We start from the raw sequence: 67,010 nt of genomic DNA, 5'->3' as shown, positions 1-67,010 counted from the left end.
ATGAAGCTACACTCTCACTCGAACAATTCTGCGCCAGAATCCTCTCCGCTTACAGTGACATGTGCACAAATAGCACTACGGCCTCGATCGGCAGCCTCTTTCTTCCCGACCTATATTCTCTTCTGTTTGTATGCTCATGCTGATTGAACTACTAAACAACATTCTTTTAAAAAAATATTATACAGAAAAATTGTTTTAAAAGAATTATATTAAACTATTTTTATGATTAATCCGCAATATTTTCCATGTTGGTTTCCAACCCCAATGGGTCGGTACAACTCCCTATTTCGAGAAAAAAAACCATCACTCTATGTCAGCGTGGATGTGTGATGAGTAGACGTACAGTCAAACCGTGTTAGTTTTGATCGAAGTTTCTGCAAAAAAAAAGTTGTATCATTTTAACGTTGAAAAATAATATAATATGTGCAAGCTCACGAAAAAAACTATTTTCATAAATTCTGGCAAAGAAAAAATATTTTCATAATTTTGCACTTCCCTATATTTCTCTAGACATGTAGTAGATGAAGAAATATGCAATTTAGTTCAGTTATAAACGCAGATGACACGTCTCATGCCACTAGTACGTCAAAGAGCACACATACTGCTAGCTAGCATCATCATCCATACAAGTGGTTAATCACTTTGGTGATCTCAGGAAAAATAAAGATTTTGCTATTTTCTTTAGATAACAGAAACGAATTATATGCATGGTTAGGCGCCGGAGATAAAGATTTATTAATGGATGGTGTAAATAATTAGTTCATATATAGTGGAGTGTTAGCTAGTTGGCTATCTATCTTTGGGGTCCATTTAATTCACCCCAGCAGCCAAATTTAGCTAGCCGACATGCATGCATACACCCGTTAATTAATTACTAGAGTTTGACAAAAGCAAGACAATAGATAGTGGTGAGATACGCATTATTATCATAGTTAAGAAATTAATTGCTTTTGCAGCCCAAAAATCTTGAAAAGAAGGACACCATTCTCTCTCATTTTCATTATTCAAATTCCTTTTAATTACATGCATATGTATGACAAAATACATGTACCTAAAAGAAGCCTGAAGAAAAATGATGAGCAGAAAAAAAAAAGAGAAAGGAATTAAAGGGGATGTGCATTTGTCACTCTCTCACAACCACTTCATTTCTTTAATTAATTATCTTATGTTCTAATTAGGGCAGTAATTTAATAATCCAATAGTAAATCACTAGGGTGCAGCTTGCTCGCGCCGATGAATTTTTGTACGAAAAATCCATGAAGTCGTCGTCGTCGTCGCGTCAAGCCCATGTCAGCTCGTGGCCGTGATCAAACAACGCGATCCTCTGGTACGTGTTGAACGGATCCTCGAACTCCCACGACGACGACGTCGCCGTCGCCGCCGCCGCCGCCGTGACCATGTCGTCGACGTCCAGCCCCACCAGGTACATCGACTCCGGCCACTCCATGATCGATGCCAGCCACTCCTCGTCGATGCCGCCGCTCGACGCCGAGGCGGAGTACGACGACGACGACGACGTGGCGGACGACTCGGAAAAAGGCGAGCCCGTGGTGGCGGTGCCGACGTCGACGCCCGGCAAGACGATGTCGTCCAGGTGTAGCATGGGCACCTCGTCGGTGCAGAACACGTCGTGGCCACCGCCGCCGTCGGTGCCGGTGCTCGTCGTCGCGCTTCCCAGTACAGCAGCGGACGTCTTGTCCTCTACCCCCTCTTCCTCCTCCGGCGAGCCGTCGCCGTCGGCCGGCAGCGGAGGAGGATTAGCAGGGGCAGGGTGGAGGGGCTTGTGCGTGACGGGGTCGATGCCCATCTTCCTGAGCTTCTTCTTGATGTGCGTGTTCCAGTGGTTCTTGATCTCGTTGTCCGTCCGGCCGGGCAGCTGCGACGCGATCTTGGACCACCTGCACGTCCAGATACACTTAAAGCTCTCTAGCTCAACTGACCGACTGCCATGGCGCTAGCTTCGAGGAGTTCAATGAACCTACCTGTTGCCGAGCTGCTCGTGCAGGTCGATGACCGTCTTCTCCTCGGCCTCCGACAGGAGCCCCCGCTTCAGGTCCGGCCGGAGGTAGTTGGTCCACCGGAGCCGGCAGCTCTTCCCGCACCGGAGCAACCCTGTCCACGAGCAAACGTCAGGTCAGCCATTGATCGGCGGAAGGCACGCACTCCGGCCGGCGAGCCCGACGTGACTCACCGGCGAGCTTGGGGACGGCCCTCCAGCAGCATTGGCCGTTGCCGAGGAGGAAGCTGACGAGCTTCTGGTCTTCCTCCGCCGTCCAGGGCCCCTTCTTCAGCCCAACCTTGTCGCAGCACGGCTGCCTCCCCATTGTTAAGTTGCAAACTCTCAACCGCGAACAACAACAAGAAGAAGACGAAGAACCAGAATCAAAGCCGCGAGAAGCTTCAAGAAAAAGCCTTGCTTGATTTGGGCTTTTGCACAATGAAACGAACGATCGATCGACCGACGAGCTAGAGCTAGAGCTAGAGCTTTAGCTTTAGCTTTAGGAGGTACATGGTGAGACGACGCCATTGCCACCACCTGCCTTTATATAAAGGGGGAGGGAGAGGGGAAGAAGAAGACAAGGTGGCCGGTAGCTGGTTGGTTGGCAAACGTTTTGGGCTGTCGCTGATGATCTCTCTCACTCCAAGTGGTGGTGAACACTGGTGATCCATGGCAATGGCGCTCGATCGTCATCGTGTGGGAGTACACGTGTACGTCATGGTGTTGAGGCATGACTTGGCCCTACTGCTGCTCACGAGTCCCTTTTGCTTGCTATGCAAATGCTGATCCACTAATTAAGCTCCTTAAGGGTCTTCCCATAAAAGAAAAAAAAGTTTTTGGGCATTTTATTAGGTCACGATATAGACTTCTGTTTATTCTTATAAACCAATATTATAGCCTTAGCCTTACATTTAGAGTTGATTTTGGAGGGTTTCATCATAGTTTATTTTTCAACATTTGATTTTATATCGTTAAGAACATGTATATAAAAGTTTTACTTTTAAATTATTTTTTTTATAAATGTACTGCTTTTCTCTTTTTAAGAAAATGCTAAGTGATGACCCTGATATATTTGCGGTTTTTTGTTTACTTGGTAGTATTATTTTAGGTATTCTTTTTCAATTACACAGAAGATGTATCTCTGACTGTGTATTGATCCTTCATACACGATCAACAGATGGGAAGCAAGGGATAGTTTTGGGAACATCATAAGATTCTCACTAAAACATACTCACATATGCATAAATATAAACACCGGGACTTAAATTTTAATTTGATCAAGGGATGGAATCATGCACCGCAACTTTACAACAAAAATGAAATGTATTACAACTTCCCGGTTTTCGCACTATTATGGACAATTGAATTATTCCACCGGTGATTTTTCATTTATTTTAACCTCACAAGTTGCCAATCGTATTGGTTTTCATCGTAGTAAGATATATGCATCTTGGACTAGTTGGTAGGATATGGATGGTAGAAGTTATATAATCTTTTATATAAGAGCTTTGCTCCCTTCTTTCCTTTTATACCGTGAGGTATATCTTCACTCGTGTTATCCACCCCATAACCAAATGGGTACCTCGAGTTACCATGTAATCGTGACCGTTCGATCTATCATCATCAACAGTCATGATTTTAGTACTAGCTTGATCGTGAGGTGGGTAGCACGAGTGAGAAGTTTAGTACGTCACGGTACTGGTATCTCGTGATATAAAAGGAATGACCGGAACAAAGCTTTTTATATAAATGACACGGGTAAGCAACGTCAAAGTGTAGTTACAAAAATTACACGAATAATTCAAAGATCTTTGGGGTTGATGCTATTTTGAGTAGACCACTTCCTTGATTTTTTTTTGTCTTCAATTATAATTGTCAACTTGAATTCATGCATGCATATAATTTTTTTAAAAAATTCATATACAAGTGGAAGCAATTTTCATTTTAAATCAACAGTTAATATCACTTCTACTGATGATAATATAACTAACAGAACACTAGTAGAAACCACCAATATATTTCCGAATGTCCCTTACTATGCCACCTGGGCCGTTGCTCAGACTTTATCCCCTTAGATTACCAATGGTAAGAATCCTCTCAGGACAATCTTGTTGCCAATATCACAGTCAAGTAAAGATAATTAATTCTAGCAAATAAGTGTGTACTCCCTCCATGAAAAAAAAATTCTGTGAATTTAGACACCGAGTTGTCCAAATTCATTCCCAGAAGTTATTTTTTTAAACGGAGTGTGTACAATCTAAGGTGAGAGGGTACGCGTTATTAATTCGGTCATCTACCATTAGCAGAGTAACAGAATGAACGATGTTATGCAAGAAAGAATATATTTTGAGTTCAACAACTAACCCACCGTGATGTCTGGGCAATGGGCTTGCTCCGGTGCATTCTACTGGTAGTAGAATTTAATTCATATCGTTCTTTTTTTTATCGGACGGCTATGATTAAATTATACTACCAATAATATTAGGTGTAGTAGAAATTTAAAAGGGTAATATCGTCCTTTTTATTGTAAACTTTATTGCTAAAAAATAAAATTACAAAATACTATTAATCAATTATTAACAAAGTACCAAAATACTCGTTTAAATCAGTAGATGAGATTAATTCAGTAAAATGCATCGGAGAGAGACCCTGGGCAATAGTTTTTTGGAGTTCTTGCCCAGTTAGTAAAATTAATCCCATCTCCTGAGTCCTGACCTCTTCTTGATCTAATTAACTCTTCTCTTCAGTGAACAGACGCGGTTGTTGTTGTTGAACTTGACCCTTGAAGAGTTCAGTTCAGTTAAATAATTACCACTCTCAAGGTTGAGGTACCATCTACCTAACCACGGCTCACGTGATATTGCTAATGAATGTGATTTACAAATTTGGATAAAGTGGAGAAAGTGAACTCATTAATCAGCAGTCAAATAAATCCAGTCCTGTAGCCGCGTGCAGTCTTCCCCCATCTTCTTCCAGAGACGATTTTGGTAGCTATCGATTGGAAACTTTGACTGAATATGCCATTGGAGGTGTGAAGGAGTGTTTGGTTGACAATGTTGCACACTTGGCAACAGCTCAGGAAGCTTCATTACATGAACAAGAATTGTCAGTTTTGTCCTAGGGGTATGTTCTTCTGATAATAGTTCTTTACTACCCAAATTGCACATATATTATTTAGACATTTAGATAGTGATCATGTGTGTGTGTCCCCTTCCTGAGGAAATGGAGCATTTTGTCAACAAAACACGGTTTTCTGTCGCGAAATGCGGTACCAATGAAATCCTGAAATTTTCTAAGCATGCACGTTTCTGAAAAATACAAGAAATCACATCGCTGGATTGATCAGAGAAGACAATATTGATATTTCAAAACCCTGACCTTGAATCAGCTAAGATAGGTAGCTACATACCAACCAAATTAACAGTAAGCATGGTTTCAAGAGAACTCTGGGAATGGGTTGAATGATCAGTTCGTCAATTGACCGACTTCTATAGATCGAGCAGGAACATCCCTGCATTATCTGACTCAACTCATTGGTCAGTTCTGTGTGCATTGGTCTACTTATCAGCTGGTTTTTCTCCATTCTTCCGTCTAAGGAGGGCCATGCGCTCACTACATCATTAGTTTTGTTCCAGCCCCAAAGTCTGAACTCTGACGAGGTCTTTCAGAGGTAGAACCTTCAGAGATGAAGCTGGATAAGCGTATATAATTCCAATAGAATTCAGCACGTTGCAGAATGAATTATCCTCGATCAAAACACGTGAATTATGCAGCATTCATCGTCAGTGGTTGCAGTCCATTATCATTTAGGATTTACCATTTTTCAGAAGGAAATTTTAATTCAGGGTTGTTGTTTTTTTCTTGAAACCAAAATTCAGGGTTGCAGTTGGTCATGCAATTTTGGTCCTCTTCTGGATGTCTTTGATGCCATTGGCAGCGGCATTAATTAAATTGCATAAATGAAACGAGGATCCTGATCATCGGTCAAGTCAGGCAGTCTCTGTTGTTAAGCTTGTGGTTAGAATGCGAATGAGCGTTGCGCAAACCTTAACCTTGAAGATACTTTCACATAAAGAAAGTGATGAAAAAAATGGAATGGGCATCAAGTCATCAACCAAGCATGGGGGTGGTCCAAAGATTGTGTTCCTCAAAGAGCTCAGTATAGAATCATGCAAGAAATGCAAGGAGCCATTTTGACTGCTTCTGCAACCATCAAGTTATTATGTACTGCTGATTTTTTTTCTTCTGAATATTCAGATGCAACGTATTCTTTATATCTGAATCAGGTTAAGAGTCTACCGGGTCTCTCTGCGTGAGAACCGTGTTCATGTAGATGGCATGCATGATTAGTTGACAGTTCACACCAGGGTTAGTCACTGAAAAGGATCATTGCTTTTGATGTGTCAAGTGTGGAGCCGTGAGCTGCCGTAGTTTTGTAGTATCAGAATTCAGATGTACACTTCACTTCACTTCATGGCAAGGACAGGAGATAGGACGTTTGGAACAACCTTGTACTTGCCTTGGAATCAACTGATCAACGGTGAAACATACTCTATTGGCGACATCTTTTTTTTCTTTTTCCTTTTCCTTTTCCTTTTTGAAAGATCCAGCAGTTGTTAGCTTGGCTGGTCATCTTTCGACTTATATACTAAGGGGTATTTAGTTGGGGAAATGAAAGTTTTTAAGTGTCATATCAGACGTTTGACCGGACGTCGAAAAGGTTTTTCGGACTCGAATGAAAAAACGAATTTCACGGCTCGCCTAGAAACCACGAGATGAATCTTTTGAGCCTAATTAATTCGTCATTAGCACATGTGGGTTACTGTAACACTTTTATGGTTAATCATGAACTAATTAGGCTTAAAAGATTCGTCTCACGATTTCTTACATAACTGTACAATTAGTTTTCTGTTTCATCTATGTTTAATGCTCTATTTAGATGTGATGTTTTTGGGGGGAATTTTTTGGGAATTAAACTGGGCCTAAGAATAAGAGAAATGGCTTATTAAGGATTAAAAATAATTTGTGGGTAAAATTTTTATACACGTGTTCTTAGTGATCTGAAAGCATATACTGAAAAATAAACTACGATGAAAAAACCTTAAAATCAACTCCAAATTTAAGTTTTAAAATTTAAATTTTGACTTATAAGCATATAGAGTAAAAAGAAGAGGCTGTTTGTTTTAAAAACAGAATGTAGTAATGTTTACAACAAGAAGAGTATTCTTTAGATTCATAAAACTAGAGAGCCCGATAAAAAAACTTATACTAGAAGAATACTATCAATAGAGACCATAAAAATTGTTAAAAGTTATAACTCAGTGTACCTGACTCACTTGAATAAGTACACATAGAGGACTATTCTATCAGCAAGGGAAACTGTTTTAAGCTCTCGAGGGGACATCCATTTGTCTATTGCATGCTATCTAAATAGTCATAAAAAATAAAAAAAATTATGAAGATAGATTAATATGTGATATATTGCTACATAAACATGCAAGGTAAAATATAATTTTTTACAATCCGTAGCAGAAAAAATAACAAATATATGATTGTGAGTATGTGTATACTATTCATAGTTTAATTTGTTATTTTTGTTATGATTGTAAAAGTCATATTTTAAAATTGTGTTTTTAACTGCTTGCTAATTGCTGTAAACCTGAAAAAAAAAGGAGAAACAGGTGGTTCTTATCGAACGACCCATTTTTCTTTTTCCATATCACAAAGTCTCAAAAGGTGTTGAACATGTAATGTGCTCTCGTACGTAACATCTCCATCAGTAAAAGTGATTGGTCCTATGACAATCCATTTATTCCCTCCCATGAAGCTGATTGTTGGAGGCGACGATATTGCGGAAACTTCAGAATTTTTTTATTAAATAAACCTTTTTAGCAAGTAATTTTATTACTAAATCACAGGACAATTTTTTTTTTCAAAATTAAAACTTTTGGCCATGCCAGTGGTGGTGGCGTGGCAAGACAACGCTCTGTCACGTACGCAGCCTGGTTATCGTGGCATGGCGTCTTGTCATGCCAATGTCACTGACGTGGTAAGACAATGCTGATGGTGTGACAAACCGATTTACCACGTCAATATTGGTTGTGTGGCCAAAATGTTTATATGATGTAAATATTTTTCTGGATGTTTAGTAATAAAATTATTTACCAATAAGGTTTAAAAATAAAAAAAATTCGAAACTTCAGCTGAAACTTTTGCTCCTTTCAGATTCTACTCTGTCGGGTGGTAATGTGTCAAGTGGATCAGTGCAACACAATACGGTTTTTCTTGTGAGAACAATCAATCTAGGCATCACAAGCAGAAGGGAACTGACTTGAACTTGTCAATAATGTGTGGTTACTACGGAAACATTATGTACATTTAATAACTAAACTATCAGAGTCTTACAAAAATCAGCTGTGTTCACACATGTTCCGGCACAATCATTTTATTTTGAAAACAAGCTAAATCTCCGGTATTGGATAATAGTACCTTCCAGTTGTCATCATGTTCATATTATGAGCAAGAAACCAGTATAACCTCTGAAAACAAATTCGGCTATGTAAAAATCCTTGAGATACTCTACAGAAGGGGGGAAAACTGCTGACGAAAAGTTCACAAAATGTGAATTCATTTTACTCTAAGAAGTCAACATAGCTGTTGGTAGTTACTAACTTCTCTGTACTAGCCTGAAAAACTCATTGGGCCAATGTGTTTTGAACAAAAACAGTAAACATCTTATTGCTCAAAAAAGAGGGAAAACAAGCGGATCATTTATATAAGATGCATTGGAACCAATACCAAACTATCATCCCAATCTTTTCTACTTTATGTTTATAAGCTAAAATTTAATTTTTTAACCTTAAATTTGAAGTTGATTTTGTGGTTTTTTCATCGTAGTTTATTTTTCAGTCTTGACTTTTTAGATCGCTAAGACACGTATGTAAAATTTTTGTTTACAAATTATTTTTCATTTGCAAATATGTCGTTTGGATTTTTTCGTAAAAAAGGACAGAGAATCACACCCTATATAATGCTGAATGCTGACAGAACATGGTTGAATGATGGCAAAAGGCGGTGTCCATCTTGTAGCTTATTCTACGAATAAACGAAACAATATATTTACAAACGAAAAATAATTTGTAAATAATTTTTTTATATAGTTGTTCTTAGTAATCTAAAAGTTAAGGCTGAAAAATTAACTACATAAAAAAACTAAAATTGATGGTTAAAATTCAAATTTTAGCTTATAAACATGAATAAAAAGATCAAATTTGCTGCCCCTCACTGCACAGTGTGTTACATATGCTGGGTTTGGGGAGCACTTAACTGTTTAAACCAATATTGTGTGCACACGGAAGTCAGAGAGTAGTTAGATTTTCATCGAGTTCATCCCAAGTTGACGCATGCAACTGCTCTTCTTTCACAATTCACATTAGCAAAGCAGATGGTCAGCCTCTGAACTCGGTCAACCTGCATTATATTCATTTTTTGCTGAAACGTTAACCAAATTGCAACAAGCACGAATTAGGTACACCAAGCCTTCCTTCTGTGTTCGAAAATATTGTCTCAGGTCAAGGTCAATAGACCTGTAATGGAACTAGCCATGAACTCGAGTACTTGTAATTTTGAACCAATATAATCAAATACCCTACAATAATGTGCATCACTACCTACAATCAAAAATCCATGTAACCCAGATTCATAATCTTATATTTGCGAAAACATCTCTTGTGTTAAATCTTATGTAGGAATGATACCTCTACGTACATGCCTAGCAATTGCAATTTGTATAAGTCATATATGAATATATGATTAGCTATAGCACCATGAAACGACATATATTGAGCATATTGGTAAAAGTGATCAAAAGTGTTGCGGTGGGAATACCGGAACAGACAATTGATCATGGCTATTCTGGGCAGTAATTGAACTGATTAATATATCTAGATGAGGATATCTTATAGACCAAATCTAGTCAACACTGCAAATGTGTAAAGCATAAAATGGCTCAATTACAAGGTCAGGTCCAATTTTATTTCCCATTACTGAACACGACTCTACTTTTAGCGAAGTGATGTGGCTGTTCTCTACTTACATTTCAAGCTGCAATGGTACAGGATCACCGGCTCATCTGATGATTTGGGCTATACTTATAAGCCAAAATTAAATTTTCAAAATTAAATTTGGATTTTGAGGTTTCTACATCATAAGTTTATTTTTCAGTGTTTACGCTAAGTTTCGTGGGCCGGCTTCCCTATCCGAAATCCAAAATTGAGTGGGCTGTATTGGACCACAAATCGTTGATATCCATCCAACTTTTGGTTCGCCTAATACCATCCGTCCAGGAAGTTCGTGGGCCACATTCTACGATGGGCCCATTTGGTTACGATCCAACCTGTCCACTCCTGGACTCAAGTGGGCCAAATTCACTATGGGCCAGTATGATGTCAGCGATCCAAATTCTGGTGGGCCTTCATGGGCCGAATCTTCTGAACGAGAGGACTAGACTTACGTGTGCCGAACCACTGAACGTTCGTGGGCCGCTTGTTGTAAATTTTGGTTGGGCCAGTAGGCGGGTCAAGGTTTGTCTGGCAGCGGCGGCGGCGGCGGCACCGTGCTCCACTCCGGCGCCGGGGGACGGGGCACGGCGTCCCAACCCCTGGCAAGCGCCTCCGCGAGCACGTGCTCCCTATCCGCTTCCGCGGCGCGCGTCCTGAGACTCGAAGCTCCGCCGCCACCGTCCACCTGAGGAACACGCCGCTTCCCGCCACGCCATGCGCGCAAGCTGTTCGACGCAAGCCAGAGCGGTAGTGCTGGACAAAATCTCGTCGAGGGCGGTGTCGCGGTGGCGAGGTCGGTGGCCGACCGGACTAGCCCTCGCGGCTGTGCTCACGCCGGCGACGCCGGGTGGTGTCCGGCAGGTGTGCTCTGACGTCTACAGCATCGGCATCATCGTCCTCAGGATTTCTCCAGCCGACCCCATGCTCTGGAAGCCATCATTTTCATTCTAGAACTTACTCCTCATGTATCTAGAAAAAAAGAAGATACTTTCTTCTCATGAATGGTCCAACGCAACATCTAAGTGGCTCAATTATCTTCCCGATGATGACAGGTAGGTCGGTTTGTTCACCGCGACGTGGAAGGCGAAGCTGATGGATCCTTCTCCTCGACCGGCTGCCGTGTCAGCAACTCCAGGTAGAGAAACGACTGGTCAGACAGTCTCAGGTCTTCTAGCTCTTTAACTATGTGAAAGGTACACCGTAATACGCAATCAAGCTCTCAGCTTCAGAACCTAATTGCCTTGCATTAGACGACACTGGCCCAGACTACAAACTAATCCTACAGTTCCTTGTAATGTTAGCAACCTGACCAGACCAGTCCCTCTCTGCAACCGTGTTGGCCATCGCCTTCTTTGATTCATCCAAGATGGTACAACCAGCAGTTTCCAAGTTTCATTAATATTTTTTGATGACTATTGACTATGGACCATCGAGTAGGCTATGATGGCATGGCATGATACCTTGCAGCCTGAACTAATTCATGAACGATCTGAACAGAGTTGCTGAAGAGAGAGAGAGAGAGAGAGAGAGGATGGATCATCAAGAATCACGGCACGAAAAACATGACGTACGGATGCTGCTAAGATAGGCAAAGGTAAAGTCGATCACTGATATTTTTACAACACAACAAGAGGGAAGGGGAAAACATGTACATCTGGTGTGCTACAACCAACATCTAAAGCTCTGATCCATGGCGACAGTACAGACCATGGACAGGCATCAGGGACTCACTCACTCAGACTAAGCTCGATCTACTATAAGTATCCCCAAAAAAGAAGAACATCACATCCACGCATGATGCTCGATCGATCACTCCCCGACGGGGATGATGCCGCCGGCGCGGCGGAGCGGGGAGAGCGACCGGGAGGCCCGCAGCGTCGTCGCCGGGCAGCGGCCGCCGGCCGGCCGCGTCTCCAGCAGCTGCAGCTCGAGGAGAAGCTCCCTGGCCTCCTCCTCCTCCTTCTTGATCCTCATCACCTGGCTGTGAATCAGGTACACGCCACCCGCACCCTGCTGATCCAGTTGCTGCGCCTTCTCCTCCATTGGAGCAAACGGCGACCTCGCGATCGCCATGGAATCAATCAATCGATCACACACACACAGAGGGAAGAGAAACACGATCTTGCTCAGCTTCGGTAACGAGTTGTCTTGTTTTCTTGCTGTTGATCCACAGGTACTGCTCTGATGGCATCGTCGACATATATATATATATCACAGAGAGAGATGGTCATGGTTCGCTTTGCTTGTGAGACTGATATTTTGGCGGGAAGGAGACGGGCGATGGCGCGCGAGGGAGGAAACGTGGGGCGGTTTCCGAGCAGTCGTTTTGGCCGTTGGGTGAGTGGGAAAGAGAGCGCCACGGCTCCTCTATTTTTTTATGAACATTTTCCAACCTTTTTTTTTCTCTTCTGAACATTTTCCACGTCGTGAATTGATTGCGCGAGATATTTTTGCTCTCGTTTCCGTGGCTAGTCTGCTTGGCTGTCTGACCAAAGCTCTTGTCATACGTACGCAATACGCGTATGGTTCTTGAGCATCCAAAATATGAAAAAAAATAGTCTTTTTTTTGGGGGGAATTATGTTCTTTTATGATCTTGGCTAAATGGTTAGGTTGGGGATGCTCATACGTAATGAGAAGATGTTGATATACAGTCTTATTGTTTAGCTTTTATATGGAATAAGTCGAATATCATATTTACAAAAAATATTGAATAAAATTTTTATATGTGTTATTAACTATCTAAACGAAAGGCTAAAAAATAAACTATGTAAAAAATTAATTTTTAACCCCTAATTTAATAATAAAAATTTAAATATTAGTTTATAAACAAAATCAAAAAGGAATAGATGAGACCATACTCTTTGCAAAATGAGATCCAATTATAAAAGAACACGTGCCGTTTAAGGTAGGGAGCTGTTGACGACCCAAGTCAAGATTCCCAATCACCTGGATATACTAGTACTAATCTAGTAGTAATCTGTGGCCTGAACCAAAAATAAATATAATATACTGAACCAAAAATAAATATAATGTACATATACTAATATAGCAATGTATCTTTTGGCTTAGGCTTATAAGAGAAAATTTAAATTTTAAATCTTAATTTAGAGTTGATTGTAAAGTTTTAATTTTTAGTTTTGGGTTTTAGATCGCTATAAAACATATATAATTTTTTTCAAAATATATTCTGTTTTACAAATATGTTATTTGACTTTTAAAAACCCAAAAATTAACCATATGTCATATAGCAGGGACAGAACTGCCAGACCGATACGGTGGGCAACGCTGACTCTGAATCTGACGCGAATGCCTTGAACCAGCCAAAAAAAAAAAAACACGTAACTGGAACCGTTTCACCTGTGGAGCTACCATGCAACCAACCAACGTGTGGAGACGTCTCACGCGAAAGTAAACAGTGGGTTGGATAACGGTTGCAACCCCAGCCACCCCTCCCTGCGTTTGTTGACTTGCAGGTTTACCAGTATCCCACATCTGTTTGACCAAACACAAGGAATATAGGTGCGGCTGGTACTCTGCTCTGCTCGGGTTAGGTGACTTGTTCGAGCGGCAACAAACCGGTCGTGAGGAGGACAAGCAGGCCAAATTCTGTAGCCCACCAGGCCAAGCCCGTCTATGAACGGCGCTGTGTGCGTGGGTCGGCCCAATTCCCCTCGGTGGACCATCATGGGCTTACGGCTCGGCTTCGCACGCTCTTGGGCTGAGCTGGCCCCGGCCCATGGAGCAGCTCGACTCCTCTCTGACTGTTTCTCGCTTGCTCGCTCCATTGGATCGGTCTAGCTTATTATTATAACTAGATGATACCTCCATATGTTGCGGCGGGCCACTATTTGAATAAAACCATATTTATAATGAAATAGGAGTGGTGTATAATTATTTATGATAAAAATGAGTAAAATAGAATTTGAGACAAAAAAAATTGTTGGAGATCTTACATTTGATAGTGTTGAAGGCATAATAATGCATGATAACTTTAGACTTATGAGGCCTAAGAAAGATAAATTGTATTTGCTTGTAGTATTAGCATGTAATTTACGTATATCATCCTCTGAATAAATAACAAATAACAATATTACGTATCAACATATATTTTCTAAAACGAAGCAGTTTGATGATTTAGCTACCAAACAAAGTTCAGTATTATATGTGCATATGTGAAATGTTGAACTATCAAAACATACTTAAATATTTTATGTTTAAGCAACTCCAAACACTATCAATGGAAAACAAAGTGAGTAAACTATCATATATTATCCACCAACGCGACGACAATTTCAAACACGATCTGCGTGGTGGGATAACGGTGGACTTTTTTAGGCTGAGAGATGGTGGGCTTTCGGACTAAAGAGATGAAAATCTATGAACACATGGCGATAATCTAGAGCTCACCGGATTTGATCGGACGGCTATGATTTAATGATGATGTGGCCTCCTAGAAATAAAACTTTGTGGGTGAACTATATAGAAAGAGGGGATTATAACGAGTCAATTTGGCTTGGCTTATTACGATTAAAGGAAATCTCAACTCTAGCGAGCTAGCTCATTAGTAAAAATGATCCGTTCTTTTAATCATTTTCAAATCCAATTCAATATCCCACTATATCCAATATGTTATATTAGAATCAGTAGTAAATGACTTTCTAAAGAAATAAAAAATAAAATGGAATTGCCAATCGTTATAATATAGAAAATACTAAGCAATTAGCCATCTATTACATCCAGTCATCCTCGTACATGATCCATCGATCCATATGTAGAAACTACCTAGTTCAGGACATACAGTACTGTTAGAGTTCTATTGGATCATCTAGGATTCTAGGACTATTTCGGTTCTCTGTTGGATAGATCAATGACATTGTGATTGAGGGATAGGGGGTTAGTTACCGACCAGTGGAACTGCTTACCGAGGAGAAGGAACCGGCCATCGTCGTCGATCTCCGGTGTTGGGGCTGACGGCGACGGTGATGGTCGTGGCAGCTCTGGCGAGGTTGAGGCGCGGCGGTGGCGTATCCCATCACTGGTTGCGCCTCCCTTCATCGGGTAGGGTTTTTGGGGTGGAGTGACGGCGGCGGTGAATCTCGTGATGTGTGCCACACCGGCCTCTACCCCTTTTATATGGCGCAGGGTGACAGGGGGCCCACCAACCATTGGGCTGGGCACCCTCTATTAGGGTGCGGTCAAGGTCTCTCTTGGGCCGTTGGGCTCAAGAGGTGAAGATCAATCTAACAAGTACAACCATCCCAAAATATTATACAAGATTAGAAAGCTTGCGAATTAATTTGCATTCTAGGCTTCTAGCATGGCAGATATGAAAACAAAAGCCCTTCAAACTTTCTAAGTTATAACTAATTCAGTCTTGAACCTCTTGGTAGCCAGTCAAACACCCAAAATTGTCAATCACACAAAATGTCTTGACGGGGGCAATTGTTTGCCTTATTTAGATAAAAAGCCAAACGAGATATTTACAAATAAAAAATAATTTATGAATAAAATTTTATATACATATTCTTAGCGATTAAGCCAAAGCTATAAAATAAAGTACGATGAAAAAAACTCCCAAATTATACTCTAAATTTAATGTTAAAAATTCATATTTTGATTTATAAGCAGAAGTATAAGCGAAAAGATGGTGCTGACAACCACCCTGGCATGTACCGGACCCTAGAAAACTGAGTTAGATAAGTATCAATACAAAATAATACAACGTAACCAAAATATATGGGAATGATGGTAACATTAGACGAGGCCAAATGTAGTTATAATACGATAAAATAGACCGAGATTCGATATGCAAATTAGACCTTCGGTGAAATATGAAGTTCTCGATTTTTAAATGCAAATAAATACTATCACCGTCCCATAACAAATGCTATCTTCTAGTTCAAAAATGAACCATAAGAAAGTACTTATTTTGGAGCAGAGGTAATAGTACATAAGCATATTTATCTTTATCTCAACATACGTTTCCAATAGAAATTCAACAGCATGCCTAATCTCTACTGTCCTAGTTAATTGCTAGCAACATCAATCTCTGCAAATGGAATGGACTCAACACCATCTCTTGAAAAGATTAATAAAAGTTCAACGTAAAATGTAATGCAACTATTAAACGTGATGAAAAGATAGAAATGGTTACTGTGAGAGAAGATACCATAGCCATTGGAGGTGTGTTCTCACCGTGGAAACCACGTATCCAACTAGAAGCACATATTAGTGCCTCAATAGTTGGATGTAGGGAACTTCGATAATCATGAAGCACGTAATCGTACCACCTGTACTAAATGTTGATTAAGATGATACATTAGGGTTGTGTTCTTCTTTCAGATTATATCTCGGTTTTTATAGTAGTTAATTTTATCATTTATAATGTTAAATAGATATCTAAAAATCAGATAATCTTTTATCTTTTATCACTAAAAGAAGATAGGTTAGATGCTAAAACTGTCGAGAATTTCTTATATATATATATATATATATATATATATATATATATATATATATATATATATATATAGTATAGAACATGAATATATGAGTATTCAACATCCATCAATGAAGCAAAGTGAAATCCTTGTTTGCCAAAGGATGGCTTGTTTCATCTATACATACATACATACATACATACATATATCTATATATATATATATATATATATATATATATATGCATTTGCAAAAATAGAATGCAAGTATATTTGAAACTTACTTTAAAAAAAACCAAAGCAAGTGAGCTACTTGTATCAATAGTTTAGGAAGATGTTTCAGCCCTCACCCTGTTTCTTGCAGTCTTTTCTTGATGATACGACATATCAGCCATGTAGCAAAGGGTTCATCCATTTCTTTACAAACACCGATCTCCTCAGTTTTAACACATTCATCACCATATAATAATTATTTGAAACACCAACTCAAAAAAGCCTCATCTTGAACCTAGTACAGTACCAATTATAATGGCAATGGCCACAAGGTTGTTCTTCTCGGCCCAATATTTATTAAACTTCTCTTAACATAAAACAACATGCAGCTAGCAGTGCAATCTTCACACTCCCTTTGTTTGGACAGAAAAATTAAGATACTACCTCGGTCCCATAATAACCTTATTTTTCGTTTTTCCGTGTCCAACGTTTGACCATTCGTCTTATTTGAATTTTTTTGCGATTAATATTTCTATTGTTACTAGATGATAAAATATGAATAGTATTTTATACGTGACTAATTTTTTTTAGTTTTTTTATAAATTTTTTAAATAAGACGAATGGTCAAGCGTTGGATACGAAAAAATGAAAAATAAAATTATTATGGAACGGAGTTAGGAGGTGGGAAGGACATGCTGTCCTTGCTCGGCCGACACGAGGCTTGGCAGCGATCGAGCAGCCAGCAGCATCATACGCACACACAGCCCGCGCGCGTCTCCCTCGCCGTCCGCTGGTCGCAGGCAGGTGCCCGCCCCTTCTTCGGCGGGTTTCGCGTGAACTGCCCAGGTCAACACGTACAGGCAGATCGATCGAATCGGTTAGTCCGGTTGATTACTGCTCAAGCATGCAAGCACTCTTGTGCTGTAAGAGCAAGCAACGGCCACACGGCCGGGGAACCGCCACGTACGTTGTGCTAGCTCGCTTCGCTTTCCACCCACGCTCGCTCTCTTGAGGCACGTTTTTTCTTCCTCCTTGGTGTAACTTTCTCCTCCTTTGCAACGTTAAACGCATAGGATCTCCGTCCCTTGCCACGACAGAGACCAGCCCTTCTGCAGCTGCACCCATGGGAGCAAAATCCGCGTTCCTATACGCCCCTAATCTATAGTACTCCATCCGCTTTCAAATAATTAACATCAGTTACTCATTATTTGGTAACTTTGACCATTTATCTTGTTTAAAAAAATATTATGTATATAAAAAAATATGTTATATTAGTGATGTATGGCATATAAAAAAAAGCCTAAATATACCATACTATAACTTTTACTTATCATCAACTGATCGTTTAAATATTATTAATGATTAAAGTTAAAATAGTAATGCTTAACGGCGACAGGTTAGTAAAGACGGAGGGAGTATATTTTCTCCGGTCGCCGTAGTGGAAACCCTCTGACCACGGCGGTCTCTCCGGCCGGAGCTCGAGAGCTTGCGCGTACGTACTATTCCTCGGAGAGTTCGGTCGCAATCCCAACGCCAAGGACACACGTGGTTTATGGGGTGTTTATTTCTAAAAATATTTTCTAAAAATATCGCATCGAATTTTTAGACATCTAGATGAAGTGTTAAATATATATAAATATTAAAACTAATGACACACAGTTATGGAGTTATGGAGGAAATAGTAAGACGAATCTTTTGAGCCTAATTAGTACATGATTAACCATAAATACTACAGTAACCAACGTATACTAATGACGGATTAATTAGACTCAAAAGATTCATCTCACCGTTTTCAGGCAGAATCTAAAATTTGTTTTATAATTAGACTGTGTTTAATAAAATTTTGATGTGATGTTTTTTAAAATAAATTTGCAAACTAAACCAGGCTCGCCCATGTGGCCGCCCGCCGTCTCGCGCAGCGCAGCACAACCTCACACGTACGGCCGATCGATCGGGCAGTGCGGTACACGCAACTAGCAAATCGAGCGACGACAAGACGACGGGTTAATTAACCTAACATGTAGTAGCCAGTAGTAGTACGTAACATGGACTAATCAATGCTTTCTTCTCGATTAGTACTTGATTTTGGAAAAGAAGTCTAAATAGGCGATATCCTCTTATCGATTACATTTTATATAAATCATTATTAATTTTTTTAAAAAAAATCATAAATATAGATTAATATGGAGTACAAAATATAACACTCTACAAGAAGTTTGAACAAAATATAATAGATTTAACAAATAGGACTATATATTATTCATAGTTTAATTTATTTATTTTGTTACAAACTGCAGAAATTATATTTAAATGTGTATGTTCATGAAATGACATATATTATATTATCTATTTTCATAAATTTTTAAGTATTTTTAAATCTATTTAAATAATATACAATAGATAAGGAGGTTCATTCAAAACTTTAATCCACTCTGGTCAGGGGGTGGTACCAGGCGTGGGGCAGTTTGAGCTGAAGCCTCACGCCTGACAAAAAATTACACTAAAAAATTATTATTTTTAGTTAAAATTTATCTAAAAATTTATATTTTATTGTTAAGTTATAGGCTTAATAAATTTATATTTCCGCCCCTGACTCCGGTTGATTCGTAGGGGAGACGCCTTCTGGATCGACTCCGAGACGTCCATTTGGGACGCACACATCTTCTTCGACGGCCGGTGGCTGGCTGGCCGTGCTTGCTCCGCCCACCAGCTAGCTCTCGACCATCAATCCACCTTCCACCTAGCTGTGGAGCACATGCACGTCGGCCTCCATCGATCTGCCGCGCGTATCTGCTCCTCCCCTGCATACTGCAAACCGCTTCCATCCAACGCTTCCAATGCACGTCCCTTTCGCCGTGGAGCAGTCGCTGTCGCCGTCGCCATCGTCGTCTTCCTTTGACTCCTCTTATAATACGCGGGAGGAGAGCGCGGTTGCACCGGTGCCACCGGCTTTGCGTCCAAGCCGCGCGCGTTAGCTGCACCCTCCTCGTCTTTTTTTGGTTGGACTCCGTCGTCACTTTGCGGCTGGGTGGTTCTTTTTAATTTGCGGCGGCGGCGGCGGTGGTGGTGGTGCAAGACCGTGTCGAGCGGCGGCGTTGGGGGGACTGGGGGAGACGACGATACGATGTTACCGCGGGGGGCGCTCGGGTTGCGGGTTCTTGGCGTGGCCATCGCAGTGTGGTGCGCCGCGATCGGTGGCGGCGCGGGGCAGGACCTCGCGGCGGACACGGCGGCGCTGCTCGCGTTCCGGGACGCGGTCGGCGCGCGGCTGCCGTGGGCGCCGTCCTCCTCCTCCTCCTCGTCGCCGTGTGGGTGGCGCGGCGTCCGGTGCGACGGTGCCCGTGTCGTCGCGCTGCAGCTGCCCGGAGCGAAGCTCGCCGGGAGGGTGCCGATTGGGACCGTGGGCAACCTGACGGGGCTGCGGACGCTGTCGCTCCGCTCCAACGCGCTCTCCGGCGAGATCCCGGCGGATATCGGCAACTGCGGTGAGCTCAGGGCGCTCTACCTGCAGGGCAACCAGCTGTCCGGCGAGATACCGGAGGGCTTCTTCTCGCTTCAGTTGCTACAGCGGCTCGACCTCGCCCAAAACCGCATCTCCGGCGGGGTCTCGCCGGAGTTCAACAAGCTTAGGCGGCTCGCCACTCTGTACTTGCAGAACAACAGCCTCAATGGCACCCTCCCCGCCGACCTTGACCTCCCGAGGCTTCAGCTCTTCAACGTCTCCTACAACGACCAGCTCACCGGCTCTGTGCCGGCGTTGCTCGCCGATGAGCCGGCGAGCGCCTTCATTGGGACAGGACTCTGCGGTGATCCTCTAAGCCCGTGCACAAACCCTGCGCCACCATCACCGTCGCTGCCTCCCTCTCCGCCGATTCCGCCGCCTCCAGCTGCTCCTCAAGATAGCAAGAGCAGCAAGCTCTCCGGTGGTGCAATTGCCGGCGTCGCTGTCGGCGCCGCAGCGGCGTTGTTGGTGGCGCTCGCGGTGATCATCCTCCTCTGTTTGAAGCGTCGAACGAGAAAGGAAGGGGGGCCCGCGTACACCGACGAGGACGCGTCCCCGGTGTCTGTCACGGTGGCGAGGACGGACAAGGCCGAGATGAAGCGGTCGCGCTCGTCGCAAGCAGCGGCGAACAGCGCCAAGAAGCTGGTGTTCGTCGGTGGCGAGCCGGACGTGCCCTACGACCTGGAGACGCTGCTGCACGCGTCGGCCGAGGTGGTCGGGAAGGGCTGGCTCGGTACGACGTACCGCGCCACCCTTGAGGGCGGCGCCGCCGTGGTGGCCGTGAAGCGGCTTAGGGATGCGCCCATCCCGGAGAGCGAGTTCCGCGACAAGGTGGCCACGCTCGCCGCCCTCCGCCACGAGAACCTCGCGCCGCTCCGCGCCTACTTCTACAGCAGGGGCGAGAAGCTCCTCGTCTCGGACTTCGTCGGCGCCGGAGCGCTCTCCTCCCTCCTCCACGGCGGCAGCGGCGCCGTGCGACGCGCGCGGCTCGGCTTCACGTCGCGGGCGCGCATCGCGCTGGCGGCGGCGCGCGGCGTCGCGTTCATCCACGGGGCCGGCTCCTCCGCCCACGGCAACATCAAGTCATCAAACGTCGTCGTCAACCACGCGCACGACGGCGCCTACCTGACCGACCACGGCCTCGTCCAGCTGCTCGGCGCCGCCATGCCGCTGAAGCGGGTGACCGGGTACAGCGCCCCGGAGCTGACGGACTCGCGCAGGGCGTCGCGGGAGGCGGACGTGTACAGCTTCGGCGTGCTGCTGCTCGAGCTGCTCACCGGGAGGATACCGGCGAACGCGGTGCCGGGGTTGGACGGCGTCGACCTACCGCAGTGGGTGCGCTCGGTGGTGCAGGAGGAGTGGACGGCCGAGGTGTTCGACGCCAGCGTCGCCGACGAGGCGCACGCCGAAGAGGAAATGATGCGGCTGCTAAAGCTCGCCATCGAATGCACCGAGCAGCGGCCGGAGCGGCGACCCGTCATGGCCGAGGTGGCGGCGCGGATCGAGCACATCGTCGACGGCGCCGTCCGGAACGCCGACGTGGACGATTCCGAGAGCGTTTCATCCTGACCACTCAACCTGATCTCGCTCTCAGTAGCTTCAGCGACAATATTTTTAATTTTTCAGTTCATTGGTGAAAAACTGTACAATTTTTTTTCCAAATTTTTCAACATGTTCATACTTCACACTGTGATTTGTACAGCATTTATTTGTTTCTTTGTCTTCTGCATATTAGTGTTTGGTGAATTTCATGTACATCTTTGTTCATCATAGTTATGCTACCGACAGTAACAACCTACGCGCTTTGGAACTCAAAATTGAATTTTACTAGTGTTTGAAAATTATTTGGGAAATCATCAACTCCCATAATTTCCAACACCTAAAAGTTTGGGTTACTGCAAAATGGAGACTTTTTCTAATGCAGCCTTATCTTGACATGGTCGTGTCTCGGTGCAGGGCGGATCTACCACTGGGGCTAGGGGGGCTTCAGCCCCTCCTATCCGGTCGGCGCTATTGAAGCCCTCCTTAGCCCCCCCCCCCCAAACAACAAAATTTTAGTATTACTAAAGATAATAAGAGCTAGAAGTAGACATTAATGTTAATGAATCTTTACTCTCTTTCGTCTAATCTCTCATAATATTTTTTTTGGATCCACCACTGTCTCGGTGAGTCAATTTTAGGCTGTTCATCAGCAGCCTAATATAACGGCTTGAAGGGTTCAAAACTCGACCTGGTATTAAGAAATTATTATCAAGAGTGTCACTGTCCTGCTTCAGTTCAGCCAGCTGACCGGGCAAGGACGGCAAAATGAGAACGCAAAATTCAGTTCAGATTCGGGCTGGCAAAAATTTGATGGTTCAGTTGCCGGAAATGGAACAGATGGTGGATAGAGAACTGGTCTCCCATTGTCTCGCGAAACGTCTAATTAGCAAACAAAAAATAATTTATGGGTAAACTTATATATGTCCATAACGACATAAAAGCAAATACTGAAATAAACCACGATAAAACCAAAATAAGTCTCCAAAATTAAGTTTTTAAATTTAAAATCTTACTTATAAGCAGTTGCACCGATGAAACAATAGGAGTTGCGGCGAATATAGTGACCTAAACTCTGAATAACTTAGTGATCAGCGATTTGTTTATCAATCCGATTAGATTAACCCTAGTTGGACGAAGAATTGCAAATTCGACTTGATAGTTTTGGCGGTTTAGATTAAGAGCGTCAAACGATAAATTTTGATCCAAAAGGTTAAAAGTAGTGGCAATCAAATTTATGATGTATGTTCAGATCTTAGAGAATTTTGTAGCTGCGTCTGTTGGGTATGGATATATATAAATGTTTGGAATGACTAGTTAAATACACGTGCTTTGCTACGAATTTTATATTCCGCAAGAAAATAAACTGAGATATAAGTATAACAATTTAATCTTCAAACCTGTTCATAGAGATATGTTGTATATGTGAGTGTTCATACTATGGCCCTGTTTGCTAGAGTCTAGTGTGGAGCTGCTCGAACGCAATTATATCCTTATACCCTTATAGTTTATTTTTTAAAAATTACTTTGATCTATTTTACTCTTATTTTGTATGGAGCTAAAACCGTTTGGTTAAACTCCAGTTTTAGAGCCCTTTGAATCACAGGAATAAAAAAACGGAGAAATATGAAAAATATAGGATTCTGACAGAATGTATGTGTAAAACAAAGGATTGTAAAACACAAGAAAAATATAGGAATGACCGTTTGATTGGACCACGAGAAAAACATAGGAATTTGAGGAGAGATATAGACTCAAAGGATTTTTTTCCATGAGGTACAACCTCTTGTTAAATTTCCTCCAAAACTTATAGGAAGATGTATTCCATAGAAATTCATAGGGTTCATTCTTTTTATTTAAAGGGTTTTATAGAAAAAATTCTAATAAAATTTTTATGAAATTCCTTTGAATCAAAAGGGCAAGCTGTAACTGTAGCTATGCTAAACGGCCGTATGATCAGAGAGAGAGAGATCTATTATCTAGCAGAGCCCAGGTAATGGGCCTTATTACGAAACTATTGGGCCTCCAAACAGACACACGCCATGCTACTGCCTAAAACTGATAAGAACGTGCCATTTGGCATTTGCAGAGAAGAAAATCATCAGGCCTTGTTTATGTGATCAATCATCGTCCCAGCCCATCCATATGTGTAAGCTGAAAACATAATGTGAAAAAGAGAAACTTTTATATGCGTTGGTGGGCTGACATTCAGATCAACTCAAATTTCAATGAGCAGATGGAAATGAAGGCGAACTGCTCCGTCCGTTTTGGACATGAATATTACTAATAAATAAGTAGGTGGAATTAAATGGAAAGAGATATTTTAATGGGTCGAGTAGAGATAGTACGTGAAAAGCTTTAGCTCTTTAGCTCTTAAAGTCTGTAATGACAAATTTTAAGTGCTATACGTGGTTATATTTTGAGATGCAGTGAGCAGTTGATTATCATGACAAAATTATAACTTTTTACCTATCTATTAAAACTTTTTTAATGTTAACATATACTCGTACCTTTCTATTGGTTTCTTTAAGCCCACACTCTTTTTTCTTCTTGTCATAAAAGAAACGGAGTTGGTCGTTGGGGATCACCATATATCATCACGACTTGTTTCCATCAAAGTAGTGGCAGAGGGAGAGGGGTGAATTGGTGAATTCTTTTTGCACAATAACAAATATACAACTTCAGTGCTACAAAAATGTAGCAATTTATACTCGAATAAGAAGTCTAGCTATGCAAGAGATTAAAAATGCCATTCATTTTATTAGACTTTTAACTTTCATAAATCTAAATCATATGGACCAATCCATTAATTTGTTGTTAAGAATCATTGTTTCTAACCGAGCCACTTAAGTTGAAGGCTTCAACCCATATTGCCAAAATTCTAGCTCTTGGTCACCGTGCGTACAATGGTGTTAGTCTGACCAAATAGTTTTCGAGGTAGTTGTTCTGACTTACGATCTCATCTTTTTCTTCTACTTATGTTTTATAAGCCAAAATTTAAATTTTCAACATTTAATTTAGAGTTGGTTGGGATTTTTCACTGAAGTTTATTTTCCAGCCATAGTTTTTAGATCGCTAACAATACGTTTATAAACTTTTTATTAATAAATTATATTTTTATTTGTAACTAAGTCGCTTAGCTTATATGCTAACCTTTAACGTAGTTCGTACGGTTTATAAACAAGTACCACCTCCATTCCCAAATATATATTAATCAGGCGGAGGCAGTAGCTTATAAGCCTTGTACTTTATGTAAGTAAAAAATCTTAGTTAACTCTACCTTTTGGTTTAACTGTAGTGTAAGAATAATGTGTGGCTTCAAAAATATCAAATGAAAAGGTTATTTGTCTATTTATTTAAACCGTTTAGTTTATTTGCAGGCTCCTGAACCTAAACAAAGGAACCTAAGAGTAACTTATGCTTTCCAAAAACAAAAACAAAACTATGAGCTTAATCTTTTGGGTTTATAAAGTACTACCTCCTTTATAAAATATAAACATTTCAAGGCTATTTAGCAAATATTAAGATCGAGAAGAAAATATTGTAAATGAATGGAAGGAGGAGAATATGTAGGCATAAAAAATGAATGGAAGGAGGAGAATATGTAGGCATAAAATAAGAATTGATGGTACCACTGGTGCTGTAAATAGTATTAAAAATAATTATATTATGATATAAGATTTAAATAGTATTTTAGGATGAAACAAGCAGCAGCTAATTAAGCCTTATTTAGATTGCAAAAATATTTTGTAAAAACATCACATCAAAGTTTTGGACATATATTTAAAATATTAAACGTAGTCTAAATATAAAACAAATTTCAGATTCCGCTTGAAAACCGCGAGACGAATCTTTTGAGTCTAATTAATCCATCATTAACACATGTTGGTGACTGTAGCACTTATGACTAATCACGTTCTAATTAGGCTTAAAAGATTCGTCCAACGATTTTTCCGTAACTGTGTAATTAGTTTTAATGTTTATGTATATTTAATGCTTTATTTAGGTGTCCAAAGATTTGATGTGATGTTTTTGAAAAATATCTTAAATCTCCTGACAAGATACTGAGATGCAACTGTCACAGAAGGACAGCCACAAAGCCGGAAGAAAAATCAATCAATACCGGGTGATCCAGCCAAACCCAAATAGGAGGATTCCATTGCCGACAGTCGCTTTTGCCTGCACATGTCACGGGCCCAAACGCCTCCGTGTACCTATGTTCGGTCCTTGTCTTAATTCTCATGATCTTAGGATTTGGCTCAAACAAGTTGGATCCATTCTTATCCAACCAAATCTCATGTTTTTGCAAAAACTTTATACGTAAGAGTTATTTTAAAAAAGTAAACAGCTTTGAAGCTTAGAATAACTAATACTAATTTATCATTTACTAATAAGATATATATGATTTTTTGATACTTTTATTCCCTCACTCATCCCTAAGTCATTTTAATTTTGACAAAATTTACAGACAAATATACCATTATCTATAATACCAAGTTAGTTTCAGTAAATCAATAATTGAATATATTTTTTAAGTATATTTGACTTATGTTAAAAATATTATTATCCGAAAGTCAAAATGACTTATAATAAAAAAGGGAGTATTTATTTCTTAGTATGTCCTAAAATAAGTGGAACCACCGGTTTAAAGAGTAAAACATACAGGTCGTCTTTAAACTTGTCTATTGGGCAAAGTATTCTAAACCCTCGAGTGCATTTCCTCTCGTCTATTGCATGCTATCTAAATAACAATTAAAAAAAATTAAAAACAAATGTGAAAATAGATTAGTATAAGATATATTACTACACAAACATGCAAGTTTAAATATGACTTCTATAATCCATAACAAAAATATCAAATTGAACTTTGAATAATATATGTATACTCATAGTCATATTTGTTATTTTTGTTATAGATTATAGAAGTCATATTTGAACTCGCATGTTTGTGTAGTGATATATCTTATATTAATTTATCTTTACAATTTTTTTTCAATTTTTTAAAACTATTTAGATAACATGCAATAAATAAGGGAACTTCATATCTAGATCACCCTACAGCTTGTTAAAATTTATCGTCACAGTCCCAAATTGTCACAAGCCCTATAGGGTCCCTCATGCCGTTGACAGGTTATGCTAGCTCACACCTTTTCTATTTGATGCTGACGTAGAAAAAGAAAAAAAATGGGAAAAAGAAAGAAAAGATGCGAGAAGGAGAAGGAAAAACAAAGAAACGGAGGGGAAAAAGAAAAACTTTTTTAGGTATGTCCAACTTTTCAATCATGTGATGATGCCTTCTCAGCATCCATTTGGCATGTAAGTTAGTGACTCGTAATAAGATTCTAGTAGTTTGGATCAGGATGACATACCTTAATAAGTTTGAGGTTATATATATATTCCTCTTTAGAGTATAATTACCTAGATAACACAGGCGGGCAAATTTAAAAAAGATTGTGCTCTTTATTTTAGTTTAAATTTAAACCAGAAGGATGTACTTATCATCTCTAATGAAATAGCATATGACGTTAGAAGTACCGTCCGATCAAACAGACCATTAACGCAAGGATGAGCAAACATATTTTTGGGCACAACAAATCCCTTGTCATCCAATTGTTTGTTTGATTATACGCCACAATCAAAATTTAAATTTCTAAAGATTATTTCTAGAGTTAAATTTAGGATTTTCAGTCTGTACACTTTCTAGTGTTGGCTTTTAAACCGGTAATAATGCAGATATAAAGATATTTGTCCGTTAGTTATTTTACTGTTGCTTTTTTCATTATTGTTTCGCACGGTTCATTCCGGCCCCTAAGTTTTTTTAGAGTTTTGGGATATTTACCACGTTATCTCAAAGAAAAAGAATCCAGTTGAAGCTCCTCTACCGGTCATCACTCCACCTGAGCCAAGAACACGAATAATTATGTCACGTCGTTCTCACTGCACCGCGTTTCTCACCTCGCCATCTTCCTCCTCCTCCACCTCCACCTCCTTTGCACCTCGAATCGGCCGCTCCCTCTCCTCCATCCGCCCCAGCGCTAAGCTGCAGCTCAGGAGAAGTTGTGCTGTTGCTGCGAGTACCACCGCCTCGTCGCCGGCGAGAGACCTACAGAAGGTGAGCGCCACGCGTGCGGGTGCGGCGGCGGTGGCGGCAGGGGGGATGGAGCAGCAGCAGGGCAAGGCGGCGGTCGGATGGGCGGCCAGGGACGACTCCGGTGTGCTCTCCCCTTACAACTTCTCCAGGAGGTCAGCGACCAGATCTCGTTTCTTTCTCTCATCTGCTTCGTCATGTGAGAATTCTGGCCATGATTTCGAGCTGGGAGAAGATACCTCTCTCTCTATCTTAAGATTCAGTTCGGATCAGCACACAAGAATTCAAGAACAAGAACCTCTGCTTTCTTTTGCATTGTCTGATCTACGAAATTCGCTTGATTTGGTACTACTACTAGCTACAATAGTGTTCTGTAATCTGCAGTAGTAGTGCTCGATGGATAATCTTATCTGCTGCTGGTGACTACAAATTTTCAGGGTTCAGAAAGACGATGACGTCACCATCAAGGTGCTCTACTGCGGCATCTGCCACACCGACCTGCACATCGTCAAGAACGACTGGAGAAACGCCCTGTACCCCGTCGTGCCCGGGTAATCGATCCTGTCCATTTTTTCTTGGATTCAAGCTGGTTTATGGGGTGTGTGAATCGATGGGGTTGAATGGAGCTAAGGAATGGGCGGCAATGGGGGCGTACTCATGCTGCAGCCACGAGATCCTCGGCGTCGTAACCGACGTCGGCGCCGGCGTCACCAAGTTCAAAGCCGGGGACACGGTGGGGGTGGGCTACTTCGTCACGTCGTGCCGCGCCTGCGAGACCTGCGGGAAGGGGTACGAGAACTACTGCTCCAAGATGGTCACCACGTGCAACGGCGTCGACCACGACCACGGCGGCGCGGTCACCCAGGGCGGGTTCTCCGACGTCCTCGTCGTCAACGAGCACTACGTGCTCCGCGTCCCGCCGGGGCTGCCGCTGGACAAGGCGGCGCCGCTGCTTTGCGCCGGCGTGACGGTGTACGGCCCGATGGTGCTCCACGGCCTGAACGCGCCGGGCAAGCACCTGGGCGTCGTGGGCCTCGGGGGGCTCGGCCACGTCGCCGTCAAGTTCGGCAAGGCGTTCGGCATGCGCGTGACCGTCATCAGCACGTCGCCGGGGAAGCGGCAGGAGGCGCTGGAGCACCTCGGCGCCGACGAGTTCCTCGTCAGCCGCGACTCGGACCAGATGGCGGCGGCGGCCGGCACCATGGACGGCATCCTCGACACGGTGTCGGCCTGGCACCCGATCACGCCGCTCTTCTCCCTGATGAAGCCGATGGGGCAGATAATATTCGTCGGCGGGCCGACCAGGCCGCTGGAGCTGCCGGCGTACGCCATCGTGCCCGGCGGGAAGGGCATCACCGGCAACTGCGTCGGCGGCATCAGGGACTGTCAGGCCATGCTCGACTTCGCCGGCGAGCACGGCATCACCGCCGAGGTGGAGGTGATCAAGATGGACTACGTCAACACGGCGTTTGAGCGGCTGGAGAAGAACGACGTCCGCTACCGCTTCGTCATTGACGTGGCCGGCAGCCTCGCCTCCGGCGCCGGCGACGCCAAGATATGAAACCCCCTGTGGCCTCGAGCGAGCGTTGAGTGATGCAATAAGTGGAGCATGTCTCCTCACTTGCTTCTTAATTAATTATATTATTATGCTTATTTACGAATAAATGCTAGGAGGATATTTTGTTTCAAGTCAAGTTGCCCATACTCTTAATCATCTTTTGGTAGCTTTATATTTATTTTATTTAGGATAAGTTGTTAGTCACTATCACGTTCCCTTTAATAACGTGTTAACGATATTTTTTAATAAAATTTTATTGCAAGCATGGACGATATGCTAGTAGGTAGAAAAAAATTAATTCTAAGAAGAATTTCTTTTCATCTAAGTGGACGGGTCCAGGAATCTTGCTCCCTCGTACCCAGAAAAAGAGAATGGAAGAATTCTTTTTTTTTTAATGATAAAGGAGCCATAGAATTATGTTTGCCATAGGATAGATCCAAAGATTTCTAGGGCCATTAGATTTTGCTGTGTATGCAAATATAGAGCTACCTAGAGGTAGAAAGATATGAACCTTTGATAGAATAAAATTACCTTAACCAATGGCACTGGAGTAATTAAAAAGAAAACTTTAGATTTAATTGGGTAACTAATCCATTTAAGTCAGTTAATTAATCAAATAAGTTTTCAGGCTTATTATGTTAGGAGTTTGTTGTGTTAGATAGGTAATCAAGGAGAAGGTGAAGAGTTCTGAGAATTAATCCAATGATTAATTATGGAATAATAACCAATGGAAATTACATCTAATTGATGGTTGGTTCATCATAGAGTGGTGGAGTATGGTTAATAATAAATTACTCTGCTGTCTTTCTCTCCATATTCCATGAATCTCTTCTTATTCATCTTTCATTTCTCCCATAAAAGAAGAATGTATTTGATGTCCCATACATGTGAGAGAACAACATATGTTGACCTTAATTGTTACCTAGTTTTACAGGGTGATCGGCATTGTATTCCTGGCATCGACGTCCTGTGATGACATCTTTTGCAGTTGAGTCGATGATCAATGGGTATATTCAGTACGAAGTTCTATCGGGCGTGCTAAAAATATGTTGACGCTAAAAGTTAACTTATGACATGTCATATACGTAGGCCTAGAAGTCTCTTACATCGCTTTAGTGCAGGGACTAAATTCTTAGAATCTCTACTAGAAAATAGGCGTGCCAATCAATTTGACCCTACAACTGATCAGATATGAAAACACAGAGAAAACATTAACCCTAAATACTCTATCGACTAGATAGCCGATATCGCTTTTAGGACCCTAGCAGATGAATAGCATCGCTTGGCTCTATAGGAATTTATGATAATCAAATATAAATATACCATAAACTACTTATATAATAACCAATCAATCGATCAATCACCAAAATTAACATTAGAAGAGCGGACTTGTCACGCCCAGAAATTTACACCAAATTTCTGAACAATAGCATACATTAAATCTCGGTCCAGGAATCAATCCGAGTACACACTATGACAAATTAATACACAGTTTCACGACTTAAAAACAAATAAAAATAATTATCTATCGAAATGCAGCGGAAAAGGAAAAACAAGACTAGACCATTCAGCTGGCGATGACGGCTCCACACCACAGGCACTCTCGACGGCGTACTGAACCTTACTTCAACCTTCGAAACAACCTTCTGACTCAGGCTCTGGCACTTGCTCTGGTGGGGGAAAATTAAGCAAGGCCGAGTACAAACCACCATACTTAACAAGTAACACTCAAGAGAGGGAGAATAATGAATGCAATAGGGTGCAAGGAATAGGCCAAGGTTAAATTGTACAAAGCTGCAGTAATTTAGCAAAACAGTAAATAAAATAGACTGAAATAAAAGTAAAGTAAACATTTAAAATAAACATCCACTGTCCAACGTTACACCACGTTGCAACAGGCCCAAACCACTGTCGAACGTTACACCACGTAGCGACAGGGTCAACCCTCTGCCAACGTTAAACCACGTTGCGACAGACCCAAACCACTGCCAACGTTACACCACATTGCGCAGGGCAAACCAGTTCCAAGATTAATAAAATTATTAAAGGGGTTCAACTAATCCCAGTGAGTCTGTCAGTTTGCCCAATAACCGTGGGCACGGCTATTCGAATAGTTTTACTCTGCAGAGGTGTACAACTTTACCCACAAGACATGGCTACCAAGCGTGTTACCATGCCCCAACGTATCACCACGATACCTCAGTACGGAAAATATGATAAGACCTTTCACCTAACCCTCCCTAGACAATCGCACCACACTTGAGGTTTCACCCCCTCCTTTACACCAAGTCAGGCAGTCCCCTCTTGTGCCTTGGTAGATCCGGAAACAGCAGAGGCTTTCGTTACACCACGATTGCCCGTCCATACTCCATCACGCCTACCCTTGCCTCGGTACGTCGAATAGGGACAAGCTAGATTACGAGTCTCACCGCTGCCCATTCTGGCTTGTGGTTAGTACGTGTAAGACCTTCAGGGTTTCCTGAGAACCGGTCCTTAATTGCCATGGGCACGACTCTCAAAACCATGCACCCACAGCCCCATAAGCAATATTTTAATCCTCAACGGGATATTTATAATGATTACTACCATTAAAGGTCTATTAAAGTGTAACAGTAATTAAATAATAATTGGTGAGCTAGTTGAACTAAGCATGACTAAGCATTGACTAACCCTAATTCTAGTCAAATTAACCCTGGGAAGACAATAATAATGAATGGGAATCAACGGATATATTGGTAAATGCCCAATAGATAAATAAAGTAAATAGATTTGTATAAAACAATGCATGTTTGAATGTAAAGCGAGGAATTTTATAAACATAGGTTCATATGATCAAAGAAGGGTGCCACTTGCCTTGCTTAGACCCACGAAGAACTTCGGCGACGACTTCGAGAACGAACGGCACTGCGACGGGGTCAAAACCTACGACAAACAAGACAAAACAAACAAAACAGGCTATAAGACTACTGAAATAGAGAAAGAAACTATTTTTAATGGATTCTTGGTATTTTTCTAGATTTAATGAAACTTGAATGGACCTAAACGGAGACTAGATAAATTACTTATGAATTTTAGAAGTTTAACTGTGTTTTTAAACTAAACAGAAAACCTTAATTGAATTATTGCGCAATTAATGGGGCTGCTGACGTCAGCGAGGAGAGAGGAGCTGACGGTTGACAGGTGGGGGCCACCTGTCGGTGGGAGAGAGGGGAAGTGGGCGGCTGACACGCGGGCCCGACCGAGAGGGAGGGGCTGGCGGGTGGGACCCGCTGGCCAGTGAGAGGGAAACAGAGAGGGGGAGAAGAGGGCGGCTGGCGGCGAGCGGCGCGACGGCGTACTCGGCTTTGGCTGGAGCGGAGGAGGGAGAGGGCGGCTGAGCGGCGGCGGTCGGCAACCAGCGACGGCGGCGGGGTCCGGCGAGGGCCAAGGAGAAGTGGTGACGGCCGGCGGCGAAGGAGATCGGCGGCGGCGACGGAGAAGGTGGTGACGGGCGAAGGGACGGCGACGAGAACGGGGACAACGAGTCGGTGTGGAGGAGGCGGAGATGGCGACGGGGTGGCGCGGCTCGGAACGGCGACGAGTGGCAGGATCGGGTGGCGGTGGAGGACGTCGGCCGACAGCGAGCGACGGGGCGCACTCGCGGTGGCACGAAGAAACAGAGGAAGGGAGGAGAGCGGGCTCACCGGGGTGGCGCGGTGACGACGGCCGATGCGACGAGATCGATCGGTGCCAGGCGACGATGGCGCGGCGGCGCGGCAGAGCGGCGTCGGCGGCGCGAGGGAGAGGGGGATTTATAGGTGGCGGCTACCGTGCGTAGGGCGGGGAGGCGGTGACGGCGCATCGCGGCGACGGCCGGGCGGCGCGGCGCGGAGGAAGAGGAGGGGGATGCAGCGGCGCGGCGATGCAGGAAAGCAGGGGCGGCAAGACGACAGCGTGACGGCGACGACGTTGGGCGGCGACCCGGCGGCGGCGGTGCGTGGCTCCTGGCGCTTGCCGACGGCACGGGGAAGTCGGCAGCGCGGTGAAGAGGAAAGAAAGAGGGAGAGAGGAGAGGGGAGCTCACCAGCGGCGACGGAGAGCGGCAGCAAGTCGGCGAGGATGAGGCAGAGGTGGAGACGCGGACGAGCGACGGCTTGCGATGTTCGGTGGCGAGACCGGCTGACGGCGGCGGAGCGACGGGGCGCGGCGGAGGAGAGGATGAAGGGACGGCGAGAGCGCTGGGACGCCCACCAGCGGCGGTGAAGGTCAGCGAAGGGTCGGCGAGGTCGAGGCGGAGGCGACGACCCGGCTGGACGGCGGGAATTGGCGTCCGGCAGCGAAATCGAACGGTGGCGACGACGGGGCAGCGCGGCGGCGGCTCGGGCGGGTGGAGGAAAAAGGTGAGCGGCGGCGCGAGGCGGCGGGGATTTTATAGGGGAGGATGGCCGGCTAGGGCGGCGAGGTAGTTGGAGACCGAGTTGGTGACGCGGCGGACTCGGCGGCGGCCGTTGCGGCGGCGGCGCGGCGTCCGGAGGAGTCGGGACGGAGGCGGACTCGGCCGGCGCCCGAGTTCGGTCGCTGACAGGCGGGGCCCGCCTGTCAGTGGCGCAAGGGAGGAAGGAGGCGAGGCGGACTTCGCCGCAGCGCGGGCGCAGACTGGCGAAGCTAGGCTGGCGGCTCGGGGCAGCTGGGCCGAGCGGCGGCCCCGGAGGGATGCGGCGCGCGCGGGAGAGGCCGGCTCGGCTGGGCTGGCCGAGCGGGAAGATGGGCCGGCTCGGCTGGGCCGGCCCGGGAAGGAGAAGAGGAAAAAGAAAAATGAAAAAGAAAAGAGAGAGGAGGAAAATTGGACTTCGGCCTAATTTGGGAAGGAAGGGAAAAAGAAAGGAAAAAGGAGGGAAAAAGAAAAGCCCCATTTTTGTCGAGTTTTAAATTAATTTGTTTGGCCAAATTTTATACTTCTGCAATTTGAATTTAAATCCAGTTAGTCGATTTGCGAGCCTCGATTTAGTTGAGTTAATTTCTTTTAGAGGGATTTTTTCTGAGTTAATTAAGCCAATTGTTATTTACGAATTTCTTTTTAGGATTTTAGGCTTAAGATAAAACTCCGGGTGTGACAGGACTCAACAGAGGCAGTTCTAAAGCCGATTCGATGAACGATAGATTATTATTCTACAAATGATTCCCAAGCGATAAGGTGTATTACACAAACTAAGCATAATGACCTAGACTACTAGCTTAATCATCAAGTATAAGCAATATTAAATGAGCAGATGCATATCTATTCTAAACCTAGAAGATCGGACTAAACTGAGACAACTCAGGTTTAAACATGGTCATGATTCAACCGAAGATAATATTGTGTAACATCAATGATTAACTATTAACCCAACGTAATTCACCCACTTATCCTGTTAAACCTCACAACTCAGGAAGACATCTATTATTAGATCGGATCAAATTATCATAGATAAGACCGAACCGAGGCAATACGTAATTGGAAACGATATAATTACAGATGAACCAATGATTTGCAGGTCTAACAAGCCCGCCGATGAACTACTAAGATATTACTGACTAAAACTCCAATAAAACAGAACATGCATGCATTTAATCTACTCTATAATCATGAACCTAGATAAATACAATTAATCGGACTAAACCAGGAAGTGCATCTAATAGTGCATACCCAAAAACTAGATCAGTACTCACGCATGACTCGTGATCGAAGGCATACAACTACTTCAAACTAGAACATAGATCAAAGCAATCGTAAGACTTCGGATAAACCGTCAAACATATTAGATATAAAATTGGACTGAACCGAGAAAATCATATCGAACCTATTAAACTAGTTGACGAGCATGAACTTACATCGCAAAGTCGACTAATCTTGCTCCGACAGCTCACTCCGTTGGAATTGGTGGTGATGCGCCAAAATAAGTGTACTGATGTGTATCTGATCTATTACAAATTGGGCAAAGTACGAATTACTCCCCTGAATTATTGCGATCAGCCGAATTACCCCCTAAACCCGAAAACCAGACATCGTTTACCCTGAACTTTCAATACTGGGCAAATTACCCCCCTCGACCCGATCCAAAGCGATTTTGTCCTACGTGGCATACATGTGGCAGTCCAGTCAACATTTTTTTAATGGTGGGGCCCACCTGTCATAGCATATCTCTCTCTCCTCGTCTTTCCTGGGCTAGAGAGTAGGCGAGGGCGAGGGTGGCGGGCTCTCGACGCGCACGACGCCATGCGGGGGCAGGTGGTTGGCGATGACGGCAGGTCAACGAGCTCGGCTGGCTCCAGTTCCGGAGGGACGCGTCGCGCCGACGAGGTGGAGTAGTAGGATGGCAGCATCGACGGCGAAGAGGAGGAACTGGAGCTAGGCGGGCGAGGGTGGGGGCAGGCAGAGGGCGAGGGCAAGGGCGGTGGACAGCGGCGGGCAGGGGCGAGGACTTCGGCCGGCGACACACGGGGACAAGGAGCGGCTGCACCGCAGTGCCCGTGTGTCCGAGCTCCGTGCCGTCGCGACGATGGGGATGGAGGTCGCCGCCTCCGCCGCTACCACCAGAGTGGGCTGAGCTCATCGACTCGCCGCAGCCGCGCGACGCCGACTGCCCGCCGTCCGCATGGCCTCTGCCCTCGCACGCTCGCCTGGCCGCCGTGTGCGCCGATCGCCCGTCGCCCTCGCCCCCATTCGCTCTCCAGCGCGCGAGAGAGGGAGAGAGTGGGGTTATGATAGGTGGGCCCCATCATTAAAAAAAGAAAATGATGACTGAAAATGCCACATGTATACCACGTATGATAAAACCACTTTGGATTGGGTCGAGGGGGGTAATTTGCCCAGTAATGAAAGTTCAGAGTAAACGATGTCTGGTTTTCGGATTTAGGGGTAATTCAGTTGACCACGATAATTTAGGGAGGTTATTCATACTTTTTCCTTACAAATTATCAGGTTTTGTATTTATATCTTTACAACCGACTCACACATATACGTATACGTATCTTTTAACTAATCTTAACAAATATAAACTCTATCCTTCCTAACAAACCAATACCGAAACTAAGTTACTATACACATCCTTTACCAAACAGACTTTGCAACTTGCCCAAATCAATCTCTGTCCATCTCAACTTTCAATCAGACTCTTTTGCCCCTATCTGATTCGACTATTAACCTAATTCGGGTACCAGTTCGATTCAGCTATTAGTCCGATTCAATCAACAATCCGATTCGGCCCCAAATCTACACCCCTGCTACTAACGGCTAAAAACTAATTTTTGTTGTTAACAAGGGGACAGGGATCTAGGCCGCGCCACGGCCTGCCACCCGCAAGAGACCCACCGTGCAGGAGAGCACCGCCTCTGTGCACAATTATAATGCATGAGACAAGTACGGGAGAATTTTATACCCGCAGACAGGTGTGGGTAATTTAGTGGACGAATTTAGTTTCAACGGGTATGGTATGAAGCGTTGGAACCCGTCGGGTGCGTACCCGTTACCATATCTATTTAGACCTCGAATCGGCTGCTCCCTCTCCTCCATCCGGACCAGCTTTAAGCTGGAGCTCAGGAGCAGTTCTGCTGCTGCGAGTACCACCGCCGCGTCGCCGGCGAGAGACCTGTAGAGGGTGAGCGCCACGCGTGCGGGTGAGGCGGCGGCAGAGGGGATGGAGCAGCAGGGCAAGGCGGCTGTCGGATGGGCGGCCAGGGACGACTCCGGTGTGCTCTCCCCTTACAACTTCTCCAGGAGGTTAGTGAGCTCGCTTCTTTCTTTTTCTCATCTTCTTGGTCATGTGAGAATTCTGGCCATGATTTGGAGCTGGGATAAGATGTCTCTCTCTCAGTAGTAGTGTTCGATTTGCCGTATGAAGTGTTCTTATCTGCTGCTGACTAAAAATTTCCAGGGCTCAGAAAGACGATGACGTCACCATCAAGGTGCTCTACTGTGGCATCTGCCACACCGACCTGCACATCGCCAAGAACGACTGGAGAAACGCCAAGTACCCCGTCGTTCCCGGGTAATCGATCCTATCATTTTTTTTCTTCGATTCTAGCTGGTTTATGGGGTTGCATGGAGCTAAGGAATGGGCGGCAATATATGGTGGCTTTCTTTCGTTTGTTTGCATGGGTCACGGTGGCGCATGCATGCGGCGCAGCCACGAGATCATCGGCGTCGTCACCGACGTCGGCTCCAGCGTCACCAAGCTCAAGGCCGGGGACACGGTGGGGGTGGGCTACTTCGTCGCGTCGTGCCGCTCCTGCGAGACCTGCGGGAAGGGGTACGAGAACTACTGCTCCAAGATTGTCAGCACGTGCAACGGCGTCGACCACGACCACGGCGGCGCGGTCACGCAGGGCGGGTTCTCCGACGTCCTCGTCGTCAACGAGCACTACGTGCTCCGCGTCCCGCCGGGGATGCCGCTGGACAAGGCGGCTCCTCTGCTTTGCGCCGGCGTGACGGTGTACAGCCCGATGGTGCTCCACGGCCTGAACGCGCCGGGCAAGCACTTGGGCGTTGTCGGCCTCGGCGGGCTCGGCCACCTCGCCGTCAAGTTCGGCAAGGCGTTCGGCATGCGTGTGACCGTAATCAGCACGTCGCCGGGGAAGCGGCAGAAGGCGCTGGAGCACCTTGGCGCCGACGAGTTCCTCGTCAGCCGCGACCCGGGCCAGATGGCGGCGGCGGCCGGCACCATGGACGGCATCCTCGACACGGCGTCGGCGTGGCACCCGATCACGCCGCTCTTCTCCCTGATGAAGCCGATGGGGCAGATTATATTCCTCGGCGTGCCGACCAGGCTGCTGGAGCTGCCGGCCTGCGCCATCGTGCCCGGTGGGAAGGGCATCACCGGCCACGGCGTCGGCAGCATCAGGGAATGCCAGACCATGCTCGACATGGCCGGCGAGCACGGCATCAACGCCGATGTGGAGGTGATCAAGATGGACTACGTCAACACGGCGTTTGAGCGGCTGGAGAAGAACGACGTTCTTTACCGCTTCGTCATCGACGTCGCCGGCAGCCTCGCCTCCGGCGCCGGCGACGCCAAGATATGAAACCTCAATGTGGCCTTGAGCGCTGAGTGACGCAAATAAGTGGAGCATGTCTCCTTCACTTAGTTGCTCTTAATTATAGATAATTATGCTTATTCACGAATAAATTAATAATAGGAGGATATTTTGTTTCAAGTTGCTCATACTCTTAATCATCTTTTTGGGAGCTTTATATTTAATTTATTTAGGATAAGTTGTTGGTCACTATCACGTTTCCTTTTCATTTCTGATATTAAAATGCTATAAATCTATTCAACTCTCTCTTTCTAAATTTTTGACCACACGCACTCACATGATTCGGGAGATAAACCATTGTTAACCATTGTAAAATGTCCTTTAGTGGCTGGGCAGGTTTGGTCGACCTTGGTTGTACTACATCCGTCCACAGAGACCACAAAGGGATTTTAGGTACTGGTAGCCACCCTGAATGTTGCGCCGATTATTATTGTTGATATCATCAATATTAATGTATTAATTGTATATAAGAAATATTTGTTATTAAATGATGATGAAAGTACATGAGTAATTTGTTTTAAAGCCTCAAAAGACAATTGGTAGCTATTAGATAGAAAAAATTCTAAGAAAAATTCCTTTTCATATAAGTGGACAGGTCCAGGATTGTTTTCACTAGGAATCTTGCTCTCTCAAAAAGTTTTAGTTTTTGGTACCAAAGAAAAAGAAAATGGGAGAGTTCTTCTTATTCCATATAATAAAGGAGCCCTAGAATTCTCTTTTCAATCTGTTTGATCCAAGGATTTCTAGGCCATTAGGTTTTGCTGTGTATGCAAGAAGGTATATAGAGCTACCGAGAGGTAGAACGATATGAACCTTTTATGGAATAAAATTATCTTAACCAATGGCACTGGAGTAATTAAAAAGAAAATTTTAGATTTAATTGGGTAATCGATCCATTTAAGTCAATTAAATTAAATAATTTTCAAGGTTTATTATGTTAGGATTTTCTTGTGTTAAATACCTCATAGGTAATCAAGGAGAAGGTGAAGAGTTTTGAGAATTAATCCAATGATTAGTTGTGGAATAATAACCAATGTAAATTACATCTAATTGATAGTTGGTTCATCCTAGAGTAGTGGAGTATGGTTAATGTTAAATTACTCTACTCTCTTTCTCTCCATATTCCATAAGTCTCTTCTTATTCATCTTCAATTTTCCCTACAAAATAAGAATGGATTTGATCTTCCGTACATGTGAGAGAACATAGAAATACACGTCGACCTTAGTTGCCACCACCACCCACCCCCTCCACCACTCCTGTCTGCCACGCTGCTATCGGAGCACATCGCCAGAAAACCCGATGAGTGAAGCCCATGAGTGGTGGCATCCAAAGACGAGAGCGGGTTCGGCTTCGGTCCCGGTGCCAATGGATCCTTCCTACCCCACGCATCCTTCCCCCTTGAGCTCCCGTTTTCTCCATCGCCAATCTACTCGGGCTGGTCCTGACACTACTTTTCCTATTCCTCTTCAACACGTCGCACGCGATGCCAATGGATCCTTAACACCAAATTGGGTTTTCACTTATAGAAAAGTGGAAACACTACAATGATGTCTTCAAGGAGGAAACTAGAGCTGGTGCGTTGACATCGTCGGCAGCGGCTAGAGATGATGGCTAGACACTACTTTTCCTATTCCTCTTTCACGGTGTCGCCTACAAGTTTCTACTCACGTGCTATGGTTGGTTGCCATCTTAGGTGTTGGTGCCGTCTTTAGTTCTCAAGTTATCTGTGCTTTGTTCTCTTTCATATATGTAGTTTCTCCTTCTTACTTTCTTTTTTCTATTTTTTTGAAAACAAAACTTTACTCTTGTTAATACTACCTCTGTCCCTAAATGTTTGACACCGTTGACTTTTTTATACACATTTGAACTTGCATGTTTGTGTATTGATATATCTTATATTAATCTATATTTACAATTTTTTTTAGATTTTTTGATGACTATTTGGATAGCATGCAACAAACAAAGGGACATTCTCTCGAGGGTTTAGAATACTTTCCCCATGTTTGACCATTCGTCTTATTTAATTTTTTTAAAAAATATGTAAAGCTATATATATATATATGCATAAAAGAATATATAACAATAAATGAAATGATATAAAATTAATTAATAATATGTAAATATTTTAAATAAGATGGATGATTAAACATGTATAAAAAATCAATAGCGTTAACCGTTTAGAGATGGAGGAAGTACATTCTAGTAGACCTTATGGCATTGTTATGCTCGAAAAAAATACTGTATAATGCTAACTTTTCAATAACTTTGGATATGTCAAATACCATGTGCCAGCAACAAGACCCCAACAGCACAAAAACATCTCTATCAGCAGTGGGTAAGAGTAAAAAAAAAATCGCACGAGCCGCCGCCGGTGGGGGCGAAGAAGAGCAAGTAGGGCAAGTTGCAAACAATGGGTCAGGTTGGGGCACCACACTTCTGTGCTTAAACAGTTCTTTTTCTCCAAATCATTAAGAGATTAAGATATCTTAATCTATTATTGTACTATATCAATCACGATCCTGATTAACACCATGAGTGAGGTAGGTACACAAAACCTGAGAAAGAAAAAAATGGCCATCGTTTTTGTCTTGATTTCTCCATGGGCCATGGCACAGCAGTAGCTGGAGATGGCTGCGTGCGTATTGTCTGACGTCGCCATGTCCAGTGGGTTAAGCTTGTTAATTTTGGCTGCTGTCTATTTAATGGCGGTCTCTGGGGATTGCCAGCATCGCGCCCAGATTCCTGAGTCTTCAATCCAACTACTACTCTACCAATAGCTTGTAGTAGAGAAGGGATCGAGCTAGGAGTACGTGGTGATCAATGGCGGACGGCACGGCGGTGCTCGGGTGGGCGGCGAGGGACCCCTCCGGTCACCTCTCCCCGTACAGCTTCAAAAGAAGGTAGTACTAGTAAATATTATTACCTTTGTTTCGTAATGTAATGTTTGACCTTTTCGGTTGCGACGTTTAATCATTCGTCTTGTTTAAAAATTTAGTATAAATATAAAAAATGACAAGTTATGTTTGAAGTTTGTTTGATAATAAAGTAAGTCATAAGCAAAATAAATGATATTTTTATAAATTTTTAAATAGGACGAAAGGTCAAACATTACAATTAAAAAAAGTCAAACATCTTGCATGCTCGAGATGTACGTGGATGCCACTGAATTTGCGGCGATGGCCGGCGATGTGCGTGCAGGGTTCAGAAGGAAGACGACGTGACGATCAAGGTGCTCTTCTGCGGGATCTGCCACACCGACCTGCACGTCATCAAGAACGAGTGGGGCAACGCCATGTACCCCGTCGTCCCCGGGTACGGTGATCTCGTCGGCGTGCCGCCGGCCGCCGGCCGCCTGTGATATGGCATGTCTTTGTCCGTGTGGTGCTTTGCAATGCATGGCTGGCTGATGAGAGCGCGCTGCACGGGATTGCAGGCATGAGATCGTCGGCGTTGTCAGCGGCGTCGGCGGAGGGGTCACCAAGTTCAAGGCCGGCGACATGGTGGGGGTTGGGTACTTCGTCAACTCGTGCGGCTCCTGCGACAGCTGCGGCGAGGGGTACGACAACTACTGCCCGACGAGTGTGATCACGTCCAACGGCACGGACTACGACGGCGCGACCACCCGGGGCGGCTTCTCCGACGTCTTGGTGGTGAAGCAGGACTTCGTCGTGCGCGTGCCGGGGACCCTGCCGCCGGAGGGCGCGGCGCCGCTGCTGTGCGCCGGCGTGACCGTTTACAGCCCGATGGTGGAGTACGGCCTGAACGCGCCGGGGAAGCACCTCGGGGTGGTCGGCCTCGGCGGGCTCGGCCACCTCGGCGTCAAGTTCGGCAAGGCGTTCGGGATGAAGGTGACGGTGATCAGCACGTCGCCGTCGAAGCGCGAGGAGGCGCTCGAGCGGCTCGGCGCCGACGCGTTCCTGTCCAGCCGCGACGGCGAGCAGATGGCGGCGGCGGCGGCGACGATGGACGGCATCATCGACACGGTCTCCGCGGGGCACCCGCTGGTGCCGCTGCTGTCGCTGCTGAAGCCCAAGGGGCAGATGGTGGTGGTGGGCGCGCCGAGCACGCCGCTGCAGCTCCCGGCGATCGCCATCATCGATGGCGGGAAGCGCGTGGCCGGGAGCGGGGGGCAGCGTGGCCGAGTGCCAGGCGATGCTGGACTTCGCCGGGGAGCACGGCATCGCGGCGGACGTGGAGGTGGTCGCCATGGACGCCGTGAACGCCGCCATCGCCCGCCTCGAGAGGAACGACGTGAGGTACCGCTTCGTCGTCGACGTCGCCGGCACCATACACGCCGCGCCGGCCTAGGTAGCCATAGCCGTTCGTTCTGGCGTGTTGGTGTCCAAGCGTGTGCGTCAACTGTGTCATCGTGCTTGCGGCTTGCGTGTATCCGTGTGACGAGTGTAGCATCGTGCCGTCGTTTGGTGTGAGCGTGCCTTTTGCCATTGATGAAGCGATAATAATGGAGTGTTTTGAGCTCATTTGGTTAAGTCGTCGCCGTCGCCCTGCCGAGCTGGGAAGTGGGTCCGAGGGCTGCACGCTCAAATAGAATAGTTTTATAGCATCTCCAACAGAGCTGTTTCATTGCTCTTCAAGCAAAATTTTAGCAATTTTAATAAAAAATCAAGCTTCAACAGAATTACCAATTTAGATGGTCAAGCCATCTTGTTGGCCAAACCGTCCCTCACACTTGCCAAATTTGACCATCTAAGATTGCCTTGCTAATTATGGGTCTCACACATAGGCCCCCATACATATTGTCGTTCTCCACATATCTAAAGAATTGTACATGAAGATGATGTTAGATTGTGTAGTCTACGGAGTAACGGAGAGAAATATATTTGGTTATTTGGTCGAATAGACAGATGAAGAGCTAAAAATGGAGATACGGATGAAGATGCTCTTAGAGCCAAATAAGGTTTTAAAGCTTTTGAAAATAACTGGTCATAAAAATCTTAAATTTGTAAGAGCAAAGAGCAAAAGCAAAACTAGTAAAAGTAAATAATGTTCTGGTACTAATAAACAGAAACAACACTAGCAAATAGTGTTGTGAACGGTGTTCTGTTACTAGTGAACAGTCACACGCGAGTGAACAGTTGCCTTGTATACCAGGAGAAAATTTCAATTTCATATAAAATTAATGTAATGTATCCAGAATACATAATTAAAACATGTCTAATAGAAGCTAGCCCAAATGATATGGAAGAATTTGAAATGCATACAGAAGAATTATTAAAATTAGGAGCAATAATGGGAAGTCCGAGTCCTCGTAGATCGACGGCGTAAGAAATCATGCTGAAGAAGTTAGAGGTAAATCAAGGATTGTTCTCAACTATAAACGATTAAATTATAATAGCATATAAGAAGCTTACAACATTCATATAAACAAGAATGGATAAATAGAATACAAGAAAATAGATATTTCTTAAAGTTTGACTTAAAAGGGGGATTTCGGCAAGTAAAGATGACAGACGACTGCTTTCACCTCCCCTGAGGTTATAATGATAATATTAATTAAGTGAAAGTAGCTTATAAGAGAGGATAACAAACCGGGAATAACCAACTCTTACTAATAAATAATGACAGCTATTAAAATTCACGATGTCTAACATTCAGGCTAGCTTTCACCCATGTACGTGGTCATTGTTCACTAGTACCGAACCATTGATCACAACCCTATTCGCTAGTATTGGTTATTATTCACAAGTACCAGAACACTGTTCACTCTACTATCTTCGCTAATTACGGTTTGCAAATTTAATATTTTTAGGATCATTTGTAGGCTGGCGAAACCTACTGATACTACCGGTGTTTTTAATTAGAAGCTTTAAAGTTTTACTCAATACTAACCATATGCCTCACTTATTTGAACTTATGAAGCAATTTCTCTAAATTTCTCTAGTTAGATTACTGTAGCTGAGCTCTTATCGTCTCCCAAGATAGTTCCAACCCTTATGCAAGATAAATTATCTACTATTAAGGCGTTAAGGGGGCAACTTGCAAATTTTACAGCTCCCATTGGTCGCCTGTCCATTGGGGCCAACAGTCGTTTGCCACGTTGAAAAGAAAAGAAAAAAAGATAATTACAAGGATGTTATTATAATTTTGCAAAATTAGAGATATGTTATCCTAACCCATATGTCATTAAGTCCTACATGTTATTGAGATACCAATGATATATCTCTACCTTTATAAAATTATAATGACACGTTTGCAAATTTTTCGTAAAAATATAACTCAGTCGTTGAGCGTTTAAATAACAAGGTAGATGGATGTTAGGAGTAGGTAAGTGCAAATATTTGAAAGCAATATAGTTCTGTAAATTTCTAACAAAAATACATAAATAAAAAAAGTTCGTGGGTTGGGCCACGAAAAGCAAGTGGATGGGCTGTTTGCTGGCTGGGGTGGAGGGATATGCTGGGCCGGGCTCTCGTGGGCCAGAATGTGTTCGGCGACCCATATATAGGCCTTTTATGGTTATGTGGGCCAACGCAAAAGTTTCGCCGTTCAACTTAACAAGAAGCAAGCATGCCGTGCGATTATTACGCTCTTGGACGACGAAGAACAAATCAAGGCCAAACTTTGTTCTACTGGGCAGATCCAGATACATATATATCTTCTATACGCAGAAGATTGATTAAAGTCCATTGTATATATATATTTTTTAAAAGGATACTGCGTACAGATTAGCTATTTATTCGAGATTGCTGTTGCATCGAATTTTTTTTTTGAGTTGTCCATTATGGTTAGTTTGATCCAATGGTTAACAATTAGGCTTCTGTTCATGCTCATGCTCATGCTTATAAGCCAAAATTTAAATTTTTATCAGAAATTTACAGTTGATTTTGAGGGTTTTTCATCATTGGATTTTAGATCGCTAAGAATATATATATATATATATATATATTAAAATTTTATTTATAAATATGTCGTTTGACTTTTTCATAAAAAGAACAATCACCCCTAAAGAATGATCAATTAGATACTCTCCACTACTTTAAGGCTAGGGGGACAGAACCCAAGGCTCGTTGGCACATATGACCTCCAGGGGTAAGTAAAGAATATGGCCAATTTTTTTTGTCTTATTATTATTGTTAGAGCTTTTTTACCATCATTGAAAAAGTATATTAAGGTACCATACTTTCTGGTATAAAAAGTGTGGTATCTTAAGATACTTTATATCTGAAAATACTAAAAAATTATACTAAAATTCTTGGTACCTTGATGTACTTTTTAAGGATGGTAAAAAGATGATCTTATTATTATTGTTATGATGATATCTTGTTAGCAATGTTTCGATGAGTTCTATGGCCAATATGATGGGAATAGAACATGTGATCAATATATAATGAGTTCTATTATATGGTAAAAAGGAAAGGTCGGATTAGTTAGAGTTTCCAAACAGTAGAAGTACAAAGTAGGCTTCATGGACTGCTTAGGGAGAAGCTGAAATGATTAGCTTGGTTAAATTTGACATTTCATGCAACTAGGAGGAGGTGTTCCAGAGTTTCATAATATAAGTCTCTTTTTAGTATTATCTCCATTCATATAATTGCTAATAAATTTAGACACATATATAAAGTATATACATTCATTAGTCAAGGAATTTAGACAAAACCAAAAAGACTTACAGTATAAAACGGAGGTAGTATTTTTTTTAGTTTACGGCGATAACTTCAGGAAGCTCGATTTCAGCCATGCACTCGATCATATACATGACAATTTTTATGGTTTTTTAGCTAGAGATATTAAATTTTTAGTATAAAATTATACTATCTACAGTTACTAACAAGTATTTAGTATAAAAAATATGGTATATAACATTCCTTATAAAATTGGTAAAATTGCCCGTATATAAACTTATTGTAAAATTCAGCATGTAAGTAGTAGCATCACACAACGTAGTGGAAAAAAGATAAACAGTACAGTGAGCTAAGAGCAAACTCAGTAGCTTATGCATATGTGATAATCTGTGTGGCTATTTGGATGACCATCTAAAATAGACTTTTTATCTATATCACCTTGCACTCCAAGAGATCATCCATAATACATTATTCATATTTATTTTATTAATATTTTATAACCACCTACTCTCATATTGATATTGCTCTCTTCTCATTGGATTTTGAAATATAGATGGAGGAGAGAAAATATCCAAATTTGGATGATCTCTCTTCAATTTGGATGGCTATCTATTTTTGCATGATTGGATGAATGGTCTGCTGAAGTCTATTTTCCCCTTCATATTATCTATTTTTAATATGGATAATAGGATGCATGAGGTGTTGGGTTTGCTTAACCTCTTGTACTCATTGTTCCAATAAGATATGCACTCTCAACCATTGCTGGCCACTCCGTGACTCCGTCGACCTTTGCACGGCTCTCATGCTATTTTTTTTTTACGAAAGATGAATGATTATTTGCTATTTAATAGTTTAAACAATAAAATTAACTTATACATAAAGTTAAAAATTTACTATTTGTACCAGAAACTTTTTATAAATATATGTATTTTAATAGTATGTAAAACATATACATAAAAATCAAGAAATAATCTAGACCAAAAGAACGTAAGTCAAGGGCGCATGAGTTGCCTTATGAATGGACAATTCATCGTGATATTGGCACGGCTAGTTTCGTGAGTATATGTATAAAAAATCGATGGTATGGTGATGTCATTATGTGCCGCGGACCAGCGGTTAAAGCAAAAGTAACATAGTATTTATATATTCTCTCGTATATTATATCATACGTTGTAGATGTAAACATACATTTAAAAAATGGTTGACATCCTTATAGACTGCATGCAGCTGCAAATTGGGAACATATAAAATTGCAGATAGACGCGCGTGTGTGTATATATATATAGCCAATACATACGAATCTTGCCGTATGTACATGTATGTGATCACGTCTAGAGAAAGAATGATCTCATGCAAATCTTGCGGTAAATCACTTAATTAAGAATAATAACAGAGCTTAATAAAACTCATGGCTAAGCATGTGTTTTAGTTATTTGATCAGCCGGTTGATTAACCAAACATACGTTGAAAAGGCAGGCATCTGCTTTTTGGGAACTTTCTTCTGCAAGCCTCCTAATTGATTCAACAAATATTATTTCTTATGATGGTCGAATAGTATGTATTTATTACCAGCTACATCCAATGGTTCTTGTTACTACATTCATTCTGAAATGTAAGTCTTCTTAGGTTGTTTAAGTAAAGATTAAGATTGAAAAATACTATACGTACGATGTTTGCTTATGATTATGTCTTGCATTTACTTACCATGAATCTGTTTTATTTTGGACCTGTAACTTTACTCCGTTGTAAACATAGATATAATTGTTTGATCATACAAGCTTCGTAAATAGAAGATCGTACGTATAGCAGTGCTGATTAAGATTGAGAAAGAAAATACTGAGTGCCCCTTGATGAATGAGAAATAGACATGAGTGGGAGAGTAGATGGAGATAAAATGAGAGAATTTTGAATCAGAAGTAATTGATAAGACAAATACTAATGAGAATAGTACCAAAAATCTTTATATTTTGGTATAAAATTTAAATACCAACTATTCTTATATTTTGGAATAGAGAGAATATTTTCGATGATGTGGTTCATCCTCCAACAGAACTCGATGTTTTTGCCTATTAGGATTTCATTCAGAATACATCTAACTTTACTCATATGTACATATATATACATATCATGTACATTCGAGCATGAAAGCATTAGCACATATATACAGCTGAATATTCTACATTTTATTCAACCAAACCTTAATAACTATATACACACACCTGGGGCATCTGTTACATGAGATGGAATAGCATGCAGCTAGCTTTCTATAGTTCAATCCATCTTATTCAATAAAATCCTGAATTATGAATAAGCGAATAAATGATCTACCGAGCTGATCTCACTTAAGCCTTGCAAAAGATATAGTCAACAAACAACTATATAGCTACTGGTGAACTCATTGAGTTTGCTGGTGGTCCGCTGCTCGCTACGGCACCGTCGACGGCGACGGCGGGCACTTGACACCAGGAGGGCAAGGTGGTTGATTTGGTTGGTTAAAGTTGGAGCAGCAAGAGTGGACGCTGCCGGCCGCTGCAGTGATGGTGTCTGGAGTCGTCGTCGCCGCCGCCGCCACCGGAGGCGGAGGTGCCCCTCCGGTGCCGGCGGCAGCCTCTTTCGCTGGCCTCGCCGCCGCCGCCGCATGGGGCGACGTCACCGACGCAATAACAAACATCACGGCGACGACGATCAGACCAGTCTTCAGTACTCTTGCCATATCAATCGATTATTAACGACGATCTGTCTAGGTGGTGGAATGTGTATTTTCTGCAGTAATTAAACCCAAGTATATATTTTGTTTTCCTGAGTGGAAACTGCAAATATTAGACAGCAATTTGGGTAGGCAGGCTGTGTTTTCGGCAAGGTCGCGTCCTTGTAATGGTGTTGTATTTATAGCACGGAAGCATGCATGCAGCTGAACCTGATCGACGTGCGTGTTTGACGGGCGGTGCAAACTGAAGATCGATTCAAAACATTCCGTCGTTTAAGTTTAACCTAACATATTCTTGTTCAGATAACACGAACGCAGAACCGGAAGGTAGCAATCGATCGAGATGAATACGTTCAGCAGTCATCGTTACGCGTTCTGCAGAGAGACAAGACTCGGCTGATCTATATTTTTCTGACGTATCTTAGCTGATCAGCAAGTCAAGCTAGCGAGTTACCACTGGCTTTTGGCTTACATGCATGGTAGTTTCGTACATTAATACGTCGAATATATACATATATATACGTAGGTACATACACACATATATATAGTCGGTAAGTCGGATTCTGTCCTATGTTATAAGATATATGGAGTAGTTTTTATGATACAAAACTAATTAATATTGTTATTAGATTCGTATTAACAAAAGCTTAATTACTTATATGATTATACTTTTACATTACAAAAGTAATCATGCTAATAGAGTAACTTTTGTTACAGCTGGTTTATCCTAACGAAAACCGAATATATCTTGTATCTTTCGATGGAGGGAGTATTATTAATTAAGGCTGTAGTTCTACGATCATGTCCTACTCTAATTGGTTGTAATCCACTAGAACAAATCTAAATCTTTTCTTTGATAAATTTTAGTGATTAGAATCGAAGTGAGTAGAGGTGTAAGTAGGTCAACCCGTCAACCCGCTTAATTATAGATCAATTAAATATGTAACATGGTGGGCTACCCACTTATTTGGTCTATAAGCGGGTTCGTGGGCCGGTCCATTTACACTAGTCTTCGTGTCACGTACGACGAATTACGATGAATTAATAGCAGTACATTTATGCATGTTACGGCATTAATCTTGAAAGTAATACTGAGTTATTAGTTTCAACATTCCACACGCGTGCGTCAATCAAAGAAAAAATTCATGGCCGGTCACGTCACGTACACAGGTTTGAACATGACCGGCATATCCTGCATTCTATTCCAGGACATAACAGTGAACACGACATATATGCACGTATGCACCTGTATCCACGTGCCATTTTTTCATTCTTTAATTGTCTGTTAGTTGAAATTTTGGTAGAATTTAATTTGGTCATACTGTATTAGTTATACTTGACTAAAGTATTTCAAAGTTCTTTTCATGCCTGTTAGAATTGAATTTTTGTTAGAGGTGAAAGGTGAAGCTAAGTCCTGGCACCTGTATCCATGAAGCATGAAGTTTGATAATTACACTTGTTTGGGACAGCGCTACGGTCTTCAAAATATGTTTTTGGCTTTGACTTATTTTAAAAATATATAAATTAAATATATTTTTAATTCTGTTAAAATACTTTTCAAGACTAATCTATACATGTTGTCCTATTGTTTTCAAACATAAATATTTTAAAAATTAATTGTTGATAGTCACAACTTTAAAATTTAACCACACGCTTTATTCAAAATGATAGAAATTATAGAACTGTAGGGAATACTAATTTTGCACCAGTGAGAATCTATCATAAAGATGTTGTGGGTAGTCCACCACTAATAATGCTTGTGCCCATGCGCCTTTTCAAGGTAATGACAAGAAAATTGACAAGAAATCCTCTTTCTTGTATAGCTTAAGGCAAGATTGGTGTCTTATCTTATGACACTTGTTTTTTTATACGTGTACTTTGTCCATTTCAGAATAAATATATTTCTAGAGGTTTAGCCAATCAAAAGATTATCTTTAGTTCCTTCAGTGTTTAATTCTTGAATTTCAAATTATTTCCCTTTGAAGCACTTGATTGCCTTTGGAATAATCATTGGAACGATGAGAACCATGTAAATCAATACATGAATACTTATATTGTGGTACACAAAGTTAATCATATCAATGTTTATATGAGTAATGTACAGTTAGCTCTAGTCTGATAGAGCAGTTCTAGCTTCTAGATTGAATCCTAGTCCAACTTTAAAGACCGTTTAGTTCCCAAAACTTTTTTTTTCCAAAAACATCATCTCAAATCTTTGGACACATAAATGGGGCATTAAATATAGATAAAAATAAAAAAACTAACTGCATAGTTAGGGGAAAATCGTGATACGAATCTTTTGAGCCTAATTAGTACATGATTAGCTATAACTACTATGGTAACTCACATGTGCTAATGGTGGATTAATTAGGCTTAAAAGATTTGTCTCGCAGTTTCTAGGCGAGCTATGAAATTCGTTTTTTCAATCGTACCCGAAAACTCCTTCCAACATCGAGTCAAATGTCCGACGTGACACCAAAAAAATTATTTTCACGAACTACACATGCCCAAGCCAATTGTACCAAATGATTGTAGATCCTCCAAAATATGGAGCGGAGCTGTATAGAGTGCTTTGAAAAAAAAAACTAGTGCGCTTGGAGCGGCACTTGGGTTTACAAACTAAGAGGATGATCATTTGGTCTTTTCCAATGAAAAAAATCAAACGATATATTTATAAATGTAAAATAATTTATAAATAGAACTTATATATGTGTTTTTAATTAGAGATCTAAATTAAAACAAGCCTAAAAATAAACTATGATAAAAACCTTAAAATTAACTTCAAATTTAGAGCATTTTTCCCATCAGGTACGATGAGTTATCATTGATTTCTATATAAAATTTAGTACGTAAGATACCAAGATGTACCAAATTTTACGTAGAAAATAGTGATACCTCGTGTTACCTTGTTAAGAATAGTAAAATTGCTCTCAAATTTAAGGTTGAGAATTATAATTTTTATTGATAAGCATAAGCAAAAGCAAAAAGATTCGGATTCCTCCACACCCCCAACTGTAATCGTGTTAAAGACTACATATTAATTAGTACATATATGTAACCACACGACGAATATTTTACTTTGATTGATTTTGAGATAAAATTTTGATCACAACACAGATAAGAGCTAGTGCATATATATCATATATCATGTACTACTAAGCATTCATATGGAGAACACGTACGCGAGCCTCGATACACACGCCACATTAAGTATGTAACATGCTGAAGCAAAATTAATCCCCAAGAACAAATAGAAAGGAGCCAGCTTCTTTATTCCAAAATAACTTCCAAGCTGGAACTGGAACTGGAACTGGAACTGCCTTCCAAGCTGACGGCTAGTCCTGCACCTGCAGCCGAAGGCGGCGCCGGTGCCAGCAGCGCCGTCTGCTGATGATCGCCGCCTCCTCCTCCACCTCCGACAGGCCGTGCCGCCGCCGCTACGAGATCCGCAGCTTGCAGCGACGCCGCCATGGCGACCAGCAGCATCAGGAGAGCAGCTACAGCTTTGCCGGCGGCGGCAGTCTGCATGCTCAGAGATAATATAGATCGATCGCGAAACAGAGATAATTAATCACAGTGCTTATTAAGACCGTAGCTTATGATGCCTTGCTGCTAGAGTTGTCCTTGCTGGTAATCTAAGCTTGCGTGCATGGCTATTTATAGCCTAATTCGATTGATCAACTAACATAAACGTGTTTCTGCATGCCTAAGCAGCGTACTTGACGGAGGCAATTCAACCAGCGTATGCATGGTACCTATCATGCATTGCATGGCAAATTTCTTTTTGGGCACGTGCAGGTGCATCTAGATTTTTTTCTGAGACCGAAAGATTTAGTGGTTTTATTCTGTTGAGACCTCGAGATGCAGCAGCGTATGCGCCAGAATTAATTAACCCATTTGACGGCCAAATAGACCGTCGATCAGTTAGAAGTTGGGACTTTCAACTTCTAACTGAGAACATGTCGAATGCTTGGATATTGGACTCCAAGAACAGGGGCAGAACTAAGATGCAGCTATCTCTGCTCATAGTGAATACGAACCCGGTTATAGGGATGGACGAGGATCAGATCATGGGTAATCAGTGTGTCCGGATTAGTTCAATGGTTAATTCTAGGGATGGACGCGGATCAGGTTACCGGTAATCAGCTACCGGATTAGTTCAACTACATAAACTTTTATTCTTGACATCTCAAAAATAATACTTAGTTCATATAATTGAGCTAGAGCTAGCCACGAATTATCCGCTGGATAACGTATCCATTCATAACCGGGTACACCGTATACCATGCAATCTTCAGTACTGTAGTGCCTAAAAATTAATTAAATTACGATTTTATACTAGACGTGCATGTTAGTGAGATGAGCCGATCAATGTTTTATTTTCTTGATTAGATTCGCCATTACTCTCTCTCTATATATGGACCAAACTAAGAGTGGTTGACTTAATATACATTCACCCGCATCTTTTTCTTCAGCTTATACTTAATTATATGGTAAAATTTGAATTTTTAATTCTAAATTTAGAGTTAATTTTGAAGCTTTTTCATTGATGTTTATTTTCCAGCATTGGCTTATAGATCGCTAAGAATACGTATATAAAAGTTTTATTCACAAATAAGTGTTCATTTGCAAATATGCTGTTTGAATTTTTTTCATAAAATATTTTAACAAATTTGCTAAATGTCATGTGATGAATTTTTGAATATGTTTTTAAGTTAAATCTGTGACCTTCGGTGCTTCAAGATTAGTGCTGGATTTTGTTTTGGGCTCCGTAGTCCACCTATCTATCCATTGTATGTTATGCAATACTAATAGTGATGTAACCACGACTACCATGGATACAACCATTGCTCACATCAACATCCTGATGATCAAGTGCTGGAATCTGATTCGGCCACATGCTACATTGCTAAGTTCAAACGGCCGCCAAATCTTCGTACGAGCTCCATTTTCGGTCCATGAGTACTTGATGGAAAGGTTTCGGAGTACTCTTTTCAACAGATCCAGCCTCGTTATCAAATTCCATCCGATTCAACAGGAATCACGAAAACAATGCGCCATGTCACCAGTAATGGGCCTATGGGGTTGTAACTTCGTCTGGGACCTTGGCCCAAGAGGGGCCCAAGGGGGGCTGCGCCCCAACCACGGGGAGGACGCCCCTAAGGTCTCCTCCACCCCTATAAATAGCTAGGTACCCCTTCAGAGTTTCTCGGGTTTTATTAGATTAAAGTTTAGCCTTTGCTATTTGCTTGTACACGTGTGTGTTGGCACAACCACTCGGATACTTGTTCTTCGGAACCCCAACTTATCTTTTATTTTCAATTCCTATTTGCAATATCAGATTGCCTTTATCTTGTTCTTGCTTATTTCTTCGATTTGCTTGCAGGAATAAGGTTGACTTGCACCGGCAAGATCAACAACCCAAGGATTTAAAGAAGACAGCAATTCACGTTCCTCTACTTCATTAGCAATGTGAATAACATGCATTAAATCAGCACAATAAGAATTATCAGTAGGAATAGCATGCTCATTCACGAGTTGTGGCATTGATATAAGTGAAGCATTATCGCACAACTCTTCATTATCACAAGGAACATATTGCAAATCAACTTGTGACAAAGGCAAATCAGATGTAGTTTCCACCAAAGTTTGTTCTAGATTAGCATGGATAGTGGATAAATTCAGTTCATTAACAACACACTCACCTTGATTAGTTTTAGCACCATTAAGATTACCTTTGATGCTCTCTTCAGATAATGTAGATGTCTCAACCTTCTCTTTTTTATTCGTGGGTGATGGGGATGGCATTTCGATCATTTTGTTCTCCTCCTTTTGATGAATGTTCGAAGCTCCCTGTAAAATGTTAGCGACATGTGGCACAAGAATAGCTTGTTGCTCTATTGGATTCTCCAAAAGTTTTCTCTCAACATGGCAAGCAAGCATAAACAAATGGCTTATGTGATTATACGTTACATTAGCAAGCCCAATCTAAATATTGGAATTAAGCCCTTTCAAAAATCTAGTTATTGTATTCTCATTGCTTTCGTTTAAACCACTATAAGTGATGCAAATTTTAAATACTCCCACACAGTTTTGTCACCTTGTTTTAGATGTTCAAATTTCTCGCAAAGGGTATATTTGTAATAAGAGCTTACAAAACGCTTTCTCATCATAGTTTTGCATTCATCCCAAGTTTCAGTTTTGTTACTCAGATAAGTCCACCAAAATAATGCAGAAGAGGTAAATTTATTACTAGCAGCCTTAATCATTTGAGCACCAGAAAAATCATAGTTATCCAATTCATTGTCTACTGCTAGGTCTCAATCAATATATGCAACAAAATTATACTTCCCATCATAGAATGGTAACTTAGATTCAACTTCTGCAAAATTATAGCCTGGTACCTCATATGCATCACGTGGAGAAGGCGTTATATCTCGTCGAAGGTGTACAAGTCGATGTTCTCGTATTCCCTTGTGCAATCCTGCCATGGTTAGTAGAAGACAAGAAACACACACAAGAATATACACGCTCCTATCAACTACTAGGTAGTGACAGCTCAAATATTACACACACTCAAGCTTTTAGCCAAGCTCTTACAAGATCTTACCAATGCAAGCAGAATGATGACATACACCGACTCAACCAAGCACCCCAATAGAGGTTGGATGTATCAATGCCTTGGCAAACACTTGATGTACGACTTTAATCAAATCTGTGGAGCTCTGGGTAGGCTTAAATATATAGCAAAGGAGTAGCAACTGCTCAAATCAGATAATACAAAGTTGAATAACGGTTCAAAGTCAAGTACCGTGCTGGTCCTAGGCTAGAACAATCTAGAGACGCGAGCCTAGACACAAACGATACCACAAGATAACATGACACAACTCAAGTATCACTCTGATATATGAAAGCAAACCCAAAGATACAATATGTTGTTTTTTTCCTCCTTTTTTCTCTTCTCTTTTCTCTTTTTTTGGTGCGGCTTTTCTCTCTTTTTTTTTGCACCTTTATGCCTTTTCTTATTTTGTAATATATTTTTTTTGATTTTTTCACCAGAACTAACCAAGGACCAAAATGCAAAGTTACAGGGACTCAAAGGTAAATATCAAAAATTATAGGGACCTAAATGCAAATTGTCATCCAAAAATTTGATATATACAAAAATGGAATCCTGATGACACGACGATTCCGTTTTTGCAAACGGATCTCAATTCCGACAACAAATAATTTTTTTCCAAATTTGTATGAAGTTGAAAGGTGGGAGGTGGATTTCGGTGGAAAGGAGGTGTTCGGTGAAGAGGGGGAGGGGGAGATCGGCAATGAGAGGGGGAGATCGACCGAGCCAAAGAAAGGAAACTATCTTAACCAATCTGTTAGAAGAAAGAAAAACTAATCCAATCTACTATTTTCTTTCCAAATCAATCAAACCTGACTACTTCCAAAATGCGATTCCTAATTCACCTTCTCTCATGCACGACACAACCACGGCCAAACAGAAACACGACAACCTCGGCAAACCTAGATGCAACTCCCAAACTGACCACGAAAAATTTCCGAGACCACAAAAATAGAACCGTGGCAGCGAGCCGATTCCGTTTTCGTAGGTCCCAATGAAAACAAAGACACAACGGTGGTGGTGACAGGGGTGGTACTAGACGTGACAGAACTCGAAACTCTAGATGTACTAACCCTAAGACCAGCCACACGGCTCGACAATGCAACGCTGAACTCAACAATGCAAAAACTAAAAATAACAATGTAAGGCAGAAAGATGTTAGGTAAAGGATGAACTAATCTAATCCAATCTAATCTAATCTACTATTTTTTGGCCATTTTCTTGTTTATGAGAAGATAAAAAAACTCACTGAGCAACGAAAGCTCTGATACCACTTGACGTGCACGGGGGTGGCCTGATCTTTTAGTGAGTTGTGATAACTACAATTTAAGAGAAATGTTGACGATCCAACTACAACCGTACTAGACGTTGTGTTGCGCATTAGCGATCGATACACCTCTCTGTGGGTTGTTGATCTTGTCGGTGCAAATCAACCTTATTCCTGCGAGCAAATCGAAGAAACAAGCAAGAACAAGATAAAAGCAATCTAATATTACAAATAGGAATTGAATACAAATGATAAGTTGGTGTTTCGAAGAACAAGTATCCGAGTGGTTGCGCCAACACACACGTGTACAAGCAAGTAGCAAAGGCTAAACTTTAATCTAACAAAACCCGAGAAACCCTAAAGGGATACTAGCTATTTATAGGGGTGGGGGGACGACCAAGGGTGCCCTAGGGTCATGCTCCACCAGATTGGGGCGCACTCCACTTAGGCCCCTCTTGGGTCGGGGTCCCTAACGAAGTTACAAGCCCATTGGCCCAATATAGGTGACGCAGCACCTTGTTTCTGTGATTGCTACCAAACGAGATAGAATTTAACGATGAGGCTGGATTGGTTGGAAATAGGACTCAAAGATCTTTCCATCAAGTACTCATGGAGCCAAAACGGAGATCGTTTGCAAATTTGGCGGCCGTTTGAAGTCTGTAATGTGGCGTGTGGCCGAATCGGATTTCAACACTTATCATCTTCATCTTGATGTGAGCAATGGTTATATCAATGATGGGCGTGGTCACATCAACCCATAGGAAGTAATTCATATAATATGTAATTACAACAATTTTATTTATATAATTATTATAAAGGTGAATTGTAATGGGATTTGTTAGCCCACTGTTGGTTGAAATAATTCATATAATATGTAATTACATAAATTTTATTAGAAATTTTAAAAATATTCATGTAATTATTATAAATGTGAATTGTAATTGGATCTGTTCTCTCACTATTGAGTTGTAATTGGATCTATTAGCCCACTATGTGTTGACTCTCATTTTAGAACTATTTAATCAAAGTTGTTGGATGTAGATCACGTGATAGAACAATCTGACGAATTTTGCTATAGATTTCCTGTCAAATTAGGTGTAGGCTGACCCATATTTTAACTTTACTTAGTCGCCATTCGTATGAGTCATATATACGCACGCATATAAGTATATGCATACGCCTGAAAGCAGTGCACGGATATACACCTGTAATTAATATTTATACATACTCCATTTTATTCAATCAAACCTTAACAAATATAAATATACATAGGAGATCTTACATGAGCTGATCAGCTATAGCTAGCTAGCTAACAAGCCACTTAGCTCACTCCATCCTAATTAGAATTAAATCAAAAACCTGAATTATAAATAAGCGAATAAGTGAGAACGGTCGAGCTCTATCTTAACCCTACCAAGGTCCAAAGATCGCAACGGGGACACAGCTACCTAGCTGGTGAAACTCATGGAGTTTGCTGCTACGGCGGTTGCGGGCAAGTGTGACCAGGAGGGCAAGGGACATGGTTGGAGCAGCAAGACGCGCCATCTTCGGCCGCTGCAGTGAGCAGGTGCGGCGGCGTCGTCGTCGTCGTCGCCGGGGGCGCCTCCGCGCCAGCGCCTGCACCTGCCTCTTTGGCCGGCCTAGCCGCCGCTGCATGGAGTGGCACCGACGACGCAGCAACGATCATCACGGCGAGCACGACCACTCCGGCGTCCTTCATGACTCTCGCCATCGATCGAGCAACGGTGATGAGATGCTTGATGAAACTGCAGATCGATCGATCAGATATTCAGATCGACGAGTTGGATGAGCTAGCAAGCAGCTGCGTTTTGCATGGGAGAGGAAGTCCATCCACGGCGGCGTTATTTATAGCCCGGAGAGAAGAGATTGAATGCTGACGTATAGCTAGCTAGCTAGGAAGAAGGGAACTCGATCGAGGCACCTGACGTATTTGACGGACGCAAGATCAAGGGCGATCTAGAGTCATCTTTAGAGTCATCGGTGGAAAAAAACCAAACAACTTATTTATAAATAAAAAATAATTTGCTAATAAAACCTATATATAATCATGCATAGCTATCTAAAAGTTAAAGCTGGAAAATAATTTTGATAAAAAAAACTTAAATCCAATTTTAAATTTAAAGTTAAAAAATTTATTTTGGATTTATAACCTAAACACAAAGCCAAAAACAGGTGAAAACATTCTGTCGTGTTTAACTGATCGTGCTGATCGTGTTCTTGTTCAGAGAACAGGAATGCAGAGCCGGAAGGTAGCGAGCGATCGAGACAAAAGTCATCGTCACGCGTTCCAACGAAAGACCGATCGAGCTCTCTCTCTATATTTTTTTTTTCACTTACCTGAAGCTGACCAGCAAGTCAACCTACCTATCTAGCAAGTTACCTCTAGGTTATTTGTAACGGACACTCCCTCGATCCGTCCACGAATAAACAATTATATATATTACTACTCCATATGAAGTAAAAATTAACACATAAACAGAAGGAGATATGATACTGGTTGTACTTTTGTCTTTTGATATACTCGCTATGTTTCATGTTATATGTTGTTTCTGGTTTGTTTTTTCTAAGTCAAGCATCTTCCACTTTGACTAAAATTACAGAAAACTTTAGTAACAACCACAACATTAATTTAGTTTTATTAAATCACCACTGAATATATTTCTATGTTATATTATTTTGTGTTGAAAATATTACTATATTTTTCTATTAATTTGATCAAAATTTTAAAAATACTTGATCTATGATATGTCTAAAATAACGTATAATAAAAAATAAAGAAAGTATTTAACAAGAATGAAGCTAACAATGACATGATGATTGATTGATGGATTGATGGATGGATTGATTGATTGAATAACTTGAATGATGTTTGTTGCGTATTCTCCCGAGATATTAAGTGGTTGTTTAGATGGGGCTAAACTTTTTAGCCTCATGTCACATCGGATATTTAGACACTAATTTAAAATATTAAACATAGACTAATTAAAAAAACTAATTTCGTGATCGCGTGCTAATCCATGGGACGAATTTTTTAAGCCTAATTAATCTATAATTAGAGCATGTTTACTGTAGCATTACATAGGCTAATCATGGATTAATTAGGCTCATTAGATTCGTCCCGCAAATTAGTCCAAAATTATGCATGGGTTTTATTTATAGATTACGTTTACTATTTATAATAAGCGTCTACAAATTCGATGGGACAAGGGACTAAGTCCCTTGTCCCAAACACCATCTAAGATACGTCTTGCTATGCTACCGACACCTTTGGTTGCGTTTCGTTGAGGGTTGTTTATATGGCGCAGAAAACGTTGTAATAGATTAGTACATGATTAATTAATTATTAATTATAAAAAAATCATAAAATAGATTAATATGATTTTTAAAGCAACTTTTTTATAGAAAATCTTTTAAAAAAGATACCATTTAACAGTTTGTAAAGCAGGCACATGAAAAACGACATAATCTAGTTTAGTCACGGGAGGAACGAATGGGGCCTTTGTCACCCTTGCTCCGCTCGCTGGCAGACTGGCAGTGCTGCTTTCTTTGCTCGCATGCTAGGGTTCGTCGAGGGATTTTGGGTCGAGAGATGACTATTATAGCGTGAAGGCAAGGCATGCATATTTTGGTCTATATACAGAAATAGAGAGACAAAAGAATGATTTAAAACACATCTCAGCTGTATAGTGTGGCATATATTCGGTTTTGGATGTGTTGCAGTGGTAAATTTCAAAACTGCGAAAGTTATAATAGTATGTATCTAATTAACCCATCATTATACATGCGTGGTGTGGAAGAGATATTCAACTCCAAGGCTTACTCAGCTCCCTACATCCCCTAATACATCGATCCCTAGTTTCTTACCTTTATTGCTCGTCCACAGATCAAGAATTTTTATCCCTTCTTCAATTTGTATGCCCGTCATATTTTTAAAACTCTGAAACTAACCCATCATATTTTTAAATTTATCTTTTAGCTTCTTCGAATCCAGATTCATTAGATTTTTTTATTTTATAACTTTTTTAATAAATAATTTTATTACTAAACCTTCGGGAAAAATATTTCCAGCCTAGAAACCTTTTAATCACGCCATCAACATTGGTGTGGTGAAACAACTTGCACATCATTGTCGGTAGCTTGGCAGTATTGTTTTGCCACGCCACTGACAATGGCGTGGCAAGATTACCACGTCATTCTATGCCGATTTAACGGCGTGACAGCGTTATGTTCTCACACCACCAACACTGACGTGGTCAAAAGATTCAGTTTTAAAAATATTTTGCTCGATGGTTTAGTAATAAAATTACTTGCTAAAAAGGTTTATTTAACAAAAAAATTCGATTCATTATCGGGTAGACTTTCTCCTTTTAACCCATCTTAACCAAAAAATCACTAGCGTTTCTTCAAAATTTTGCCATTAACATACAATAAGAGGTTAAGGACAGCGAACATATATGTAAATACCTGAATTCCCAACTGACGGAAACTCCTGAACATGTACATCTCAGGTTTGTGATTTGTCAAACAGTTTGAAGATGCACCTGAGTGTTAAGCGTCAGGAGTTCTGCTGTTAAGAAGCCTCTACATATTGATGACAAATGGTTTCTCTGGCCGGCCAGGGATGAAATGTCAAAGTGGCATGAATCAATAATTCAATAGACGTCCAGCCGTTGGATTAATTGGTGTTAATTTTCAACTTGCCACAACTTCACAGCCACAGCTGGATTATTCTACATTGTCAAATTAGCATCTAATTTGTAGCTCAAACACCTCAACAGTAGCACATATTTCATCAGCTTACTAGGAGCTATACCCACTGGAGATCGTTACTACCGTTACTAATCATTTCATTGGACCTATAGAAAATGCTCAAATTTGTTACTATCATAAGATGTTACTCCGAGCTGGTTTGATTCTCTACCATACCATACTTTGGGTAACAAAAACAATATAAAAAATTATATCATACCATAAATTTTACCAGTAACCATGTACTCATCACCGACCACCAAAACTGAAAACAATTTAGTCTATCTATATTGGAATTAAGAATCAAACCAGCCGTGCGCTCACTGGGTCTAGAGGTTTCAACTCTTCATTGATCTCATCTATCTATCCATGTTAATTCCTTCCATACGATGTAACGAGTGTTAGATATGAGGCAAAATGACTAAACAAGGATTAAGAAAGCAGCTAAAAACTGGCATCTATGTGTAGTTACAATGATTTATGGCTTTACAATGCCATGAAGCTTCCATCCCCCAAGCCCAGCCAGCGAAAAAGCCTGGACATCATATTGCAAAGAGATTTAGTATATTTCTAACCTCAAATGATCCAGAGTATTTACAAAAATATGTTAAGCAAGGTCACTTGTTTACAGAAATATGGCTTTTCAAGCCTAGACTTATGTCATGCACACGAGGGCACATTCTTATACATACGTGTTTCTGCAAAGGTGGCAAAACAAAATAGGTATATTATCAATTTTGGAATTTAATTTTCACTGTAATAATTAGAAAATAATTTGGTGTACTAAAGGATAATAGTGATATGCTCCCCCCTAAGAGAATGCATTTTGACATACACACTAAACACACACCACTCTCAAAACACCACAAGCACACATGCTCGTGATTCGTGAATGTCCTGTTGGACGCATCCACAGCCTCCCCAGGAGTGCTGATGCGCTCATACCCAATATGTCAAGTTCTAAAACTGGTGGATGCCAGTGCCAAATGATTATAGAATTTGAGACCTAGTATGCTGCATATATAACCACACTGCAAAGCCTTTAGCCACAGGCCAGCTTTGATGGTAGGAGCTTTTTTGCTTGGGCGTGCATTTCTAAGTACTGACTTTTGCATTAATCAAATTAAGATCTCTACATTCTAGTTGCAAGCACTTTTCAAATACCATTCCTTGCTAAACAATTAAAACAAACGACGTGTCTTCAAGTCACCTTCATTCTCACTAGTTTTAAAGCCATACCACATTTACATTGGATCAAGCCAGCCAATTTGATGCATTTCTTGTTTTAAGAATGCCAATAATACCCTTTTCATGCACCCATGTACTGGTGTTTGAGTTGAACTAAATGATAAAAGGGCATAACAAATTTGATCTGTTTTTGACCTTAGCTTTAGTACAAAAATTGTAGTAGTTGAAATTCCAGTGTTAGCTACCTTAGGTTCCATTTTGTAAGGTGCCAGAATATTGATTTTACATTTCTTCTAAACACCTACAAACCAACCAAAAATATCCGATGTAGGCAAGTCACCTGATGAATCATATAAGGCCAACTTCCACATGACTAGCCAACTGGCAAATGCTACTAAACTTGATGTACTAATGGTTATATATGTGAATATTTCCTCATCTAACACATACATAACAGTGATAACTGACAAGGTATGGGCTATGGCAATTTACTTGCACTGCCAAATTGGAATGTCCCCACTATTTTAGTCCCGTGGGTTTGAAATTGTCATACTTTGATATCCTGAGATCAAGCAGTATGTCATATGTTGTACTTCGATTTCTAAATTGCCTTTTAGAACCACTGTTCCATGAAGAAAGGACAACAGAATTACTCCCTCTGTCCCACAATAAGTGCACTTCTAGGATTCAAAAACAAATTATCAGGGAAGGGAAATAACCTAGATGCCCCTAATTAAACAAGTGGTTGGGGGGTAAGATTGTGAGAGATCTGAATGAGGGATGATTGGAGGGGGGAGTAGTAATCTAGAAGTGCAGTCTTCGCGGGACAAATTTTGAACACTAGATGTGCACTTATTGTTGGACTGAAGGAGTACATTTCAATGGAAGTGCAATAACGGCTCTAAGAAATATATGGCAAAAGGGGATCAGACTCAACTGAGAATTCCACAAGTAATCCCAATGATTGCATCGCATTGGGCACAAAATAGCATACAAAAACTCAGAAATAAATCATACTTTGGTCGGTCATAGGAATAGAACTAACCTCAACCCATGATTTCCCTTCAGCCTCAAGCAATGCCGCATTACATGTCTTAAGCACTACTGAATCGCCAGAGAACATAGAGGCTGCTTCTTCCCATCCCTTATTATGTCCCATGCACCTGAATATTTATTCTACAAAAATGTCATGGTTGGAGTTGAAGAAAATGATTATGACAAATCTACGCATAAGTTGCAAAGCCTATGACGAATAACAGTAAATTAAAGAGCACTCACATTACAGTTAGGATCTCATCACTTGAATATTCACAAATTGCCTTTTGCAAATGTTCAGCAGTTTGACCATCCATTGCTGCAATTGAATAAAAACTTGGGATAAAATGCACGATTGCTTCAGACAATCCCTTAACATGCTCTTGCAAGATCTTAAGAGTTTCCTTTGTGCGAGTCGCATCACTGTGTTGAAGATGGGTAAAAAAAAAATTAAAGGTTGACAACATGTTCTGTTTGTATGCACACAAATAAATAAGTGTAATTTTAGACATTTCAGAGACACAAGTTTAAATAATTGCGTAGGCAAGATGACACATATAATGAGTAATAGAGAACCAGTCCAGGCATGTACCTTCAACTGAAACAAGGTGTCATCAAAAAATAAATTGGTAGAGTATATATGAATATGATGGACCATTGTGTATCCAAGGCAATCACATAGCGACACAATTCCTAATCAAAGTCAACAGATTTTGGACAAAAGATCTACTCCTACCATGAAAAAAGAAAGAACAAAGGAAGGCGCAGGTAGAGAAATAGTCAACTTTAACTAAAATAAATTATTCAAACATGCGAATCTCCACTGTATTGGCTGGAAAGAAGTTGTATAAAAACATTCATAGATCATAAATATCCCATTCCATTAGTTAATAGATATTAACATTTGCCAGAACAACCCTATTAACATTTTTTTGAAGCATTTATCCACTAGCAACCTTCTGATCTATGCATACAGATTTTCTTACAGAAGCTAAAGTCTGTTACCTGCACAGGACAAGCTCAGGTATCCATCCCATTTGCTGTAGTTTATTAGAAACACTGATTGCAGCGGATCTGCCAGCTTTGCTTAGAGGTCTGTCATGATCTGACATTAATAGCCATATCAAACGGTGTTTTCCAGAAATAAATGCAAGAGGCAGCAATCATCAAGAATAAAAACAACTAGGCTTATTACTGTATACGTGAGACGGTGCAAAAGGAGTGGAGAAGAGTAGCATTGAATGCTGCCAAGAACATCAAGCTACAACGAAATGATGCTTTTGGACTCTTTCTTCATACCCAGCTCTCTTATTCCACAATTCTTCATTTCATCCCATCACGTCTAATTGAGTTATCAAGCCATTACTCAAAGAGCTGGCTATTAAACTAATAATCTCAAGCATAACACATAAATATTTAATGCATTAGGACCCTCTCTTTCCTTGGCAACCAGTGTGTTGCAGCATTTATCCAGAATCACTACACAGTGTCATCTAAGCAGTGTGATTCTGCAAGCATCGGTAAGGTGTCAAACAGCATAAGAGCTCCATTGCTTCATCCAATCTTTAGATCACGCAGATTGTATCGAGCACTTGAGTACTCGATACAATGCATCATCCTCCCGTTCCCAGATACAATTCGAGCAAAAAAAAATACACAAACTGAAGCATAATTTTTATTCCTCCAAGATAGGAAGGGAGAGTGCCCCCGCGGGCCGAACCTCTGGTTAAGCGGCCCCCGGCCGCGCTCTCCCCGTGGCGGAGGAGGATGACCCGGCGCCGCGGCGGCCCCGCGGAGGCGTCCCCAAACGCCGGCTCGGCGGCGGCCGTGGGCGGCGCCTCGACGGCGGTGGTGGAGGTCGAGATGGAGACGGAGCGAGAGACGGCGGCGGCGCTCGGAGGCACGCGGCGGGCGGGGGGGACGGGGAGAAGGAGCAGGCCGGGAGGCGAGGCGCAGCGCGGGAGCGGTGGGGGTGGAGCCCTCATCTTCCGCCGCCGCCGCTGCCGCTGGTGGATCGGGCAGGGCGGTGGCCGTGTGTCATGGAAGAGAGAGGGAGGGGGGGTGGGTGGATGGATGGATGGATGGATAGGGGGAAAGAGACGATGGCGAGGTTCGTCGCGGCTACTACTACTCTCTAGATGCTGCTGATTTTTTTTTCTACCTCAATTTTTTAACTTATCTTTTCACATTTTACTGTCCTTATAAACTAAATTTTAAATTTTACGTAGATTTTAAAGGTTTTTTATTATATTTTATTTTTCAGCTAATTTTTAGATCGTGAAGAACATATATATATATATAATTTTTATTTACAAAATATTTTTTATTTACAAATATATTATTTGATGTTTTCTTAAATAAACCATACCATCACATGTTCTCTAGTTCGTATATTTTTATTTATTTATTTATTAAATATAAGTAAACATGTGCATTCATGACGTGTTCACTCACTGTCCCGTGATCATCTTTTATGTTACCATAAACACATAGTTATAGATTGGTAATTCATATACTATCAAATTTACCAATCCTCGCGAGGTGCAAGAGGAGAGAGGAGATAGGCGGTAGCTCGAACCATGCTTAGTTCTCGGAAGCACCGTATCCAGGGTTTTACTTAATGTGGGAACTCGTGAAAACCGCAGTACAGTGCACATGTGGATACCGCAAAAACCGTGAAAACCATGACAAATTTGAATCTAAAAATTTTGAATTTAAAATCTGCAGTTACCGCGCGATTTTGAAAACCGCGGCTAGTGTAATCCGACAATTAGGTGCAAATTAATTTTAAAAAAACTATAAAAATACAAGAAAAATAGAAAACTAGTACATATCTATATTTGTAACATTTAGGAATGTTATATGGGAAAAAAGAAAATTTTAACATGATTTTTTCTAAATTCTTGACAAATTTTAGCATTACAGGTATACTTACAATCAAATATTACGTATAAAACTAATACATGTTTAAACATGTGACTTCATCACTACATATATAATTTTATCTTAGTTTTGGGTACTGAAAATTAACAAAAAACCTACAACAAAATATTACTAGCTATATACATCACAAATAGCTAACGTAATAAAAAGTATGCCTCATGTATCAAGTATCAAATACATAGACAACTAAGTGCTGCAAACATTTAAATATGTGCCTCATGTATCAAATACATACTTAACTAGGTGGTATGAAGTGTGAATATATCGTTTTTTATTTTACCCAACAATTTTTCGGTATTGGATTTTTATTCCTTGGTAATTTTAGTTTTTTATCAATTTTTTTAACCAAACATCGTTACAAATCAATCATGTCATATATTTTTTTCACAAATTTTCTTAATTTTTTTAATTTGGATCAAATTTATAGACGGGTACCGCGACATACGG

The 67,010-nt window shown here is 41.8% G+C and overlaps 7 protein-coding genes across 7 annotated transcripts; 4 read left to right on the top strand and 3 right to left on the bottom strand.

Annotated features, from left to right (window-relative positions):
* Nucleotides 1–979: 979 nt before the first annotated feature.
* LOC102709024 (transcription factor MYB20-like) lies at nucleotides 980–2,520 on the bottom strand. The gene is made up of 3 exons (XM_006660547.3): nucleotides 2,192–2,520; nucleotides 1,983–2,112; nucleotides 980–1,898 (listed from the first exon to the last, which is right to left on the bottom strand). Exons 1-3 carry the CDS (start codon nucleotides 2,322–2,324, stop codon nucleotides 1,280–1,282), a joined length of 882 nt encoding a protein of 293 aa, XP_006660610.2. The 5' UTR covers nucleotides 2,325–2,520; the 3' UTR covers nucleotides 980–1,279.
* A 9,081-nt stretch (nucleotides 2,521–11,601) lies between these two features.
* On the bottom strand, nucleotides 11,602–12,298 carry LOC121055355. Its single transcript, XM_040527757.1, has one exon. It carries the CDS (start codon nucleotides 12,130–12,132, stop codon nucleotides 11,869–11,871), a length of 264 nt encoding a protein of 87 aa, XP_040383691.1. The 5' UTR covers nucleotides 12,133–12,298; the 3' UTR covers nucleotides 11,602–11,868.
* A 7,420-nt stretch (nucleotides 12,299–19,718) lies between these two features.
* On the top strand, nucleotides 19,719–21,991 carry LOC102720179 (probable inactive receptor kinase RLK902). Its single transcript, XM_040527766.1, has 2 exons — nucleotides 19,719–19,740; nucleotides 19,800–21,991. Exon 2 carries the CDS (start codon nucleotides 19,837–19,839, stop codon nucleotides 21,781–21,783), a length of 1,947 nt encoding a protein of 648 aa, XP_040383700.1. The 5' UTR covers nucleotides 19,719–19,740; nucleotides 19,800–19,836; the 3' UTR covers nucleotides 21,784–21,991.
* Nucleotides 21,992–27,642: 5,651 nt separating this feature from the next.
* LOC102708740 (probable cinnamyl alcohol dehydrogenase 8C) lies at nucleotides 27,643–29,634 on the top strand. The gene is made up of 3 exons (XM_006660546.3): nucleotides 27,643–27,996; nucleotides 28,279–28,392; nucleotides 28,508–29,634. Exons 1-3 carry the CDS (start codon nucleotides 27,674–27,676, stop codon nucleotides 29,400–29,402), a joined length of 1,332 nt encoding a protein of 443 aa, XP_006660609.2. The 5' UTR covers nucleotides 27,643–27,673; the 3' UTR covers nucleotides 29,403–29,634.
* A 7,309-nt stretch (nucleotides 29,635–36,943) lies between these two features.
* LOC102708463 (probable cinnamyl alcohol dehydrogenase 8C) lies at nucleotides 36,944–38,592 on the top strand. The gene is made up of 3 exons (XM_006660545.3): nucleotides 36,944–37,137; nucleotides 37,292–37,405; nucleotides 37,544–38,592. Exons 1-3 carry the CDS (start codon nucleotides 37,055–37,057, stop codon nucleotides 38,436–38,438), a joined length of 1,092 nt encoding a protein of 363 aa, XP_006660608.2. The 5' UTR covers nucleotides 36,944–37,054; the 3' UTR covers nucleotides 38,439–38,592.
* A 2,608-nt stretch (nucleotides 38,593–41,200) lies between these two features.
* Nucleotides 41,201–42,840, top strand: LOC102719897 (probable cinnamyl alcohol dehydrogenase 8A). Its single transcript, XM_006661139.3, is given in 4 exon segments — nucleotides 41,201–41,351; nucleotides 41,650–41,763; nucleotides 41,885–42,577; nucleotides 42,579–42,840. Coding segments are annotated over 4 exon segments (1,068 nt in total). The 5' UTR covers nucleotides 41,201–41,271; the 3' UTR covers nucleotides 42,760–42,840.
* Nucleotides 42,841–61,258: 18,418 nt separating this feature from the next.
* LOC102719616 (uncharacterized protein At3g52155, chloroplastic) lies at nucleotides 61,259–65,675 on the bottom strand. The gene is made up of 5 exons (XM_006661138.3): nucleotides 65,341–65,675; nucleotides 64,626–64,725; nucleotides 63,864–64,043; nucleotides 63,631–63,748; nucleotides 61,259–61,932 (listed from the first exon to the last, which is right to left on the bottom strand). The coding sequence occupies exons 1-5, from the start codon at nucleotides 65,603–65,605 to the stop codon at nucleotides 61,876–61,878; spliced, it is 720 nt and encodes a 239-aa protein (XP_006661201.2). The 5' UTR covers nucleotides 65,606–65,675; the 3' UTR covers nucleotides 61,259–61,875.
* Nucleotides 65,676–67,010: the final 1,335 nt, after the last annotated feature.

This window comes from Oryza brachyantha, chromosome 9 (assembly GCF_000231095.2).
Source record: "Oryza brachyantha chromosome 9, ObraRS2, whole genome shotgun sequence".
Lineage (NCBI taxonomy): Eukaryota > Viridiplantae > Streptophyta > Magnoliopsida > Poales > Poaceae > Oryza > Oryza brachyantha.
Note: the sequence above shows the minus strand (reverse complement) of the source record. Positions and strands in the feature narration are given on the sequence as shown.

Coding starts and splice junctions, on each gene's coding strand:
- LOC102709024 (XM_006660547.3), bottom strand. CDS start 2,324: ATGGGGAGGCAGCCGTGCTGCGACAAGGTTGGGCTGAAGAAGGGGCCC. Junction 2,113..2,191: donor GGCCGTCCCCAAGCTCGCCG/GTGAGTCACGTC, acceptor GCTCGTGGACAG/GGTTGCTCCGGTGCGGGAAG. Junction 1,899..1,982: donor CACGAGCAGCTCGGCAACAG/GTAGGTTCATTG, acceptor CTGGACGTGCAG/GTGGTCCAAGATCGCGTCGC.
- LOC121055355 (XM_040527757.1), bottom strand. CDS start 12,132: ATGGCGATCGCGAGGTCGCCGTTTGCTCCAATGGAGGAGAAGGCGCAG.
- LOC102720179 (XM_040527766.1), top strand. CDS start 19,837: ATGTTACCGCGGGGGGCGCTCGGGTTGCGGGTTCTTGGCGTGGCCATC.
- LOC102708740 (XM_006660546.3), top strand. CDS start 27,674: ATGTCACGTCGTTCTCACTGCACCGCGTTTCTCACCTCGCCATCTTCC. Junction 27,997..28,278: donor CCTTACAACTTCTCCAGGAG/GTCAGCGACCAG, acceptor ACAAATTTTCAG/GGTTCAGAAAGACGATGACG. Junction 28,393..28,507: donor CTGTACCCCGTCGTGCCCGG/GTAATCGATCCT, acceptor CTCATGCTGCAG/CCACGAGATCCTCGGCGTCG.
- LOC102708463 (XM_006660545.3), top strand. CDS start 37,055: ATGGAGCAGCAGGGCAAGGCGGCTGTCGGATGGGCGGCCAGGGACGAC. Junction 37,138..37,291: donor CCTTACAACTTCTCCAGGAG/GTTAGTGAGCTC, acceptor AAAAATTTCCAG/GGCTCAGAAAGACGATGACG. Junction 37,406..37,543: donor AAGTACCCCGTCGTTCCCGG/GTAATCGATCCT, acceptor CATGCGGCGCAG/CCACGAGATCATCGGCGTCG.
- LOC102719616 (XM_006661138.3), bottom strand. CDS start 65,605: ATGAGGGCTCCACCCCCACCGCTCCCGCGCTGCGCCTCGCCTCCCGGC. Junction 63,749..63,863: donor GATGAGATCCTAACTGTAAT/GTGAGTGCTCTT, acceptor ATAAATATTCAG/GTGCATGGGACATAATAAGG. Junction 61,933..63,630: donor AAGGGAAATCATGGGTTGAG/GTTAGTTCTATT, acceptor TATGATGTCCAG/GCTTTTTCGCTGGCTGGGCT.